Raw genomic sequence first — 72,089 nt, 5'->3', positions numbered from 1 at the left:
TGAATCTGAACACAGTAATAAATCGTCCACATACTGTATCAATACTGATCCACTGTCTGGTTGGAAAGACTGTAAACAATCATGCAAAGCCTGAGAAAATATACTTGGACTATCTATGAAACCTTGGGGTAATCGAGTCCACGTGTATTGGACTCCTCTGTATGTGAATGCAAACAAATATTGGCTGTCAGGGTGCAGAGGTACCGAAAAGAAAGCGGAGCAGAGGTCAATAACAGTGAAAAATTTGGCAGTGGGAGGGATTTGCATTAGGATGACAGCTGGATTTGGCACTACGGGGAACTGACTCTCAACTATTTTGTTAATCCCCCTTAGATCCTGCACTAGTCTGTAACCCCTCCCCCCACTCTTTTTCACAGGAAAGATGGGACTATTAGCAGTGCTGGACGTTCTTACCAGAATGCCCTGTTGTAGCAAGCGCTCTATTACTGGGTAAACTCCTAACTCCACCTCTGGCTTCAGAGGGTACTGTGGGATTTTTGGAGCTATCCTACCATCTTTTACTTGTACAACTACTGGAGCTACGTTTGCCATTAATCCAGTGTCTTGTCCGTCTTTTGTCCAAAGTGACTCTGGTATCTTAGATGTCATCTCTTCTATTTGGGATGGATTCCTATTTGTCATAATGGTATGTGACATTAATTTTGATGGGGAGTCTAACATGTCTCGCACTTCCTGAGCGTGTTTCTCAGGTATGTCCAAGAATACACCTTCAGGAGTACAATAAATGACGCACCCCATTTTACACAGTAAGTCTCTTCCCAGGAGATTGGTTGGTGCCGATGCAGCCAGCAAAAAGGAATGCTTGGTATGCAAAGGCCCTATTGTAATCTCGGCTGGTTTGCTAACAGGGTAGTGCTGGACTACTCCTGTTACTCCCATGGCTGGAATTGTCCTACCAGTGGTTCTCATGCCCACTGTCGAATTTATCACTGACTTGGCCGCCCCTGTGTCTACAAGAAAGTTTAAAGTTTTACCAGCTACATTAATTAATTTTACTGGCTGCAGATTACAGGTATGGCCACACCCCTATTGGGTATGGTGACCTCCCTGAATCCCGCTGGCAGCAACTACTTGTGAGGGAGATAGTTGGGAACTACCAGAGGCATGCCAGTCTCTGTTTGGGGGATATCTTTTTGTTTCCCCTGTATGTGGCTCATAACTCCGTTTCTGCGGACCTTGCTCCCAATGTCGTGTGTCGTGTCGTTGTCTAGGGGGTTGGTATGAGTTTCGAGGATTCTTTACTCTACAATCTCGTGCCATGTGTCCCTGTTTGTGACAAGAATAACAAGTAACCATACTTGACTTACCCACAGGATTTGGTGATACAAACAAAGGCTGCCTTGTGGTCAGGGCCTGTATACTTACTGACATTAATTTATCACCTTGTTGCTCCCTGTGTCTGGTGATGTTTCTATCGTGATCAATAGCAGCCTCTCTCAAAGTAGCCACAGACAGACCTCGCCAACATGGTTGCGTGGTCTGTACCCTAGTCTTCAAAGACTCTTTTAAACCATCCATCAGTACCGATACTGCTACTTCCCGATGGTTTGTGTCTGTTTTAATGTCCTCTATGCCTGTGTATTTTGCCATTTCTAATAATGCTCTGTGAAAATACTCTGCAGCTGTCTCTGACTCCTTCTGTTTAATGGAGAATATCTTATTCCATTTAGCTACTGCTGGGAAATACTCTTTTAGCTGCAAGTTTATTCTTTTCACATTATCTTGGTTGTACACATCTGTAAGAGGTACATCATGATCTAGTCCGCAATCAGCTAAAAATTGAGTTGCGTCGACATTTGAGGGTAAACATGCTCTCAGCAATATCTGCCAGTCTTTATTGTTGGGCTCTGCAGTGTTACCTAAGTCTCTGATGTATTTTTGACTGGCAACTAAGTCTTTTCTAGGGTCAGGAAATTCAGACACTATGGTCCTTAATTCCATTCGGGAAAATGGAGTGTACATGGCAATGTTCCTAATGGGAGTGGCTCCTGATGCGTCTGTTTTCCCATTTGGTACTGCTATTACTCTAACAGGTGTAATTCTAACAACCTCATTCTGTGTAGATTCTACAGGCTGTGGTGAAATAGTTTCAGCATAATGCATGGTGCCGTACTTACCAGTTGATACGACCTCACCTATCCCTCCGCTAGGGGCCTTTACTAATCTCGTGGGTGGAGCTGTGCCTACTGTGGTTTCTGCTATGGTGGCTGCTAGAGAGAGCGCTGAAATCGTTGCCGATTCGTCCTCTTGATCACACTCCTGAGGAAAGTTCAAAACAGGGTACAACTTGCACGGGTTAATACTTGCATGGGTTAATGGGTTAACATTATCATTAACATTTACACAGTTACTAAGTGATTTTGTGTTACACCTTAGTGCGTCTTTCTCCGCAATCAACTTCTCTCCTGATATATATGGTGGCGGTGGGGCCGTGGCAATCAGTTTTCTGTTAGAGCCAGATCCCGCCGCCTGAGCCAAACCTCTCTGTATCTCACCTTCCTGTTGCCACAACTGTAAATAATCATAATGCTGGATTCGTCTCTTTGTTGATTTTATGAGACATATCCTCCTCCTTAAATTTTGTAACTCTTCTGAGCTGAAGCTACCTACTCTTGGGAATTTCTCCCCGTCATGTACAGTCATTCTCTCCCATTCATCACATAAAGTTTCTGTGTGACTTCCATATTTCTCACACATTATATACCTGGCCGACCCAATTGGTCGGACCACTGAATCAACCCGAACCGAGGTTGATCGCCCCCTACCTGAACAAGTGGCCCCCATAGTTCGAAAGTGTTGCTTTATTTAGCCAACCCTTTACGCAAAACCAAATGTCAACAATAGGCTGACGGTGGCGGTTTACCGAGTACCCCACTCACTCGCCCACGCCGACCAATACGACCTGATCACATCGATATGGTGCTGGCGTACTCGACCTAGGGCCCCTGCGACCTGAACCTCTATTTACTGGAACCTGCGAGGGTTATCCGAAGAACACTTACTCTTTCCAGTAACTATTGGTTGCTGGATAGTTCCTGAGTGAGCAGCGAACTTCCCTTAAAATAAAAAATTTACACAAATCACGTTAGAGTGTACAGATAGCGTTTGTGACCCCTTTACTCTAATGGTATTAGGTCAGATTACTAACTACTGCACACACTTACGTGCGGTCCAGTCGTTCAGTACACAAACAACTAAGCTTATGTACGGAAAGACCAATGGAATCGAAACTTACGACTGCGAATTCCTTCAGCCAGAGCTTATATGGCCTATATGGGTGTTGCACCAACCCTTTTCGGTGTTGTGCCTGTGAACTGTATAGCGGACTTCCTTGTCGGCTGTACCTGGACCTCCTGGTCTGTTATGACCTCCTGGTCTTGTTACAGTATGACCTCCTGGTCTTGTTACAGTATGACCTTCTGGTCTTGTTACAGTATGACCTCCTGGTCTGCTATACTCTAATGCTCAAAATTGTATATTTAACCAGAGATGCCTCCCTAGCCACCGTGCACGTCACTTACACGCATGTACCTCACGAGTACTCGACTTTTCTTGTGGTTCAACCTTTAAAAATTGTAAAAACACTCACTCATCACATGTACACTTTTGTTTCTATTTCTATTTCTGCGCAGAAATTTTTCTTCAGATCAGGTGTGTTACCAATTAGGAGCAGGATCTGTTAATTAAATTTCGGACACCCAAAAATAGACTTGCGTTATTTCTCGCCTCGCGTTATTTATCGCTTTGCGTTATTTATCGCTTTGCGTTAAAAATCAACTTATCGTGACTTGAGCTACGTGGGCGTAACCGGACGCTCCGTTGCGTAATATACGCTGCGTGCGTCGGCCTTTGGATTGCGTACGCAAGTCTTTGTTAGAGACACGTATACGCAAAGCAAGGATCCACCGTAACACAATTTATACTTTTATCAATGTAGATGATCCTTGATCATCTACCACACAACACACTGACTTCGCCTTATCTCCCAGGCAAAACTGTGTGTTTGTCTATCTTTTAACTATATTACCTTTACTCTTAAACTATGAAATAACGGCAAATCTTTTTTTAGCACTTCTATCAACTATAAAACTGGCAGACAGGAGAGTGATATACGAAAATGAAAAAGAAATGCAGATATATATATATGTGTGCGTGCGTGTGTACGCAAGACAGAAAAATAAACAGTTTTAAAAGGCACTAGCGTTTTGTTCTTACCTCCGGTTCCCGGATTCCTTCAGCACTCTTTACCTAAGCGAAGCAGACGCTTATCCTGTCAGCACTACGAGGGATACAACCTCCCGCCCTTTGCTGAGGGATAATGTCTGCTGATCTACCTAGTGCAGATATGTGAAGGACGGGCGAGCCGCCAATTGATAAAGCTAAATATTTATCGTATATAAAACACTTTAAGAGGTCTAAGAACACTGTACGCTATCTACGTAAGAAGTACCGTAAGGGTACGCAAGTTGTGTAGCGATCGCTCAACCGTAGTCGAGACGCTCAAGCGTCACGTTCGCTTACGGCCCAGTGATCACAGGCAGGCACGCTATTGGCTGCCGACTAACGTAATGATTCGCTATAGCGTAGCGTACGCTCGGGACCACGAGGAGATCACCAGCGGTGGAGACGCTTACAACGTTAAACCTTTATATCTATACCTTTAACGATGTGATACACAGTATACCTTAGTGTAGAGACAGAGTGTAAGTGCAACCTGGTGTAACCTGATTAACTACAAAGCTGCTTGAACGTCACCGACGCTCAGAGAATACTTAACCCTTATAAAGAATACACAGATACCTGGGCTTAGGGTCCAAAACCTATTATATGTATTATAACTATTATACTTGCAAAAGGAATCACAGTACAAATGATACACTACAATATAACATAAACCAACTAACCAGATAAACTAGACAGGAAATACAATACAATATAATTAAAGGAAAATACGAGAGAGATAGAGAGAGAGAGATGGCTCACAGTAAGACAATATGATTACGGAGAAAACTTACGCACAAAGGGAAACGATCGCATGCGCCTCGATATCCAGCTCCCGATTATCAGCAATGAGAACCGTTGAAGAGAGTGAACTGGATACGGTCGGCCTGCCTATTTATGCCCCACACACAATACAATTCAATGGTCCCTACAATCTCATTGTTCATTGGACACAGGAATTCGGCTTCGCATTATAACAAAAGGTCATAGGTTGATTCATACAGGTGGGCTGTGACTATTTCCAACTGCTCAGGTGGGAGGGAAACTGGGTTTCCCGCCGCATGGGTAATAAAGTGCAAATAAAGTAAATGTTCATAAACTTCTTATGTCCATAACTATTCGCACGAGCGATTGATCTGCTTCAAACCAACACCGGAATATTTCTAATTAAATATTCTTCCGATGGATACTAAACACCACTGTATTACTCCTGTCTGACCCTTCGTATCAAACAAAGAGGGATTCCTCTGTTCATAAACATTCTATATTAACCAAACTTTCAGAATCTATCAAAGGGACCATGATCTACAAAATACATTATTACTGAAAATATGTAACGATTGAGTCGCACGCTACAACCACATAAACTCTACCGTAAATACGCATACCGTGCGCCTGCGGGTGCCCGCGACTGTGAGTATGCGCACGTACGGGAGAGCGTACGCATGCGCAGCACGGACCTGTGTGAGGTGCAAATATGGTAGTGTGCATAGAGATATTTTTCTGACTTTGACAAAAGATATGGGCAAGAGGGACTTCCGGTGGGTGAAGCATCGTGATGGCCACATTTTAGCCTAGCTCCATTTCTTCCTCCTAAATCCATCTCCATCCTCCTTAAAATTAATCTCAATGGTGATCGAAATCATATACTCTGAAGGAGAGAGACTCACCCTCTAAGATTTTCTGTTTCTGAGGAAAAACGGATGTTTCATTGTACCAGAATACGGCAGAAAAAGAATAAGGCCTGCCAGCACACCAGTGGCATGGGACGCCATTACCCCGAGCCATTAATCATATCCCTGTGCGCCTGGACTCCCCTCCCTACTTCAAACATGGTCAAATTGCTCACCTGAAGCCACTATGAATCTCTTCCATGATGCCCTTGGAGAGAACAGAGTCGGGGGTGAGGGGCCCGAGTGCCCGCCGACTGGTGGTAGCCCACCATGTGATCACTGGAAAGCCATGCACCATCTGGGAGTGGTGTTGGAACTAAGGAGTGGAGGTGCTGGGAGTCTGTTACTGGAGGAGTCCAGCTGTGTGGTCACTGAGGAGATGCACTGCATACGGGTGCGGCAATGAAGTCGAGTGAGGAGACGCCGGGAGACTGCTTACAGATGAAGACCCACCGCGCGGGCACAGTGGATCGCAGACGGAGACAGTGCAGGATCAGCCCTACACAGCAAGGTGGACTGATACATCGTGCCTGCACCTGTTTTGCCGGCCCTGGGACAGCTGGAAGACAGAGGGAGGTCTGGTCAGGCTTGCCACTGCTGATGCTGTCTGTAGCCAAAGAGGAGCTGGGGACTGGGGCCAGTGACACATCTAACATAGTAACATAGTAACTAAGGTTAATAAAAGTTCAACCTATTTCTGGTCTCCTATGCAGTCTTATTATAGGACTAGTTATTTTTATGTTAGGACTAGTTATATTAACTATAATGCGTGTCTACGAACCATAACCCTGAATATCTTTATCCAATAGGAATTTATCTAACCCATTCTTAAATGTGTTGACTGAGTCCGCTGTTACTGCTCTCTCAGGCAGGGAATTCCAAACACGTATTGTCCTTACTGTGAAAAAGACTTTTTGCCTCAATGTGCAGAAACTCCTCTCCTCTAACCTAAGTGAGTGACCACGTGTCCTCTGTGCTGATCTTCTAGAAAACAGGTCCCTCCCGAGCTCTGTGTATTGACCCCTTATATGTTTGTAGATGTTGATCATGTCCCCTCTTAGTCTCCTCTTTTCCAATGTAAACATGCCTAGCCTTGGAAACCTTTCCTCGTATGCCAGCGTTTCCATGCCCTTGCTTAGTTTGGTCGCCCGCCTCTGAACCTTTTCTAGCTCCAGGATATCCTTTTTGTAATATGGTGCCAAAAATTGCACACAGTATTCAAGATGTGGCCTCACTAGTGATTTATATAATGGAGTATAATACTCTCGTCCCTTGCATCAATTCCCCGTTTTATGCATGCTAATATCTTATTAGCCTTCTTTTCTGCACTCCTACTTTGGGTACTGCTGCTTAATTTGTTAACGATGTGAACACCTAAGTCTTTTTCCAGTACAGAATCCCCTAGTATTACCCCATTTAGTATGTAGGTTTAATTTCTGGTCTTGGCCCCACAGTGCATTTCTTTACACTTGTCTGTGTTGAATCTCATTCTCCATTTTTCTGCCCATGTTTCCAGTTTAATTAAGTCATTCTGAAGAGACTCAGCATCCCCCTCCGTATTTATAACCTTACACAATTTGGTATCGTCTGCGAAAATTGACACCATGCTCTCTAGACCTACTGTTAGGTCTTTGATGAAAATGTTTAACATAAGTGGTCCAAGTACAGACCCTTATGGCACACCACTTAGTACTTTAGTCCAGTTTGAAAATGATCCATTGACCACAACACGCTTGCTCCCTATTATCTAACCAATTACTGACCCAAGTGCATATTGTGCTCCCTAGCCCTATTTCTTGTAGCTTATAGATAAGACGCATGTGTGGTACAGTGTCGAAAGCTTTGGCAAAGTCTAAAAAGATTACATCCACCTCCTTACCCTAATCAAGGTTCGCACTTACTGTTTCATAAAAGCCAAGTAAGTTTGGTTTGACATGATCTGTCCTTCACAAATCCATGTTGGTTCCTTTTAATAAATACCGTCCCTTAGAATACCTTCCAATACTTTCCCCACTATAGATGTAAGCCTAACTGGTCTATAATTTCCTGGTTCAGCTTTGCTCCCCTTTTTGAATATCGGCACTACCTCCGCTATACGCCAGTCTTTGGGAACCATATCTAATTTAACCGAATCCATGAAGATCAAATATAGAGGTCTTGCTAGTTCAGCATGCAACTCCATAAGAACTCTCGGGTGAATTCCATCTGGACGAGGTGACTTATTATTCTTTAGCTTTTTTAATTGGTCACAGACTACCTCCTCACATAAATAAGCATTTAGCAGTGGTATATTATCTTTGTTGAGATTTTGTGTTAGACCCAGCATTTGGTCCTCTCTGGTAAATACCGTTGAAAAAAACTTGTTTAGTTTGTTTGCTATGTCATTAACATTTTTTATTAAGACTCCCCTCTTGTCCTTTAAAGGGCCTACACTCTCCTTCTTTAGTCTCTTGCTGTTGATGTACTTAAAAATGTTTGGGGGATTCACTTTGCTTTCCTTTGCTACTAGTTTTTCAGTTTCTACTTTAGCCACTCTTATTTCTTTTTTGCAAATTTTGTTACAATCCTTATAGTGCTGAAATGACTCCGCATCCCCCTCAGATATGTATTTTTTTAAATGCTCATCTTTTTTTGCCATTAATTCCGTTATATTTTTGTTAAACTACATTGGTTTGGGATTTTTATTACTTTTTTTGCTGCTGGTGGGAATAAATTTACGAGTATTATTAATTAGCAGTGATTTTAATACATCCCATTTCTCTGTAGTATTTTTTCCTTGAAACAGAATTTCCCATTCAATGTCCCTTAACGCTTCTTTCATCATGTCAAAGTTGGCTTTTGATAATGTCGATATAATCTTAAACCTTAAAGCTCTTCCTCTAGATACACTTATATCGTGGAGCCGCTATGGCCGCTAGACTGAATACACGCGCTACGCACTTTGTACGCTATTTGCGTACAGAGTCCCGTACGTGGTACGTACTTGGCGTGCACACACCGCGCTGAGTGTACAGAGTACGCACAGCGCGCGCACACACAATTGATAACCTTTAAACCTTATTAGTAATGCAATGTAATGTTACACTCTAAACCATGTGCCGCAAAGCACTGTAATGATGTTATACTTTAAACCTTAAGTAGCGCTGGTGGTATAAAGTACCCGCAGTGCGTACACCTTATCAATACTTATAAACCTTATACAGTTAAAATACACTTTAAACCCTTGCAGGAAAGTGAGGACACAACACCGATATGTAGTTGAACCACAGGGTTCTAAGGCCACCGTGGATTATTTCAAAAGGTAAAACAGTACAAATCATACACTACAGGCTAACAAGATAAATCTAAAACAGAATAATGGCTACAGAGAATGTACATACGTTAGAATGTTCGCAAGCGCAACCCGGCAGGTCCTCCGCTAGTCAGGTAGATAGCGTTCAGAGTCTTCTGACCGGCCAGGCAACAATGGGCTTTTTATACACAACATGCATACACAATACAATGGTCACTGTAATCTCATTGTCCATTGGACACAGAGATGTGTCTTTACATTACTGGAGAGGTCATAGGTTGATTTGAAAAGGTGGGCTATGTCTTTCTCAACTGCTCTTGTGGGTGGTATCCTCTGGATTCCCGCTGCATACATAATATACAGTAAATACAGTTAATATCTATATTCTACTTTTGCACATAACTATACGCTGGAACATGCGATCTTTCTCTAACCAATACCGGAATGTTACCCTTAAATACCCTACAGTTGGATACTAGATATCACCTTATAACCTTTATCTGACCCTTCCTATCATGCAAAGGCGAATCCTTTAGTCCTGGAACTGTTTAAACTGTTGATACTCGCTAATGTGGTGTAGGGGAACTATGTGTACAAAATGCACTATTTGGGTTAAATATGTAATGTTCTGATAACCCTCTATGCGCTCACAAACTCCACCATAAATACCCATACCACGCGCATGATCGTAGGAGCGATCCTACGCAAATTGCGGATATGTGCACTCACGGCGGAATAAGTGCACGTGCAGCGGGCATGTGTATGGGGTTAGTACATGGTGTATGCATTTACAATATTTTTCGACTTTGACACTTTGCTAAAGCTTAGAGTCCTAGTTGAGCCAGTATAGGACTGCTTATGAAAACTGATATTGAATGTGACCATATTATGGTCGCTGTTACCAATGGGCTCTCCTACTTCAATATTTGATACCAATTCCCCATTGTTAGTTAATAGATCTGTGCCAGTCCCCGTTGAAACTCTGAGACTTTGGTGAATAAGCTGATGCAGGGGCTGTAGCTAAAACTCCACAGGCGGTGTGCAGTACCTGAGAATTGGGGAGACTGGGTGTCTGCGCAGTGCGTAGCGGCTGCTGCACCACAACCAAAGACATTCATAAAGTGTAAGTAGGACTCTGCAGGGATCTTTATTGTTAAAAATGGGTGAAGTGACTTCCTTTCCGCAACTGGTGGATGACAGTTTAACACAAACACACTACCAAAGCTCTACAATACTGCAATTCAGTGGGGAAGGTTTACCATGGTCCTGTGTTAGTCTGGAACAGTCTTTCAGCTACATCACAAACATGTCGGGCTACACTGTATATCTGGCCAGTTATTGGTTGCTGCATTACAGACTCCAGTTCACCAGCTTTTCTCTTAACAGTGGTTGTCTCCTTTGCTTTGTGACTACACCATTGTGACTACCTGGGGATTTTGTTCTCATTAATCTGGTATCAGACTTTGTCTCATTCCTTTATGCTCTTGTCCTCAGTCAGAGTGCTGTTTTTGTCCCCATTTTCCTCTAGCTAATACCTTTTACTGATATTCAATCACAGGTGTTGTTTTTGAGAATTATTAACATACTGTGATTGTCAACCTCATAATTTCACACCCAAGATAAGTTTTGTATTTTTAGAGACACTTTCCTTATACAATAGTGCCACCTAGTGCTCTGATCTGGGTAATACCTGTCTGGAACATAATATAGGCATTTACCTGAAAGGTTATTATACAAGGCCCCTTTTCAAACTGTGTGAACAACTTACTGTGTTTCCATTGATGTTTTCAAGTTTCTAAAAAACGATTATTGGCAGTCATACTTTGCCACCTAGTGGTGTTAAGCTAATATTGTATGTGTATAATTATACTGGTTTAATCATAAGACTGTGAATGACTTGGGTTATGTTTTAGTAGTCTGCCAACACACATTCCTTGGTAACATATTCTGCTAATATACAACGGACCACATAGTGATTAATGTATATTGGTAATTCACAAGTAATTTGTTATCTAGTTTGTCACAAAAGATGTGAATCACAAACATTAATGGGTCACTGACTTGATCCTACTACCATGTAATACTCTTTGAAGTTTTCTGGGGGCGCACTTAATTTCTGGCCCACACTGTAAGCTTACACTATGGACAAATTTTTAGACAGGTCTCAAACATCCAACATGAAAAATAAAAACAAGGTCAAGAATACCCAGGCCATGAGCTCTACCAAACATAACTCAGTTGCTTCATCCACTTCCATCATACTCCCGGAAAGCCCCCCTTTTGGTTCAACGGGTGAATCCTCTAGTTTACTGAATCTAGCACAAACCACACAAATAGAAGAAAAACTTGATGCTATCCAAGTCTCTATTAATGTCATCCTTAGTGTATGTGTAATGTTAGTGTAATGTCATCCATAGTGTATACCTACTTTCGGGCCACCCTGTATGTATTTTATAAAAAGGTTCGGAAAGCACCTCATCCTCATTACAAAAACTGATGTCCATTATTTGGGAATTATGAAGACTGATATCTCCTATATATTTGGCCAAGTCTGTGACTCTGTGCCCGTAACGCTGGGCGGAGTCACAGCGGTGGGCGGAGTCACAGAGCCCGCCCACCACATGTGCAGCAAGTCTCTGCTCCTGCTGCCTGTCCATGTCACACCCCTTCCCCTCCCCCCCCCCCCCAGCAAATCTGACTAACCAGCCATGGCGCACCGAACAACAACAACTGCTGCCCCCGGCATACACATTAGGAGGGACGGGTGGCGCAGGAGAAGGCTCTCATAGCCCTCCCTGCCCCGCGTACACTGACCCGCCACCTCCTCCGCACACATCCCGCTGTCAGGAGCCGAGTGCTGCAGTGACTCCTGCAGCACTCTCCTCCGGTCACACAGCCGGCACACACACTCTGCAGTCTCCGGGGGCTGTCAGCATCTACAGGCAAGCTGGAAACACCCCCGGAGCGAGAGAGAAAAGACCCGCAAGGCCACGCCCTTTTACTCTAGGCCACGCCCCCATTTCGCCGTGTGAGGGAGGGGGTGGGGCTGGGGGAGGAAATGTCATAGTACAGACTGCTCTCCCACACCTGGTGACGCCTCTGGATACTGAACTGTTTCTCAGCCTGCAGCAGCCACCCACATCCCCAACGGTGAGTCCCTCCGGCCATCCTAGCCACTGTATCTATGTCTGGTCACCACTTTACACAACTCCACCCCCTCCACTACTTCCCCCCCTTTCTTCATCAGCTTCCTCACTGGGGACCCTCCCTGCCGCCCCGCGTCTCTGTATCCCCTCCCTACCGCCCCACGTCTCTCTATCCCCTCCCAACCGCCCCGCGTCTCTTTCCCCTACCTACCGCCCCGCGTCTCTCTATCCCCTCCCAATCGCCCCGCGTCTCTTTCCCCTCCCTACCGCCCCGCGTCTCTCTATCCCCTCCCAACCATCCCGCGTCTCTTTCCCCTACCTACCGCCCGCGTCTCTCTATCCCCTCCCAAACGCCCCGCGTCTCTTTCCCCTACCTACCGCCCCGCGTCTCTCTATCCCCTCCCAACCGCCCCGCGTCTCTTTCCCCTCCCTACCGCCCGCGTCTCTTTCCCCTACCTACCGCCCCTCGTCTCTCTATCCCCTCCCAACCGCCCCGCATCTCTTTCCCCTACCTACCGCCCCGCGTCTCTCTATCCCCTCCCAACCGCCCCGCGTCTCTTTTCCCTACCTACCGCCCCACGTCTCTCTATCCCCTCCCAACCGCCCCGCGTCTCTTTTCCCTACCTACCGCCCCGCGTCTCTCTGTCCCCTCCCTACCGCCCCGCGTCTCTCTCCCCTCCCTACCGCCCCGCGTCTCCCTGTCCCCTCCCTACCGGCCGCATCTCTCTGTCCCCTCCCTACCGCCCCGCGTCTCTCTATCCCCTCCCAACCGCCCCGTGTCTCTCTGTACCCTCCCAACCGCCCCGCGTCTCTTTCCCCTCCCTACCGCCCTGCGTCTCTCTATCCCCTCCCAACCGCCCCGCGTCTCTCTGTCCCCTCCCTACCGCCCGCGTCTCTCTGTCCCCTCCCTACCGCCCCGCGTCTCTGTCCCCTCCCTACCGCCCCACGTCTCCCTGTCCCCTCCCTACCGGCCGCGTCTCTCTGTCCCCTCCCTACCGCCCTGCGTCTCTCTATCACCTCCCAACCACCCCGTGTCTCTCTGTACCCTCCCTACCGCCTGCGTCTCTCTGTCCCCTCCCTACCGCCCCGAGTCTCTCTGTCCCCTCCCTACCGCCCCACGCCTCTGTATCCCTTCCCTACCGCCCCGCCTCTACCACCTCGCGTCTCTCTGTCCCCTCCCTACCGCCCCACATCTCTGTATCCAGTCCCTACCGCCCCGCGTCTCTCTGTCCCCTCCCTACCGCCCTGCGTCTCTCTGTCCCATCCCTACCGCCGCGTGTTTCTCTGTCCCCTCCCTATCGCCCCACGTCTTTGTATCCACTCCCTACCACCCTGCGTCTCTCTATCCCCTCCCTACGTAGCCCCTGTCGACGGTGTGAAGAGCGCCCGTAGGGCGCGATGAATCGCCTAGTATTATATAACAATGTATCGTTATTACTCAATAACCAGGGATTCCTGTCATTTATATAGTGGGCCAGATGTACTAAGCGAAAAATGCGGTAAACCCCCTGTTTACCGCATTTCTTTGATGTACTATCCCCTGGCCTGCAGGGGAGCACTGCGGCGGGTTTCGCCATCTTTTGCTGGCGATACCCCATAGGAGCCAATGGGCTTCTCTCCATGGTGCTGTGTGAGGGATCTGATCATCATCACCCTGCACATGCACAGACTGACCACTGGGACCGAATTCTGGATGTCAGGCTGTCACTGCGCATAGTGGTGACAGCTCTTACCATAAAAGCTGTCCTCCACATTGCTAATCGCATATGTAAGTACATATGTCATCAGCATCATGGCGCAGGGTGGCAATGGTCGACAATGTACATTAGTACATTCCACCCTGTATAACAGGGTTGGAGAAATAAAAACACATGACAGGCACGTTCCCAGTGTAACAGTGTGTTTTACTGGAAGCAGACATTGTACTAAATCAAATACAGACAGTGGCCTTCAAAACAGGCATAGTAATTAAATAAACAGGTGTACTCAAACAACCCAGCAACAGATTCTCTAGAGTTCACTCTGCTACCCTGAAGTGCAGCCATCTCCTGCCATGCTTCCTAGCACACTCTGGCCTACTTACAGTCCACTATCCAGCATCAGTGCCCAGAACAACGGGCTGATGAGAGTTCTAAGCTCTTCCAGTTCTTTGGGTATGATTCCCAGCTGCCTTTGGCAGCCTGGAAAACCCAGAGTTCCAAACCACCAATGCTGCTGAAGAGTGCACAGGCTTTGCTTTCCTCTCCCTTGGAGGGAGATGATCCGACAGGAATGTGGGCATTTCAGGGGAAAAACAACCCCTTTCACCACAATAAATATTGTAAAACACACAAATATGTACCAAGAGATCTGGAGTTGGTCATGTGTCAGTGTGTGATGATCAGCTGGTTTTCCTATGTAATTATGAGATAATATGGAGGTTATTTTGTGCCAGTATCAGATGGATGATCAAGAGGTTATTTTGTGTCAGTGTGAGATTATCAGGAGATAGTTTTCTGTACATATGAGGTGATTATGAGATGGTCTTTTATTCATTTGAGAGGAGCAGCAGCTGGTCTTGTGTAAGTATGCGATAATAAGGTTATTATCTGATGTAAATTGTTATGAGCCACGGCTGTGGCTCATTTCCATTTTTGCATTTTGGTTATGTATTTTATGTTATACTTCTGTTCATGTTCCCCGTGGGTGTCATGGGGTGCTCGGAGCTCACCCTTAAGGAAGGGATACTGTTATGAACCACAGGTAGTGGTTCATTCCTATTTTATGTTTATAAAGTTGTCTTGCATGCCATGATTTCCTGTTGCTCTGTTTTAGAATACTCTTGTCTGCTGCCGCTGGTGAGTCTGTGTAATTGCAGCTTGTTCCCATGTGTTCAGCCTCACCTGGCTGCTAATTGCATCTTGTCAGTTTGGAGTCATGCAACAGGGCAGCTGCATGAGATTATTAATTAGGCCTCTCTGTTATATGCTGGCTGACTGCAATTGACAGATGCTGGTGATATTTCTGGGTATCCGGTCTGCTTGAGTTCTGAGCTTGGTTCCTGCTAGTTCCTGAGCTTCCTGTGTCGATTCCTGAGTCAGTCCCTGTGTCGATTCCTATGTCTGATCCCGTGTCCTGCCATGAGGCGTTCCTGTCCTGAGGTCCAGTGCCTTTGCCTGTGCCTGGTCAAGTTTCTGGCTTCTTGGTGTCCACCGGTCTTTTCGTTTGGGATTCTGCCTGTCCTCCATTTCTAAGAGTCTGTGTCAGCAGCATTGGGAGTTCCTGTCCGTTTGCCAGTATTCGTACCGGTTCCGTGAGTAGCGGCTCTGCCGTGTCCGTCGGCCTAGGCCGCTGTATTCCATTATTATTTCTGTCACTGGTGTTTTGCAGAGGGTTCTGCTTATGCTGTCACCGCCGGTACACAAAAGTATTGTGTGGTCAGCATTTCCTTTGTTGTTCTTTTCCTTTGGCGGCAAGCTGCACATACATTTAGTTTTAGGCTAGTTAGTAGCCCCTGGCTTTGGTTGTTTCAGTAAGAGGGCCCCTTGTTATCACCCTGTCTCGGTACACTCTTTGTCTCTCATTAAGACCTGAGGGGGCATCTAAATTGGGCAGATGTAATCCGCCCTTCAAACGCGGCTGCCATGGGCTCAAGCAACCATAGTCTCGCAAGAGTGTACTGACAGCACGGGCGAGACAACGGAGATAGGGCGCCAGGGGCTATTCCCTTTCCATTCCCCTTTCCCAGCATTACGTTCCAGTGCTCCGGTCCTTGCAATAAGATCTCCTCAGATCAGAGTGCTGGAATCATAACATTATCACCAGCCTCTGTCAATTGCAGTCAGCCAGCATATAACAGAGAGGCCTAATTAATAATCTCATGCAGCTGCCCTGTTGCATGACTCCAAACTGACAAGATGCAATTAGCAGCCAGGTGAGGCTGAACACATGGGAACAAGCTGCAATTACACAGACTCACCAGCGGCAGCAGACAAGAGTATTCTAAAACAGAGCAACAGGAAATCCTGGCATGCAAGACAACTTTATAAACATAAAATAGGAATGAACCACTACCTGTGGTTCATAACAGTATCCCCTCCTTAAGGGTGAGCTCCGAGCACCCCATGACACCCACGGAGAACATGAACAGAAGTATAACATAAAATACATAACCAAAATGCAAAAATGGAAATGAGCCACAGCCGTGGCTCATAACATAAATAGGAGATGCTCAATAGATAGTCTTGTGTCAGTGCAAGATTATCAGGATATGGGGCCTAATTCATGTTTGTATGCTATGGCCGATGTTCATGCAATGAAGTGATTATCGGCAGACTGTGCATGTGCTGCAATCACAATGCCCATGTGCCAAGGTGCCATTGGGATCTTTCTCACAATTAGGATTTTAGGAAAAAGTGATTGACACAAAGTGACTGTTTGGAGTAATTAACGAGGAGTGGTATGAAAAACACAGGCATGTCATGGCCTTTTTCAGCACATGAATTTGCAGTCAGCTGCGATCCCATATGTGCTAAAACACGGCGGCTGAGTTACTACTGCTGTATCCAGTCTGCTTAGCTATAGGGAAACCCTTAGCCTTGATGTGACTCTTATTTATGTTGTAAATCACAAATGTGAACCTAATTGTGAGTGAGTTTGCAATGGCTCCGGTGGGTGACTCTTGATTTCTAGGTGGTAGCTTGGCTTGCTATTAGCAGTTCCACAGCCTAGATAATTGCTTTAAACAAAAATGAATTAAGCCCATGTTCTTGTGTCAGCATGAGATGATGAGGAGATGGTCTTGTGTCAGTGAGAGGATCTGGAGGTGGCCTTGAGTCAGTGTGAGATGAAGAGGAGAAGGTCTTGTGTCAGTTTGAGATGAGGAGGAGATGGTCTTGTGTCAAAGTGAGAGGATCTGGAGGAGGCCTTGTTTCAGTGTGAGATGATCAAGTGATGGACATGTGTCATTGTGAGATGATCAGGAAATTGGCATTTGTCAGTGTGAGATGATCAGGAAATTGGCATTTGTCAGTGTGAGATGATCAGGATATGGCCTTGAATCACTGTGAGATGACAGAGATGGCCTTGTGTCTGTGTGAGATAATCAAGAGATGATCTTGTTTCAGTGTGAGATGATCTGGAGATGCCCTTGTTTTAGTGTGAGATATTACAGTGATGCACTTGTGTCAGTGTGAGATGATCAAGAGATGGGTTTATGTCAGTGTGAGATGATCAGGTGATGGACATGTGTCAGTTTGAGATGATCAGGAGATGGCCATGTGTCAGTGTAAAATGATCAAGAGATTAGGCTTCCCTCTCCTACGTCTGCCTCTAAACTCCTGTGAACTAGCTAGTGAGAGTCTGGTGGTTGGCTTAGGAAAGGGAATCCTAATTGTGAGTCCTAGGGTTTTGCTTGGTGGCTGTGGTATGCAGCACCGCTTGCTGATCTCAGACACATGCCAGCACATATGTTACATACAACTACACATGTATGTTTATATATGTTAATCGTTTGACCCCTGCACAAGGTAGTCTGCACTGCAGCCTAGGGATTGCATTCAACACTTGATTTCAGTGAAAAACATAGGTTCTTTCTTTCTTGGAAGTTGTGACTGGATGACCTCGCTCAGAAAGGCTATCATAGATTTTTATACACTGACTTGGAATAAAGGGTGGTTATTTCTCCCTGTGTAACCTGAATGCACTCACTTCACCATTCCTAGGGATTCTGTTTCACCATCAGTAACATGGTACAGACCATGTAAATTATTAGGAGCTGAATAAAAAAAAACAACTTACAGGGGAATTCAATTAACTGCAGTAACTTACCATGACTAATGCATCCCCCGGGGGTTATCCAAGTAGCCCCTAAAGCCAGCGCTATTGAGGATTTTTTCACCTGACTGGAGGCAGGCAAAGAAAATCCCTGAGAACTGACCTGAGAAAAACCTTGAGAACTGACTAATTTTCTCAATCGATCTCATGAAGATACATAGATCTAGCAACTTATCCCTGATACATGTGTTTTTGCAAGAAAATGGGTCAGTTTTCATATGACAAAAACATGGCTTAAATTGAGTTGCCCAATACAGAGCAACAGGCAAAAATTGTGGCTAAAATTCATTTTTAAATAATTAACGGGCACAATTGAATTCCCCACTTAACCTGTGCCAGTAAATTTGCTGATGGCTGACATACATGTGGTAAATTACTGTCCCATGTTTCTTGGGGCAGTCCTAATTAAAGCTGCCTATCAGGGAGGGTCCTATTAGAAAGATGTGGGGTCTTGCTGTAAATGTATGTTGGCTGGAAGAATCGGGGAGTTACTTAGAAGAATCAAAGCTCTGCAGTAATTTAATAACATGTTTCAATCGAAAATGTTATAAGGTTACATTAAAGTAAATCACAAAGTCTCTTGTTCTCTGTGACATGAATCCTCATCTATTTCTTGTCTCTATGTCATATATCAGTGGGATAATAAAATAATACATGGGTTATTGTAGTAACTACGAGTCTGCTGAGTGAATGACAACAATGATCCCTGGTGGGTGACAGAACCACTCACAGATCACACATGAATCTCAGACTCTTTATTCACACAGTAAACTGCAAGAAATGACCAATTACTTTATCTGTTTATCAGGTTTTAATATCAGATCAATATAAATGTACAGTAATCTATGTGATTATTATTACGGTTTATCATTTGCACATTGACAGGAAGATCTTGGATATTTGTGTCTATTTGCATCTCAGACTTACAGTAGGGGCTGATCTGAGTCACACGCTGCGGCCACTTCGTTTGGTTTAGTCGCATCTGTGATTATATGCTAATGTGGGTGAAAGCCCTTCCCCTGCTGTACAAGCTGCGTCTGACTGTGCCAGGACTGAGATGCTATTACAGTGTCTGTAGACACTGTAACACCGCTCAGTACATCTTTACATGTTGCCATCAGTTGCACCATAGAAATTTACCCCAGCCCCATGCTAGGTGCATAGTTTCTATCTGAGTGTGGCCTCCAATGTGAGCATCTAAACATTTGTGTATGCAGCTACTTCAGTGACATATAGATGTGTCCTCATACACCTTTCCTATATCCTGCCATGTATGGCATGGTTTGCCATGCCATAGAGTCAGAGATTAGCCATGCTTTATTATGCTACTTTATACATATTCTATTATGGGAAACAACATTTTTTTAAAATCCATCCACTCACTGCATGTAGAAAAATTGTATCTGTGGTATGTATAGAAAAGGTGTAAGCAGTGTCGGACTGGGGCATGTAGGGCCCACCGGGGGAATGCAGTTGTAGGGGCCCATAATTAGGGGTGTGGCCAGTCTGCAGAGGGTGTGTGGCTTGCCACATCATTGGTTTGACTAATAATTAGAGAGTGCAAAGTCTGGTCTCCATCATAAATATATATAGTAAATTCAGCTGCTGCACTGATGATAATGTAGCAGATTAATAACAGCAATGCAACAAAGAAAATACACCATAGTCCTGTATAAGGTAACATATGTATAATGTATAATTCAAGGGCAAAGCCTGGAACCTGATCCTTAGAGCAGGAGGTGGGCCCCCAGGAAGTAGGGCCCATCGATGGTTTCCTCTGTACCCCTATGGGCCAGTCCACACCTGGGTGTAAGTGGACACATCTTTACCTGCAAAAATTCCATGACACTGAAATATATACCCCCAACATTCTCCATGGTGAAGTAGGGACTCCTGCACCCAAAAAGTGGACATGGACTTGGCAAAAGGGCATGGTTTCACAGGAATGATGTGAATGTGATCCACATGCCGTTTTCAAACCCACACACCGCACACCCTGCACCCATATAATTATACTTACTACTCCATTGTCCCGGTGCTGGCTGCAGAGCTGCGTAAATCACTGTGAAAGTGTCCGCTGTGGCCATTATCCATTTTGATTTGTGCATGTGCAGTAGTGATTTTCCATGGGAACTAGATGCAGTTGCCAAGTTCTCAGAGACCTGTGCATGCAGAGCAAACTGTGGCACGAAGCCAGAGTCTACTAGACCACCTGAGAGGAGGGGGCCCATAAGTAACCTTTATACTGGCCCCCTCCTCTCTGGAACCACACCTGGGAACACCTAATACATTTTCATTACACTTCTACATGCATGTGTCAAAGCTGCTTCATCCCTGTACAAACACAATCAGGATGTATACACAGTGCGATTTAGACACATGTGCAGTATAAAGAAAATGTGTATCTGCACCCGACACAGCATGTGACTCAGAATCAGGCCCTTATTACTCTCTATGAGCTGTAATAAACATAAATGCCTCATAGTTCATGAGGTCACTATCTGCTGTTCTTTTCTGGACTGCACAGTGGTCAATAACAAACCCTTCATCAGTGAGAACTTTTCTTGCAAATTTCTCATCATATCTGAACACATGTACCTTGTCCTGCCCAACCATCATATAAGTTGTATTTAAAACCCCAAACAATATCAGGTGTCCTTCAGGTTTTAGTAGCTTCACAACTTTTCTGAAATTATTTATATAATCATCTTGGTCTTTGCTGATGAAATCCAACATCGCTGCACTGATGACACAGTCTGCTGGTGGGAGCACCTCCGGGTCTGTGAGATTCTCATTGTCAGTGTCACATTTCATGATCTTTGTTATTGCTGTCTTCAATGTCATGTCTTTGTCCTGACACTGGTCACTGAAATATACAAACACAATAAGGTTCACTGGGATCTAGGACTAGCCATGTCACCACATGAGAAATAGGACATAGGGGGTGATTCCGACTTGATCGTAGCTGTGCTAAATTTAGCACAGCTACAATCAGGAACACAGACATGCGGGGGTACACCCAGCACAGGGATAGCCCTCCCCACATGTCAGTCCCTGCCCCGTCGCAGAAGTGCAAAAGCATCATACAGCGGCAATGCTTTTGCACTTCAGGAGTACTCCCGTCCAGTGCAGCTTTTGCGTGCCGGCTGGGAGCTACTCGTCCCTGCACAGGTTGCAGCAGCTGCGTGTGACATCATGAAGCAGCTGCGGCCCATCCCCCCACACAGTCCGGCCATGCCTGCATTGGCTGGACCATGCCCACAAAATGGCGGCCAAACACCGCCGTGCCGCCCACTCCCGACCAGCAACCGCCTCTGCCTGTTAATAAGGCAGAGACGATCGCTAGGCAACCACAGCCATCGCAGTTCTGCCATGCGCAGTTATAACCTGATCGCTGCGCTGCGAAGAACTGTAACGAGCGAACAGGTCAGAATGACCTCCATAGTTTTGTATGGATATTGAATGGGTGGGAAGGTATAATTTAGGAAGGCATTGTTTGTTTTCTAGAGGGTTCCTCAAAAGTGGTAGAGATTGGGCATTATTCTACACTTTCAGTCAGACACCCATTTAATCTTTCAGGAGCACTTTATATGGTAGTGGTGGGAAACAGGTGACCATTGTATACCTATATTCGGAACACTCAGCTCCTACCTGCTTTATTCTCTGCTTAAAACACAGCTACAATCAATTATAAAGCAGAGAATAAGACTAAAGATTATCAGAGCATCAGATTTCTTTATTGCTTATCCTCATACAATATAAGGAGTGTATGTGGATCTTCAGCATTTGTGCCACTTTTTGGTTAGTGGAAGCATTTAGTACATGTACAATTATGATTGGCATGTGGGCTGGTGTGAGGGTTCTAGGCACCCTAGGCAAAGATTTACATTACTTCCATAATTCCTCAATACACTCCTTCAAACCATTTCCATAAAACCACACCTGGTCTATGACAATGGGGGCACAGTCATTTTGCACATCCATTTATCAACTCATCCTCACAGCACCCATTAACACATTTGTCCACACTGTCAGCACTTCCTATCCTCCTGCTATCCAGCATCTACTAATCCAATCTCCCTGAGCACTCATTAAGCCCCCTCACAGCACAAATTACCTCCCACCCCACACCCACCCAGCACATATTAATCATTTCACTCCAAGCACTCATTAACCCCCTCACAGCTAAACTTACCCCCACCCTTCCGAGCACCTATTTATCCTTTCACACTCAATACCCATTAATCCTGTTACCTAGCACGTATTAATCCATTCACCCCCAGCACTCATTAACCCCCCTTCTCACAGCACCCATTAACCTCAGTCACACACCAAGAACCCATTAAATGTTCTCTTACCTGCCTTGCTCTTGCTGCTCATTCAGCTCCTCATTCTTGTATAGTCTGTGGGACAGAGTTTAAATTATTGGCTGTGCCAGCGGCAAGGGGATAAAAGGGGAAAAAAGCCTGTTGCGCTGGTTTTCCGGCAGCGGCATTTCACCACCTGTTGGGATTTCGGTGTTGGCATTGTGAACGCTGGGATCCTCTTAGAATGCTAGTTTGTTTCCGCACCAATAGTTATTATAAAGAGTTTACACATACAACCAAATAATAATAAACCAACTGAAAATGATCAAAAATGCTTATTGCCGGTAATATTTGGGTTGGTGGTGCACCAGGGTACAATAGTATCCTACTGATAGTCACAAATTCAAGAACAAGAAAGAAAGACCCTGCGTTGGCACACTCATTTAATTGAAGGTAAGTATTAAAATCTAACTTTTAATGAAATACATAAAAACACTTTATTCTATTCAAAAAGACTATTTTGTCCACTCTGCCAACATATACCAAGTGAACAATTATATACAAAACTATTTTTTATATAAACATGATTTTTCTAAAAATTTTCAGGCAAACAATGGCCTAATATGCTGCAGGATGCCAGCTTGCCCTATATTGGGAAATTAGCATATAGCGCCCTCCATGAATTGCCATGTGTCTCAAATTCAATAAAGAGTAGATGCTAAAATAATATGCCGACCAACAAGTTGTAGTGTATAGAAAAAAGTAGTAGGAATAAGTAAATGTATGGATCTGCTGTCCGCGTTAGGCTGGCTCATCGGCATGTATAGAACTACTACACCGGATATTCTCTGGGGGTCACCCTCCAAGTGCTAGTGCGGCCCATACACTATATTGCTTCCAAGATCAAGTGAGATTGGGCATTTGAGGTGTGGTTTAGTAGTAAGATATCAGAATTGAAGATGAGAAAAAAAGAGAAGATCTGCTGTTGGCGTTAGACTGTGAAGTGTTTGTCAGTTATCAGCCGAACAAAGCTTCACAGAATCACCAATGAGAGTCCTGAATATAGAAAAAGTCTGAAATCCTAGATGGTAAATGAGTATATCACAAAGATGTGGTATTCCTATGTTTAATAAAGGGTAAATAAACACATAAATAGTATTGATAAATCGCTACCCAGAAGTTATTCTCAATGTTTGATACAACCCAGGTGTGTGCTGTAAATTATACATTGCTTACTGCATCTATTAACAGCACAAATTGGCATATGTAACTGTCGACACAAATATTGTATGTAGCCACCTGCAAAATCAGGGATGGAAGTGTTCACACCTGCTTAACGCTGACCATAACAAACGTGCATAGATATATCTTAAATGCCCTTTTCTGTGTCTGAGGTAACTATCACCGTCCTCCAGTTAGCCAATACAGTTGTTACATAGCTGAAAAAGTAGCTGATCATAAATAGAAAATATCTAGGAGAACATTTAAACAATTTTGGGTGTCTGCTGTAATCTGCACTTGTATCTTTTCCCCTGATCACACTGACACAAATACATACCTCCCAACATGACCCTCTCCAGGAGGGACACAATGCTCTGCTCCTGGACTTTTCTCTTAATTTGTGATTGCTGGCACCTGTGTTGAACAGGTTAATGGATAAGAAAGGACTTTGAGCACAGGTGATGGCAATCATAAATAAAGAGGGAAGTCCAGGAGCAGAGTATTCTGTCCCTCCTGGAGAGGGTCATGTTGGGAGGTATGCAAATATAGCTTGTACTAGTTAACGAAAATGCAGCCGAATCTCATAAGCACATAGAATAATCATAGCATGCAAGTTAGTACAGGTTGAGTATCCCATATCCAAATATTCCGAAATACGGAATATTCCGAAATACGGACTTTTTTGAGTGAGAGTGAGATAGTGAAACCTTTGTTTTTTGATGGCTCAATGTACACAAACTTTGTTTATTACACAAAGTTATTAAAAATATTGTATTAAATGACCTTTAGGCTGTGTGTATAAGGTGTATATGAAACATAAATGAATTGTGTGAATGTAGACACACTTTGTTTAATGCACAAAGTTATAAAATATATTGGCTAAAATGACCTTCAGGCTGTGTGTATAAGGTGTATATGAAACATAAATGCATTCTGTGCTTAGATTTAGGTCCCATCACCATGATATCTCATTATGGTATGCAATTATTCCAAAATACGGAAAAATCCGATATCCAAAATACCTCTGGTCCCATGCATTTTGGATAAGGGATACTCAACCTGTACCAGTAATCAGGTGTGGTACAACCCATTTGTGTAACATTTATATCCAATCCATGTGTTATTAACTGGAGTAAATTAAAGCACTAATTATCCATATAGATCATAAAGGCACTATTGTTTTCTTCAGATGGATGAGTACCATAGACAGCTATTTAGAATGAACAATATTCCTTTTCCAAATGCCTATACACAGATGATAATTAGAGTTTTCTGGTGTCTGTTTAAGACCAATCACAGTGATCATACAAAGATTGCATTCATTATGCACGTTAGCTTTTTAAATCAGCTCCCACATTATCTTTGCTTTCGAATACAAATGTAAATATTTTTATAATCATACTGGTACAACAGTAATTAGTGTTGGCTAGTAAACTAATCACTAATTACTGTTGTACCAGTACGATTATAATAGATTTTACATCTGTATTCGAAAGCAAAGATAATGTGGGAGCTGATTTACAGCACAGATGGTTAAATCAAAATAACTGAGCTGCTAATTAAGTCACCTGTGCTGAAGCCTGGAAATCACTAAAACCTGCAATGTTAGTGTGCCTTGAGGACAGTGGTTGGGAATGCCTGGCTTAGAGGCTGTAACAGAGATTTGCTGCACATGAAGAGGCACTACTGGGATCATCTTATGCCACGGAGACAGAGGACCCTTGAGAATATTTTTATTTTTTTTGCCACATGCTTTAGACACATTATTTGGGGCACCACTCGGAAAGTATTTATGATGTTACTAAATACAAAATAGGGAGACAGACATTTTTTGTAAGTTCTGTGCAGACTATATCATTCCCTCATATACTGTTTCACACTAATGGAGAATACTGCATACGGAGGCTGGCTGGCAACTCTAAGCCTGGGGGGGGCAAATGCAAGCAATTGGCCCCTGCTCTCCTACAAGGCCTTACCTGCTTATCTGTCACACTCGGGTAGGTACTAGAGGTAGGTGTTGGGAGGAAAGTATGCTTTAAAAAGTTTCAGGTAAGTACTCTGTCTCTATAGAAGTACCTTGTCTTGCTTTACTCTACAGGTCTATTTAAGACTCCAGTCTTCCCAGTGGGGCAAGGATGGTTTCCACAATAAGGACTTCTTGGAAGACTTACCAAGGACTCCAGAACATAAAGAACTCACAATAGCAATATGTCATTTAAACATTACAACAATGGGCCTAATTCACACCTGATTGCTAGGGTGCATTTTTTGCATCCCTGTGATCAGCTAGTCGCCGCCTACAAGGGGAGGGTATGGTGTGTGTGCAGGTGCATGACTGCTTGTACTGGAGAGCTGCACAAACAGTAGTTTCTGCACAGCCCAGGACTAATAGGCCCTACACACTGGCCGACATCACTCAAAGATACGAACGATCTCGTTCATTAATGAACAAGATACCGTTCATATTTTTGAGTGTGGAGGCACCAGCGATGAACGATGCGTGGCCCCGCTGGTGCCCCGTCTGCTGTGCATGCAAGCCAATATGGACGATCTCGTCCATATTTGCCTGCACTGCTACGGAGCCGGGTGACGGGGGGGAGTGAAGAAACTTCACTCCCCCGTCACTGCCCCTCCGCCGCCGGGTCTCCCTTCGGCCGTATCCGCCAACGGGCAGCTCAGCGGCGGATCGGCTAATGTGTAGGGCCCTTTACTCAGCTGCTGCGATGATCTGGGCCGGAGCTGACATCAAAAATCCTCCCACAAAACGCCGGGTACCTCCTGTGTTTTTCCGGACACTCCCAGTAAACGGTCAGTTGACCCCCACAAACACCCTCTTCTTGTCTATCTCCTTACGATCGTCGGTGCGTTCAGAATTTTTGCACCATCCTGTCACTGACCGGCGAACCCCGTTGCTGTGGTCCATTGCGCCTGTGCATTGCAGTGCATACGTATGCGCAGTTCAGACCTGATCACAGCCTGTGAGAAAACGCACAGCAGCGATCAGGTCTGCATTACCCCCAATGCAGTAAAGTTTGCACACCTAAAAACATTAAATGAGTTTAATTTTTCCTGAACTCTTTGTCACTGTGTCTTCTTTTACCTGGTTCTGCTAGAGTATCTCAGGCATAAAGGGTTGGTGCAGTATTCTTTAGATTAACACAATACCATACCCTCCACTGTATTTATTAAATTCTTGCTTTGGTCACCACAACAATTACCACTGACTTAGCTGACATCTGTTAGTGCTGGCTGCTGAGGAAATAGTTTGGGAATTTGCAGACAATATATCTATTATAGCCAGTAGTCTGTTAATTACTTCTTCTGTAATCTTCTTCACTAACCCTCCTGAGGAAACAGTTCAGTGACATAGACTGAGAAACGCGTTGATGATCGGCTCATTTGGATGACACACAAGCACAGTGTGTGCCCTATTTCAAAGTGAACTGTGATCTACAGCGTAAATATCCCACAGAGGTAATACCTGCCATACACCCTAATGGGTTCGAGCTGCTGCCACACCATCATCTGCTCATGAGAAAGGGTCTGAACATTTGCCATGGACGCACGGCATGCAAACACTGTCTGACCCCCTCTGCTCCTCCTAGAACGGACCATACAGCAGGACACAGCAGCACACACTGCATGGCTCAAGGATCACAAATTACCAAGTGGGTAAGTCTTCATCACAGGCTGCAGTCCTGATCAGTAATCACGGATCACTATGGCCGGTAATACTGCTAGTGTTCAGATCTTCAAAGGCTGCTGTTATATCAGACACTACACACTTCCTGGCTTCATTGTATATGTTGCAGCTACAGTAGTAAAATAATGTGTCCAGTCTAACACTTTGGAAGTGGATCAGTTCACTGGTATCCAGTCTCTAGGTCGACCACACTTAGGTCGACAATGTCTAGGTCGACCACTATTGGTCAACAGTAATTAGGTCAACAGGGTTTCTAGGTTAAGAGGGCCTTTATGTCGACAGGTCAAAAGGTTGACATCAGTTTTTCATATGTATTTTTTCTTTTTGTTAACTTTTTCATACTTAATGATCCACGTGGACTATAATTGGGAATAGTAACCTGTGCCAATTGTAGTGGTAGCGGATGGAGGCACCTTGCCCAAAGCATGGTGAGTGAAGTGAGCCATGCGAGGGGACACGGTGCACTAATTGGTGTTGCCGGTCACTGCACCAAGATAACGACACCATTTAAAAGAAAAACTCATGTCGACCTTTTATCCTGTCGACCTAGACCATGACTTTTTACATTATGAGAAGAGACAAGAGGACGAGGACAGTGACAAGAAGGTGATTACAAATTAGAGAGTCTCACTCAATCAGGAACAACACACAGGCTTTCACCTCTACTCCTATATTGGTGTGGAACACAAAGGACTTTAACCTAGCAAATATATAATTACCACATTACTGGACAAAATGAAAAACTAGGGGCCAAATCCTCCTTATTTGTACCTCCTTCTCCATTTTCCGGGATTACGATAATCTCATATTTAATGCTGGGATGCAATTAAACTGGTGTATAGTTGTATACCACAGGATCAAGATTGGATATTTTCCCCTCCATGGAGTATGGAGACTTATGCAAATCTTGTGGGTTTCATTTTTAAATTTTTTAATTGCATGTTTATTTACATATTTTGTGGCAGATGCCTTATTTCAATTTTTCACAGCTCCCAGTTACACGCATGTGAGCATACCTGTGTGTCCCAGTTACACGCCTGTGTGACTTGTTTATTTTATTCCTATTTTATTTTTTAATAAAGCAGACCCTTAGATGTTTTATCAGTCCCACGTGAGCCCCCACAGCAAACTCGGATCGGGCAAGTTAAGTTCGGGTGGGTTTGGTACAGAACTAGGCAGGATTTTTTTGTTATTGAGCCCCTGCACTAGTGAAGCTTACCACTCTAATCCAAACTCATTTCATATTACAAGTAGAACTGTGGGAGGAAGCAATGCTAACCTCTGTGCCAGCAGCAATCCTCAGCCTGGCAAGCCAGACAGCTTCCTGGTTGTAAGACACCATGAGACTCCATACTGTGCCCTTATTCAGTAACTGTGCCTCACGGGAGCTCCTAGCCCATCTAGTGCTGCAGTATAATGGAAAGCTGATGCAATTAAAGATCATTGAAATTATTTTCTCCTTACACTGCAAGGTTTTGCGATAACTCTATGTAGCCCTTTCTTTGTACAATTATAAAGGAGAAAACATTTTCAAAATAAAGGAAAAGAACCCTGTACAACAAGTGCACATCTTGTAAATAATCCCAAAATATGGAACATTAATAGTAAATCAAAATTAAGGTTGACTAATTGGAGCCATTTATTAATGTCCATAACATGAAATAATTGAGAATAACCTCTCTCTAATGCTGGGTACACAGTCCACAATAGAAAATATTTCTACTAGAGATGAGTGGGTTCAGACAGGGCACCCCTGGAATTATATGGCAGATATACAGTATAGAAATAGGTGTGTTTGGAAAATCCTAGTTTTCTTCTGCAGTTGCCAGAGTAAATGAAGTAGGAGATGTTGCCATGTCACGTTCTCCTGGATTAAGAATCTGTCTCATCTGAGTCTGACTGACTTTAGCCACAATTGTAGTCTCTCCCCACTTTTTTGGAAAACACTTTGTCAAACTTGGAATTTCCATTTCCACCTTTGCAGCTATATGTTTTCACAAATCTGGTTGTGATGTTGAAGCATGTTTCATATTCTGCACTAGACTTTAATTTAAATGTTAAACCTAGAATCAAGTACAGCAGTACCCCTGGAATTATATGGCAGCACCTCTGGACTTATTCAGCAGAGAGGCAGCACCCCTATATTTTTACAGCATACAGGACAGGGCCACAGTGTTTCATTATTTTTACAGCACCCAACAGGAACAAAGAATTCTTTTATTTTTACAGCACCCGACAGTGAGACAGCATTCCTTTATTTTTACAGCACCCCTATATTTTTTACAGCATACAGGACAGGGCCACAGTGTTTCTTTTTTTTTACAGCACCTCTGTATTTTTACAGCATACAGGAAAGAGCCACAGCATTCCTTTTTTTACAGCACCCCTATATTTTTACACTATACAGGACAGGGCCTTAGCGTTCCATTATTTTTACAGCACCCGACAGGCACACAGCATTCCTTTATTTTTACAGCACCCGACAGGGAGACAGCTTTCCTTTATTTTTACAGCACCCATATATTTTTACATAATACAGGACAGGGCCACAGCATTCATTTATTTCTACAGCACCTCTATATTTTTAAAGCATACAAGAGAGAGCCACAGTGTTCCTTAATTTTTACAGCACCTCTGTATTTTTACAACACGCCTGTATTTTTACAGCATGCAGGAAAGAGCCGCAGCACCCCTGTATTTTTACAGCATCCCTGTACTTTCACAGCATACAGGACAGGGCCACAGCACCCCTGTATTTTACAGCATCTAGGAAAGGGCCATAGCACCCCTGTATTTTTACAGCATACATGACAGGACCACAACACCCCTGTATTTTTACTGCACCCGACAGGACAACAGTGCCCCTTTATTTTTACAGCACACAGAACAGTGCTGCTGTACAGCACAGGAATGCAGCACCCATGAACAACACCCCAAACAGCACAGGACACCCCACAAAAGCAACCCTGTACATCACAGGACAGCAGCACATGACACCACCCTAGAACAACACAGGACTGTAGCACCCCTAACAGCACAGTACACCAGCATGGGACACCACCCCAGAAGAGCACAGAAAAGCAGCACCCCTGTTCACCACCACCCACAGACAGAAAAAGGTTTATCTCCCTCACTCTCTAAGTCCAAAGTAAAAAAAGCATCAACACGCGGCTCCTTATATGGAATCCAAAACCCGCGAGCATCCGACAGCGGGATGATGATGTTTTGCTTCATTCTGGGATCTGAGTCTGGCGAAAAGTCCCAAGCCGGACTCAGATCCGGGCTTGGATCCTGAAGTCCGGGGGGGTTTGGATCTCGGAGATACAAACCGGCCCATCCCTAGTCTAAGCAAACGTAACTGATTTTTAAAATTTTCACTATCCGCAACTTCTATGACTTTGTTAATCAAGGTTTCATCAACATTTTTTACTTTGATGTTGTCCACTGCTTGTATCTTCCGTAATGTCTCTTGTAGGCCTAGAGAATAGCCATGTAGAGATTCCTCTGGCTGTTTCCTCACATAGAATTTCATTTTTAGATCATGGTACCAATATCGAAGATATCTGCTAATCTCTGCAGAACTTGATCGATATTCTGAAGTTCTTCTTGTGGCCATGAAGAAACTTCTCATAATGAAGATCCCTTTAGTTGTCCAGTGAGAATTTCCACTTGCTGACCATCCGTTAAGTGGTAGAGACGAAACATACTTTTTATCTTGTTCTTAAACTCTCTCAGAGAGTTGCCATTGGAATCTAGATCATCTCCTGCGTAGGATTGGAGACGATGTAACAGAGTAGCGTTATAGGGTTCAGTTGAGACATCACGGGAGTGGCTTGTCTTTAACTGTTAGCTGAATCCCCAGAGGTAGAACTAAGGTTAGATACATCTACTGCTGGCTGCTGGTCCTGTGACATGTCTGATATTAAATGTTCTTAAGACTAGGTCCTGGATCCTGTTTCTCATGATGCCAAATTTGAACTGCCACCCTCAGGTAGGTATTAGATGTAGCTGTTGGAAGGTAAGTATGCTTTTATAAGTTACAGGTAAGCACTCAGTCTCTATAGATGTACCTTGTTTCTTCTTGACTCTACATATCTCTTTAAGATTCCACTCTTCCCAAAGGGGAAAGCATGGTTTCCACAATAAGGACTTCTTGGAAGATTTTGCTACACAGTGTATTTATTAACTATCGTCCTCTACCAAGGACTCCACAACATAAAGAACTTGCAATACAGTAGCTATATGTCATTTAAACAGAATTACATTACAACAATGCAGTAAAGTTTGCACACCCAAAAACACTGAATGAGTTTTATTGTTCCGGAACTCTTTGTCACTGTGTCTTCTTTTACCTAGAGTATCTCAGGCATAAAGGGTAAGTGCAGTATCTTTTAGATTAGCACAATACCATACCCTCAAAAGTTTTTATCATATAATGCTTGCTTTGGTCAACCCAACAATTAACACTGATTTAGCTGACTGTATGATAATTTATCAAGTTCACAGTACAATACCAATATCACAGTCCATCGGGGTACCCCTTCTCCCTTGTTGGTGCACATGGGAAGAATCCTTTGGAGGTTATTTCTCTAGTAAATGAGTCTGGTTTTACTCTGAAACAGTTGCTGGTTACAAGGCTCCAGAGGGTTAAACAACACTAACTAGGCTTCCCCAATCTCTCTTTACTTGTCTAAATCCACAGGGATTGAATGGGTTAATGTGATCTAGCAATAATAGCAGATGTATCAATATAACCCTGCTCTATCTCTGCCTGGTCACTGAGAGAGTAGAAAAGGGAACAGTAAAGTAGCGGTCTCCTGACTAACACCGGTAAGTGCTGCTCCTCACAGGAGTATTTGAAGATGAATGGTTTATTAAGAGGTCAGTGCCTATTATCAGCAACTTTATATTCCTGACTGACTCTTGAGGTAAATAATCAGATGGAAGAAGAAGCTGGGGGTAAATGACAGATGCAAATCACATCTGTTAGTGCTGGCTGCCGAGGAAATAGTTTGGGAATTTGCAGACAATAAATCTATTATAGCCTGTAGTCTGGTAATTACTTCTTCTGTAATCTTACTGCTGTTTCTGTCTCTGTGCTGTTATTATGAACTGGAGATAGTGTAGCAATATACTACAGCCCAGGTATTATCTGAGAATATTGGTGGTCATTCCGAGTTAATTGCTAGCTGCATTCATTCGACATGCAGTGATGAGGCAAAAAAACAGCACTTCTGCGCATGCGTATGTGGCGCAATGCGCACAAGCATTGTACAAGTGCAACGAACGATATTTTTTCACACAAGGTTTGGCAAAGCTTTTCAGTCGCACTGCTGGCCGCAGAGTAATTGAGAGGAAGAGGGCGTTTTTGGGTGTCAACTGACCGTTTTCAGGGAGTGTTCATAAAAATGCAGGCGTGCCAGGAAAAATGCAGGCGTGGCTGGGCAAACGCAGGGCGTGTTTGTGGCGTCAAGACAGGAACTGAACAGTCTGAAGTGATCGCAAGCACTGAGTAGGTATTGAGCTACTCTAAAACTGCACAAAAAAAGTCTGCCGCCGCTTTGCAATTTTTTTGTTCGCACTTCTGCTAAGCTAAAGTACACTCCCAGTGGGAGGTGGCTTAGCATTTGCACGGCTGCTAAAAACTGCTACAAGCTATCAACAAGGAATGAGGGCCATTGTCTGCAATAGTACTAGTGCTGACTAAGATAGCTTTATTACGTAATAGGTGATAGATCACTATTTCTCCTCCACTAAGCTGTGCAGGTGTGATGTGTTGTGCTTAATGTACCACCTCTCCTGTAGACAGCAATACCCTTATATGGAGCTCCCAGCCCTGTCTAACAGTCTGCCTCAGCTGTACAGAGATGAGATATCCCTTAGGCTTACTCCTCCCTCCACTGTCAATCTCTGGTGGGCCACACCTCTGGCATAGCTTAGGTAAAGAGGTTACCGCCTTTTCACTGCCTCATAGTATGACTACTGCCAGAAAGCCGTGCCTTCTCTCCTCCCCACTGGCCGATCACCAAGGCAGACTCTCACTGCTGCTGTCAATCAGAGAAGCCACACCTCACTGCAGCAGGAGCTGCTCTCTCATGCTGCCAGGGAGACACTAAGGTCCCGCCGCTCATAGCCTCATACACAGGGGGTTACTAGAGCTGCACACCTTGTCCAGCCTGGTGGTAGATGGCACAGCACACAACTCCACTGCCTTCCAGTGGTAAGTGCGTAGTTCCCCCAACTAACTTTTCAGAGGGCCACGAGTTCCGTTGCGGCATGCATGCGTGGATAGTCTACCAGTTTCAATAACATGCTGGCTCCTGCTCCTGCCCATCATCTGCCACCAATGTACAGTGCATATAACACGTGTCACACTCCCAGTGCTGCAAGTAGAATTTTTTTCTTAGTGGTACTAATAGTAAAAATGTCCATGGTCACGTGTCATGAGGGGGCATGGTCACACAAAACTAGGTAAATACATGACAATAGGGGCATGGCCACATTATGCCACACACTGTGATGCCCCTTACACATTATGTCAGACACTGTTATGCCTATTACTCATTATGCCACACACTATAATGCTTATTACACATTATGCCAGACACCGAAATGTCCATTACACATTATGCCACACATCGTAATGCTTATTACACATTATGCCAGACACTGTAACGCCCATTACACATTATGCCACACACCGTAATGTCCATTAAACATTATGCCACACACTGTAATGCCTTACATATTATACCACACACCGTAATGCCTATTACATATTATGCCACACACAGTTATGACACTGACACCATTTTATGTCCCACACACAAAAATGCCCCTTATAAATTATGCCCCAGCTGTGAGCTGGTGGTACTGAATACCAACACCATATTTCCTAATGGTACTCCGTATCACCCCGTACCACCCTACTTTCAGCACTGCACACTCCTGTCCACTGACACCAATGTACGAGGGGAACTCTATGCATTTGTAGATATTAATAAATAAATAAATATACCACAACAACACATAAGACAAATATATGAGTACAAATAAGACATTCCACAGTGAATATGAAAAGGGAAAGTGATCTTTTGGTGGGGTACCACATATTTTCCTAACTGTCCCCTCCATAGCTGCCTCATTTATAGGTCCATTTATTAACATTGGCCCTCATTCCGAGTTGTTCGCTCGGTATTTTTCATCGCATCGCAATGAAAATCCGCTTAGTACGCATGCGCAATGTTCGCACTGCGACTGCGCCAAGTAACTTTGCTATGTAGAAAGTAATTTTACTCACGGCTTTTTCATCGCTCCGGCGATCGTAATGTGATTGACAGGAAATGGGTGTTACTGGGCGGAAACACGGCGTTTTAGGGGCGTGTGGCTGAAAACGCTACCGTTTCCGGAAAAAACGCAGGAGTGGCCGGAGAAACGGTGGGAGTGCCTGGGCGAACGCTGGGTGTGTTTGTGACGTCAACCAGGAACGACAAGCACTGAACTGATCGCACAGGCAGAGTAAGTCTGAAGCTACTCCAAAACTGCTATGAGGTTTGTGATCGCAATATTGCGATTACTTCGGTCGCACTTTTAAGAAGCTAAGATACACTCCCAGTAGGCGGCGGCTTAGCGTGTGTAACTCTGCTACATTCGCATTGCGACCGATCAACTCGGAATGAGGGCCATTATTTTTACTAAAATAATGTGAAGAGGGGTGTTTTCTGTTTTCACACCCTTTCACATTATTTTAGTATCACCTGAATGTATTAAAGGGCATTTGGCGCAGTTTTCATGAAAAACTACTCCATACCCTTTAATTTACTGTACTTTTTTTTAGTAAGCCACATCGCATTCCCCATACTTATAATGAAAAATGCGATGAGGCCGAATTTACCTAAAAAAAATGTGAAAAAAAAGCAACGTCTCCTGTGATAATTTTGCCTGCTGAGGCTGGCGAGATCACAGGACAGCACTGTGGTAGGTAGCCATGTGCCCAGGTTTCTCTGCCCTTTTGGCAGGGGTGGAGCATGCACAGCAGGACATCGTTTTTTTTATGAAAAATACCCCTATGATGCTGCGGAGTGTCATCGCAGGAACAGAGCTTACTCGCAAGCTCTGTCCCTGCATGAGATCATTGATACATCCCTGCCATGTAATCAATTATCACATTGCGAGTTTGTACAATTTTGTCAGATGACATCTGCATCCAAGGAACTGATGGTGATAAATAGGCCCCTTAGTCCTCCCTGCATATATCCTCAATTTTACCCTCCAAAGCTGTCTCTCATTACCCCCCTCTATAGCTCTCGGTCTCAGTCTGTTCCTTCCATATAACACTGAGCCTCTTGCAGCACTCACTGACCTCATATCTCACCCACTGACCCCTCCCCCACAGTCCACTCACTGACCACACAGCACACACTGGCCTCACTGTACCAACAACAGCACTTACTGTTCACCTCAGAGACACCCTCACTGTCCCCTTACATCATTCACTTTCTCCTTCAATGTCTATCATGTGTCACCCTTGACCCTTTTTAAAGTTCACCTCACAGCCCTCCCCTTTCCTCTACTATCGGAGCCTTCACTGTCCTTCCCAAGCATTCCCCACCTTTAATAGCTACCTTACAGACCCCCTTGCCCCTCCAATGCACACCACTTGGCCCTCACCCTCCTTTCATGTCCATGTCATAGTACCCCATCCCTTTTTATGTCCATCTATCATAGAACTCCCCCTCCACCCCACACCAGCACCCCTTACATTGTCCATTTCACATCACTCCCTAACCCTTTCAATGCCCACCTCACAGCATCTCCCTTCAATGAACTCCCCCTTCAACAACCACCACACATCAACTCAACTCAGGTCCCCTCAGTGTCCACCCCACAGCACTCTATCTCTCCCCCACACAGTCCACAACAATCTCCCTGGTTCCTCCAATAACCACCCCTCAGCAGCACAAGCTTACCTGCTCTACTTTTGCCTAGTCTTCTGTTGCTGCTCAGCTCTTCTTGTCTGATGATGGCAAGCTCCCCAGCAGCGGCACACAGTAACCCAATGCACATGCATAGTCACACCTGACTGTCAGTGAGAGAGGATCTCAGGGAGGTGGTGCTGCCTTGCCAGTTTCTCTTATTGTGTTATAGTGCAGAGCGGCCAGGAAAGGAGCATCATTTCCACCTACCTCCTTCCTGCCTCTCACAGCTGGCCATGTGCAAGCAGATTGTAGCTGCAGGTGGCCCAGGAGCTAAAACAGCAGATGGCACCATTCCCCCAGCCTGCCACTGGCTGCATCCCACCTATAAAAGTAGATGCCAGTACTTTAATGATCTGACTTAACAATATGTTCATTCATTAACCACAAGAGGTCAAAAACGTACAGCCAACAGAAAAGGTTTGCCATACTGCAGCCAGACTCACGACGGGTATGTGCTCTATGGCTCCTTTTTATTAATTCATGTCCATACTCTGCAAAGAGCAACTTCATGTCCCTCAGTAAAGGTTTTTTTTTTATTTTTACCTATTGCTCTACTTCAGGAAAGAAGAGAAGAAGAATCCATATGGATTTAGGCGATGAATGAAGTTGAAACCCAGGGATTTGGGCAAGTTGTTTATTTCAAAAGAAAGAGTTACACAGTAATGGGTTTAGTAATATTAGCTAAGTCTGTTTAAATACATATAACAGGAGACCATGGAGGTCATTCAGATCTAATCGAGGACTGCATTTTTTGCAGTCCTGTATTCAGATAGTTGTCGCCTACAGGAGGAGTGTATTTTCACCTTGCAAGTGTGTGATGCTATGTGTACGCCGAGCTGCTAAAATTCTGTGTATGCAGTCCCTGCGCAGCCCAAGACTTACTCTTCCAGTGTGATAGAATCAGGCTGATCGGGGCCGGAGCCGACGTCAGACGCCCTCCCTGAAAATGATTGGGAACGCCTGCGTTTTCCAGAACACTCCCAGTAAACGGTCAGTTACAACAAACAAATGGTTTCCTCCTGTCAATCACCTTGCGAACGCCCGTAGGAATGGATTTTTCGCACCATCGCTGACCGATGATCCCCGTTGTTGTTGCCCGACACCCATGCGCATTGCAGTGCATACACATGCATAGTTAGGATCTGATCGCCCTCTGTCCAAAAACGCACAGCAGCGATCAGATCTGAATTACCCCCAATGGCATGAGCTGTACAATAGATATTTCTTTCATCCCAAGGCTAAATGACTCCCAGTGTAAAGCATTTGGAATAGGTTACTGAGTACTGACACTGGGGTTACACTTGATAGATGTTTTGGAAAATATGTTTTCTTACCTGTTTCCTTCTGTGCATGTAATATATTCCATTATGTGAGACCAATCAAACGCTCCAGTACGTGTGTTAATCCATTTGTTCAGCTCCGTAATACATTGCTCAGAGCACTTCAGCACAAGGATCTGTTTGAAATATCCACTGGCTGTATAGAGATGATATATGATGGATCCAGGACTGATATCAATCAAAAGGTCTCCCTTAATGTGACCTGCAGGGAAAGATCCCAGTGATTACAGAGTGTAATATAATATGTAGTATCTACAGTACTCTACTATGCATAATTCTGTAATGTCCTGTTACTGGTAAGAGATGTTCAGATTTTCTTTTTCTTTTTGCCAAATTTATTTCAAGTTTGGATTTATCCAGATTTATCTTATTGGTCATCCAAAACAAGTGAGAATCCACACATCCCTAGATACAGGTAAGCCACTTCCTCACAACACACCTGTTGCTGCTTCACTGTAATGTATGAGGTATGTAAGTACTTCTTTGATCAGCATTTCCAGAAACTGGAGCCAATTTTCCAGCATATACTGTACAAACAGACATTTACAGACCTCAGAAGTGTCCATAATGTGCCATAATGTTATCTCTTAGGAAACATGCACACTTAGATATCACTGATGCCTGGTGTTTATTAGAGATGTGCACTTGAAATTTTTCGGGTTTTGTGTTTTGGTTTTGGGTTCAGTTCCGCGGCCGTGTTTTGGGTTCGACCGCGTTTTGGCAAAACCTCACCGAATTTTTTTTGTCGGATTTGGGTGTGTTTTGGATTTGGGTGTTTTTTTTAAAAAAACACTAAAAACAGCTTAAATCATAGAATTTGGGGGTCATTTTGATCCCAAAGTATTATTAACCTCAAAAAACATAATTTCCACTCATTTTCAGTCAATTCTGAACACCTCACACCTCACACCTCACAATATTATTTTTAGTCCTAAAATTTGCACCAAGGTCGCTGGATGACTAAGCTAAGCGACCCTAGTGGCCGACACAAACACCTGGCCCATCTAGGAGTGGCACTGCAGTGTCACGCAGGATGGCCCTTCCAAAAAACACTCCCCAAACAGCACATGACGCAAAGAAAAAAAGAGGCGCAATGAGGTAGCTGTGTGAGTAAGATAAGCGACCCTAGTGGCCGACACAAACACCTGGCCCATCTAGGAGTGGCACTGCAGTGTCAAGCAGGATGGCCCTTCCAAAAAACACTCCCCAAACAGCACATGACGCAAAGAAAAAAAGAGGCGCAATGAGGTAGCTGTGTGAGTAAGCTAAGCGACCCTAGTGGCCGACACAAACACCTGGCCCATCTAGGAGTGGCACTGCAGTGTCACGCAGGATGGCCCTTCCAAAAAACACTCCCCAAACAGCACATGACGCAAAGAAAAAAAGAGGCGCAATGAGGTAGCTGTGTGAGTAAGCTAAGCGACCCTAGTGGCCGACACAAACACCTGGCCCATCTAGGAGTGGCACTGCAGTGTCACGCAGGCTGGCCCTTCCAAAAAACACTCCCCAAACAGCACATGACGCAAAGAAAAAAAGAGGCGCAATGAGGTAGCTGTGTGAGTAAGCTAAGCGACCCTAGTGGCCGACACAAACACCTGGCCCATCTAGGAGTGGCACTGCAGTGTCACGCAGGATGGCCCTTCCAAAAAACACTCCCCAAACAGCACATGACGCAAAGAAAACAAGAGGCGCAATGAGGTAGCTGTGTGAGTAAGATAAGCGACCCTAGTGGCCGACACAAACACCTGGCCCATCTAGGAGTGGCACTGCAGTGTCACGCAGGATGGCCCTTCCAAAAAACACTCCCCAAACAGCACATGACGCAAAGAAAAAAAGAGGCGCAATGAGGTAGCTGTGTGAGTAAGCTAAGCGAACCTAGTGGCCGACACAAACACCTGGCCCATCTAGGAGTGGCACTGCAGTGTCACGCAGGATGGCCCTTCCAAAAAAACACTCCCCAAACAGCACATGACGCAAAGAAAAAAAGAGGCGCAATGAGGTAGCTGTGTGAGTAAGCTAAGCGACCCTAGTGGCCGACACAAACACCTGGCCCATCTAGGAGTGGCACTGCAGTGTCACGCAGGATGGCCCTTCCAAAAAACACTCCCCAAACAGCACATGACGCAAAGAAAAAAAGAGGCGCAATGAGGTAGCTGTGTGAGTAAGCTAAGCGACCCTAGTGGCCGACACAAACACCTGGCTCATCTAGGAGTGGCACTGCAGTGTCACGCAGGATGGCCCTTCCAAAAAACACTCCCCAAACAGCACATGACGCAAAGAAAAAAAGAGGCGCAATGAGGTAGCTGTGTGAGTAAGCTAAGCGACCCTAGTGGCCGACACAAACACCTGGCCCATCTAGGAGTGGCACTGAAGTGTCACGCAGGATGGCCCTTCCAAAAAACACTCCCCAAACAGCACATGACGCAAAGAAAAAAAGAGGCGCAATGAGGTAGCTGTGTGAGTAAGCTAAGCGACCCTAGTGGCCGACACAAACACCTGGCCCATCTAGGAGTGGCACTGCAGTGTCACGCAGGATGGCCCTTCCAAAAAACACTCCCCAAACAGCACATGACGCAAAGAAAAAAAGAGGCGCAATGAGGTAGCTGTGTGAGTAAGCTAAGCGACCCTAGTGGCCGACACAAACACCTGGCCCATCTAGGAGTGGCACTGCAGTGTCACGCAGGATGGCCCTTCAAAAAAATACTCCCCAAACAGCACATGACGCAAAGAAAAATTAAAGAAAAAAGAGGTGCAAGATGGAATTGTCCTTGGGCCCTCCCACCCACCCTTATGTTGTATAAACAGGACATGCACACTTTAACCAACCCATCATTTCAGTGACAGGGTCTGCCACACGACTGTGACTGAAATGACGGGTTGGTTTTGACCCCCACCAAAAAAGAAGCAATTAATCTCTCCTTGCACAAACTGGCTCTACAGAGGCAAGATGTCCACCTCATCATCATCCTCCGATATATCACCGTGTACATCCCCCTCCTCACAGATTATCAATTCGTCCCCACTGGAATCCACCATCTCAGCTCCCTGTGTACTTTGTGGAGGCAATTGCTGCTGGTCAATATCTCCACGGAGGAATTTATTATAATTAATTTTAATGAACATCATCTTCTCCACATTTTCTGGAAGTAACCTCGTACGCCGATTGCTGACAAGGTGAGCGGCGGCACTAAACACTCTTTCGGAGTACACACTTGTGGGAGGGCAACTTAGGTAGAATAAAGCCAGTTTGTGCAAGGGCCTCCAAATTGCCTTTTTTTCCTGCCAGTATAAGTACGGACTGTCTGACGTGCCTACTTGGATGCGGTCACTCATATAATCCTCCACCATTCTTTCAATGGGGAGAGAATCATATGCAGTGACAGTAGACGACATGTCCGTAATCGTTGTCAGGTCCTTCAGTCCGGACCAGATGTCAGCATCAGCAGTCGCTCTAGACTGCCCTGCAGCACCGCCAGCGGGTGGGCTCGGAATTCTGAGCCTTTTCCTCGCACCCCCAGTTGCGGGAGAATGTGAAGGAGGAGATGTTGACAGGTCGCGTTCCGCTTGACTTGACAATTTTCTCACCAGCAGGTCTTTGAACCCCAGCAGACTTGTGTCTGCCGGAAAGAGAGATCCAAGGTAGGTTTTAAATCTAGGATCGAGCACGGTGGCCAAAATGTAGTGCTCTGATTTCAACAGATTGACCACCCGTGAATCCTTGTTAAGCGAATTAAGGGCTCCATCCACAAGTCCCACATGCCTAGCGGAATCGCTCTGTGTTAGCTCCTCCTTCAATGTCTCCAGCTTCTTCTGCAAAAGCCTGATGAGGGGAATGACCTGACTCAGGCTGGCAGTGTCTGAACTGACTTCACGTGTGGCAAGTTCAAAGGGCAGCAGAACCTTGCACAACGTTGAAATCATTCTCCACTGCGCTTGAGACAGGTGCATTCCACCTCCTATATCGTGCTGAATTGTATAGGCTTGAATGGCCTTTTGCTGCTCCTCCAACCTCTGAAGCATATATAGGGTTGAATTCCACCTCGTTACCACTTCTTGCTTCAGATGATGGCAGGGCAGATTCAGGCGTTTTTGGTGTTGCTCCAGTCTTCTGTATGTGGTGCCTGTACGCCGAAAGTGTCCCGCAATTCTTCTGGCCACCGACAGCATCTCTTGCACGCCCCTGTCGTTTTTAAAAAAATTCTGCACCACCAAATTCAAGGTATGTGCAAAACATGGGACGTGCTGGAATTTGCCCATATTTAATGCACACACAATATTGCTGGTGTTGTCCGATGCCACAAATCCACAGGAGAGTCCAATTGGGGTAAGCCATTCCGCGATGATCTTCCTCAGTTGCCGTAAGAGGTTTTCAGCTGTGTGCGTATTCTGGAAACCGGTGATACAAAGCGTAGCCTGCCTAGGAAAGAGTTGGCGTTTGCGAGATGCTGCTACTGGTGCCGCCGCTGCTGTTCTTGCGGCGGGAGTCCATACATCTACCCAGTGGGCTGTCACAGTCATATAGTCCTGACCCTGCCCTGCTCCACTTGTCCACATGTCCGTGGTTAAGTGGACATTGGGTACAACTGCATTTTTTAGGACACCGGTGAGTCTTTTTCTGACGTCCGTGTACATTCTCGGTATCGCCTGCCTAGAGAAGTGGAACCTAGATGGTATTTGGTAACGGGGGCACACTACCTCAAGAAATTGTCTAGTTCCCTGTGAACTAACGGCGGATACCGGACGCACGTCTAACACCAACATAGTTGTCAAGGCCTCAGTTATCCGCTTTGCAACAGGATGACTGCTGTGATATTTCATCTTCCTCGCAAAGGACTGTTGGACAGTCAATTGCTTGGTGGAAGTAGTAAAAGTGGGCTTACGACTTCCCCTCTGGGATGACCATCGACTCCCAGCAGCAACAACAGCAGCGCCAGCAGCAGTAGGCGTTACACGCAAGGATGCATCGGAGGAATCCCAGGCAGGAGAGGACTCGTCAGAATTGCCAGTGACATGGCCTGCAGGACTATTGGCATTCCTGGGGAAGGAGGAAATTGACACTGAGGGAGTTGGTGGGGTGGTTTGCGTGAGCTTGGTTACAAGAGGAAGGGATTTACTGGTCAGTGGACTGCTTCCGCTGTCGCCCAAAGTTTTTGAACTTGTCACTGACTTATTATGAATGCGCTGCAGGTGACGTATAAGGGAGGATGTTCCGAGGTGGTTAACGCCCTTACCCCTACTTATTACAGCTTGACAAAGGCAACACACGGCTTGACAAATGTTGTCCGCATTTCTGTTGAAATACTTCCACACCGAAGAGCTGATTTTTTTGGTATTTTCACCAGGCATGTCAACGGCCATATTCCTCCCACGGACAACAGGTGTCTCCCCGGGTGCCTGACTTAAACAAACCACCTCACCATCAGAATCCTCCTTGTCAATTTCCTCCCCAGCGCCAGCAACACCCATATCCTCCTCATCCTGGTGTACTTCAACACTGACATCTTCAATCTGACTATCAGGAACTGGACTGCGGGTGCTCCTTCCAGCACTTGCAGGGGGCGTGCAAATGGTGGAAGGCGCATGCTCTTCACGTCCAGTGTTGGGATGGTCAGGCATCGCAACCGACACAATTGGACTCTCCTTGTGGATTTGGGATTTCGAAGAACGCACAGTTCTTTGCGGTGCATTTGCCAGCTTGAGTCTTTTCATTTTTCTAGCGAGAGGCTGAGTGCTTCCATCCTCATGTGAAGCTGAACCACTAGCCATGAACATAGGCCAGGGCCTCAGCCGTTCCTTGCCACTCCGTGTGGTAAATGGCATATTGGCAAGTTTACGCTTCTCCTCCGACAATTTTATTTTAGATTTTTGAGTCCTTTTTTTACTGATATTTGGTGTTTTGGATTTTACATGCTCTGTACTATGACATTGGGCATCGGCCTTGGCAGACGACGTTGCTGGCATTTCATCGTCTCGGCCATGACTAGTGGCAGCAGCTTCAGCACGAGGTGGAAGTCGATCTTGATCTTTCCCTAATTTTGGAACCTCAACATTTTTGTTCTCCATATTTTAATAGGCACAACTAAAAGGCACCTCAGGTAAACAATGGAGATGGATGGATACTAGTATACTTATGGATGGACGAGCGACTGCCGACACAGAGGTAGCTACAGCCGTGGACTACCGTACTGTGTCTGCTGCTAATATAGACTGGATGATAATGAGATAAAATTAAAATATATATATATATATCACACTAGTACTGCAGCCGGACAGGTATATATTATGTAATGACGGACCTGCTGGACACTGTCTGTCAGCACTGCAGACTCCTAAAGTAAGCTACTAGTATCAAGAAGATAGAAAAAAAAATAAACCACGGGTAGGTGGTATACAATTATGGATGGACGAGCGACTGCCGACACAGAGGTAGCTACAGCCGTGGACTACCGTACTGTGTCTGCTGCTAATATAGACTGGATGATAATGAGATAAAATTAAAATATATATATATATCACACTAGTACTGCAGCCAGACAGGTATATATTATGTAATGACGGACCTGCTGGACACTGTCTGTCAGCACTGCAGACTCCTAAAGTAAGCTACTAGTATCAAGAAGATAGAAAAGAAAAAAAACCACGGGTAGGTGGTATACAATTATGGATGGACGAGCGACTGCCGACACAGAGGTAGCTACAGCCGTGGACTACCGTACTGTGTCTGCTGCTAATATAGACTGGATGATAATGAGATAAAATTAAAATATATATATATATATCACACTAGTACTGCAGCCGGACAGGTATATATTATGTAATGACGGACCTGCTGGACACTGTCTGTCAGCACTGCAGACTCCTAAAGTAAGCTACTAGTATCAAGAAGATAGAAAAAAAAATAAACCACGGGTAGGTGGTATACAATTATGGATGGACGAGCGACTGCCGACACAGAGGTAGCTACAGCCGTGGACTAACGTACTGTGTCTGCTGCTAATATAGACTGGATGATAATGAGATAAAATTAAAATATATATATATATATCACACTAGTACTGCAGCCGGACAGGTATATATTATGTAATGACGGACCTGCTGGACACTGTCTGTCAGCACTGCAGACTCCTAAAGTAAGCTACTAGTATCAAGAAGATAGAAAAAAAAAAAAAACACGGGTAGGTGGTATACAATTATGGATGGACGAGCGACTGCCGACACAGAGGTAGCTACAGCCGTGGACTACCGTACTGTGTCTGCTGCTAATATAGACTGGATGATAATGAGATAAAATTAAAATATATATATATATATCACTAGTACTGCAGCCGGACAGGTATATATTATGTAATGACGGACCTGCTGGACACTGTCTGTCAGCACTGCAGACTCCTAAAGTAAGCTACTAGTATCAAGAAGATAGAAAAAAAAAAACCACGGTTAGGTGGTATACAATTATGGATGGACGAGCGACTGCCGACACAGAGGTAGCTACAGCCGTGGACTACCGTACTGTGTCTGCTGCTAATATAGACTGGATGATAATGAGATAAAATTAAAATATATATATATATCACACTAGTACTGCAGCCGGACAGGTATATATTATGTAATGACGGACCTGCTGGACACTGTCTGCAGAATGCGTTTATAAAAACACCACACGACGAGTGTTTAACTTTTTCAGGCAGACAATCACAATATACTGGTGGTCAGCAGACAATCACAATACTGGTGGTCAGTGGTCACTGGTCAGTCACACTGGCAGTGGCACTCTGGCAGCAAAAGTGTGCACTGTACTTAAAATATGTACTCCTGCTATAACTGCTCCCCAGTCTCCCCCACAATTAAGCTGTGTGAGCAGTGAGCACTCAGCAGTCAGATAATGATATACAGTATATGATGCAGCACACTGGGCTGAGCACAGATATGCTATGTGTGACTGTGTCACACTGTGTATCGTTTTTTTTCAGGCAGAGAATGGATTAATTAAACTGGTGGCACTGGTCACTGGTCACACTATCAGCAGCAAGTAGTACTCCTCCTATATGCTCCCCAAAATTTGTGTCTCTCTCTAGTACTAGTCACTCTAAACGGAGAGGACGCCAGCCACGTCCTCTCCCTATCAATCTCAATGCACGTGTGAAAATGGCGGCGACGCGCGGCTCCTTATATAGAATCCGAGTCTCGCGATAGAATCCGAGCCTCGCGAGAATCCGACAGCGGGATGATGACGTTCGGGCGCGCTCGGGTTAACCGAGCAAGGCGGGAAGATCCGAGTCGCTCGGCCCCGTGTAAAAAAAACTGTAGTTCGGGCGGGTTCGGATTCCGAGGAACCGAACCCGCTCATCTCTAGTGTTTATGAGTTATCAGTTCCCTCTGCTAGTGTCTATTACAATGCAATGCACCTAGCACATTCCAGGAGACTGTGCTGAGTAATATGATATGTAACACTTGTATATCTGTGTGCAAATGAGTCTGTATGTGAAGAACAACAGAACTTGGCATGGAAACAAAGTGTGCTGCTACATTGTAGCACTTCAAAAACAGATTTAGAAACTCATTACCTGGGCACAGGCTTGTACGAGGGTACTGGCAGAGCCCTGGGCCAGCTGGTGAGTAGGATGAATGCTCCTGTCCATATTGTATGCATAGTGTTCCTTATTCATTTTTTAGAGGTGCATGGCCAAACCATCAGGATTTGGCCACACCCCCTGTATCTTCTGGGCTCCACATATGTTTTGCCAGCCCTTCCCATCTCAGCTCTACACTAGGTAGGAATTTTTATGAGCATTGCTTTTCATTCTGTTATGGGGACCATGCTGCTAAAGGGGTGCATAAACTGGACAACCTGCACCCGTTTCTTTACATCTTTAGAAAACCCAGAAAACTCTCCTCCTAGGCCTTCTTTTGTACACTCACTATTTACCCCAACTGTATTACCCTTGTCTATCTGCCCCTCCCATTTAGAATGTAATCTCTCATGAGCAGGACCCTTTACCCTCATGTGATTTGCCTTCTCTTACTTAAACTATCTTCTACTCCGTACTCCCTAGCGATGGTACAGTCCCACATCCTTCTCTGGTAGCATCATGGTGGCCCTGTTTCTGCCACTGCCCTGACTTCAAGCTCTGAGGGGGGACCCAGATGGTGTAAACAGAAATTACATCTGACAAGGGAACCAGCTGGTGAGTTACAGTAGCTTGCACATGAGCTGGTGGCTACACATAGGTGAGGAGATCCTGCATCATGTCTTGGAGTCTGGTGCTGTGCAGCTGGGGATCCTGTGACCCTGGAGTAAGATCTAGGATTGTCATGGATGCCAGGGATCCTCCCACCCAACTGTAAGACATGGGGGAATCATCGATGCCAGGGATCTTCCCACCATAATGTAAGACCCCTCTTTTTGCAGTGCACTCTCTCCTGTATAATGTGTGGTAGGGAAGAGGAATGGTATTTATTTTATGTCAGAAAGGGGGTGCCAAATTGCTGCCTTGTCCTGGATGACAAAAATCCTAGTTTTGGCCCTGGTCAACCCCACCTACTTTTTAGTTGGTCTTGTCTGAGGCCATTTCAAGTGCTCAATTTGCCCTTCTAGTCATTGTCATCTGACAGTGTGATTACACAGGGTTCTTCAATCCTCACTCAATACACTGTAATTACAGTATGTAAGTGGGCAGATCTAATGATGTAATGCATACAGTGGCTTATCTTGCCACAGGCAAGCAGGACTTTTGCGCGGGGTGCCGCCTTCCGTATGGTGCCGGCGCCATCCGGAGGGCGCCACACCATGGCAAGATCCGCCACTGTGCAGAGTGCCCCCCAGCAGTGCCCCTGCACTGTGCCTCCCCCGCTGTGAGAAGGGAACCAGACGCTACGCGTCTAATTTCCCTTCGTGGCGCTGGACCCCCCCGCTGTGAAGGGAATCAGACGCTATGCGTCTAGTTTCCCTTCATGGAGAGGACCTTTGCTGTGCGGTGCGCGATGACATCATCACGCACCGCACAGCATTGTAGCACAGATGCTAGGGGTCATAATTGACCTCTAGTGCCTATGCTGTGCTATGGGGGAGACATCATTACTGACGTCTCTCCCATAGATCCGAGGAGAAGAGCAGCACCGGGGGGAGGCCTGCAGGTCTGGAATCAGGAGCGGGGTATAGTAAGTATACTTTGTTTTTTTTTTTATTTCCTTTCAGCTGCGCTACAAATGGGGGCGTGACTGACCACGCCCCTCATTATGCCACGCCCCTGACTTTTGCCCGGGGCGCCACAAGGGCAAGAACCGGCCCTGAATGCATACAGATGGAGCCTTGCTCATCAATCCATCTCTGGCGTTTGGCATTACTGTTGAGTGTAATACTAGTGATCATCCACCAGATTTTGCTTTTAAAAATCACTGTTGCGCATGCATGAGGTGTCAAGTAAAATACTATAGTGCAAGAATCGAATCCCCATTGCACATGTGAGAGGTCTCCATTGAAATACACTATAGCGCAAGAACAACTTAACATGTCAGTACAGTACTGTATGTTACATAGACATGTCAGTGGACAGATATAATGATGTAATGCATATTCCTAACACTCAATGGCAATCAGTATGTACTGTACACAGTCATGTTCCATCATCAAAGAAAGAGTCATAGGCATTGCCTTTAGCAAATTAAAAAAGTAATTCTTGACTTTAACAACTGCATAGAAATATACAATCTTTGCTCCATCATAAAGTATAATTATTACAATTTATTTATATAGTCCAAGCATTTTATACAGCGCTGTACAGAGGATATATTTGTCATGTACATCAGTCCCTGCTCCATTAGAGAATACAGTGTAAATTCCCTAACACACAATCATATACATGCAATCACTCACACTAAGGTAAGTTGGACAGTATAGTATACCTACTGTCAGTATAATATACATACCCTCACTGAATGCACGGTGTAAACATTCTATTGGAAATTTTATGAAATCGTCTCCAAATACCATGTCTGGTTTGCTAGATAAATATGTTTCCAGATGTTCTCTAGAATCAAAGCCGTGTACAGGATAGAATTTATGGGTGCTGGAATCCATCTTGTATTACTGTGTCACAGGCTGTCTGCCGCTCACGTCTATTAATTTACTTGCTCAGGAATTCTGTTTATATTCACTAGGATCCAGTTATGTATATTTATCAGTAACCAGGATATCCGTGTTATCACATGATGGTTTATCAGCCTCAGTAGCTGTCATGGGAATGCAGGAGACAGTGCGATCATCTCCTAAAGCAGAATAAATCATCATACTAATTATTTTTTAATTTGTATTTAAATATTGTAAAATATTTAAGCAATTTAATTAACATATTTCTAGTGCAAACATATACTGTATACAGATATTGGGCCTGCCATAGTGGACTTAAAATTCAAAGCCATAGTCATTTGTTTGAAAAAAATAATTAAAGTTTGAACAGTGAAAGTAGAATACTAATAACAGATATATGCCAACCAGAATATAATTGTGAGAGAGAGTGGAAGCAGGCGGGGAATAAAAAAAGAAGAAAAAGGGAAAAAGAGAAGGAAGATAAAAAAATAAATTAGAAATAGAAAAGAAAAAAAAGAGAAAGCACATAAACAAATAATATAATAAAAATAATACCTAAGAGATCACGGTGATGATGATTGTAGTCCTTCAAATCTTTCCATTTGTTACAGTAGTTATCAATAAACCTTCATTTTGTTTCTCAGCAGTATTTTTTATGAGTGAAGATAAGTGAGTCCCTTGCTGTTTTGGCAACCATGTATTGGGCTTTTTTGATCAGTATATTACGGTACCTCCTAGCATAATATCTTAGCCAAGTCCTTGCTTTGAATTTTAAAGGTTAGATCATTGTAGCACTTTCTCCATATTCTTATAAACTCACCCTTCAGGTAATTTTGTATTGGTGGTGGAAAGTTACATATTTTGTAGTGAGGAACGTATTTTGGTTGGGGTCGGCAAGCTTGAATCTCAGTTTGGCGCCCCTACCTCGAGGAGTACTATGGAGGAGGCCAGGAGTCATCAGCCGCAGGAGATGGAAAGAGGCGGTACGGTGGGAGGAGAAGAGGTGGCCGCCAATGGTACAGCCAGGGTCATCCCGAGACTAATTTTTTTGGTATGAGAGTATATATTTTGGCACCCTTTAGTGGTTAGTGGAATATACACGCGTTACACCACAGAGGAGCCGCTTATACATGTTACACCACAGAGGAGCCACTTATACGCGTTACACCACAGAAGAGCCACTTTTACGCGATACACCACAGAAGAGCCACTTATACATATTACACCACAGAGGATATTCTTATACACATTAAGCCACAGAGGAGCCGCTTATACATGTTACACCACAGAGGAGCCGCTTATACATGTTACAGCACAGAGGAGCCGCTTATACACGTTACGCCACAGAGGAGCCGCTTGTACATGTTACACCACAGAGGAGCCGCTTATACACGTTACGCCACAGAGGAGCCGCTTACACACGTCACACCACAGAGGAGCCGCTTATACATGTTACACCACAGAGGAGCCGCTTATATGCGTTACACCACAGAGGAGCCGCTTACACACGATACACCACAGAGGAGCCGCTTAAACACGTTACACCGCAGAGGAGATGCTTATACACATTACACCGCAGAGGAGACACTTATACACGTTACACCACAGAAGAGCCGCTTACACACGTTACACCGCAGAGGAGACACTTATACACGTTACGCCACAGAGGAGCCGCTTATACATGTTACATAGATTGCAAAAAGGCCACACTGACACACTCACATACATATAGCAGCAGCCAGGGGCACACTGACACATTGTACAGGGGAGCTACACATACCTTTGATCTACAGGTAACAGCTCCAGCTCCCCCTTGGTAGTAGACGCTGTACTGTCTCCCTCCCCCTGTTCCCTGGAGGGCTGTGGAGACAGAACAGTCACTCAGGAGGCGGATCATTGTGGGTGGAGAGAGGTGAGCGTCGGGTAATGAGAGATGAGAAGCGGGCGGAAAGTGGTAAGCGGCGGGTGGGGAGCGGCAGGATGCGGGCGGCGCACACCCGAGAATGAGTGACTTCATTGTGCCCTCAAAGGTCCAGCGCTCTACGCAGCCACGTAGTCGGTATATGCGTAGGACCGGGCCTGGGTACAGCACCATGGGATAGTCGTGGTGAGTCCGACGTCCGGCCGCAGGGACCATGGGGAAGCAGCTGCAGGAGCCACTGCACTACGGAGGAGGAGGTGGTGTAAGGTGCAGCAGCGGCTCCCCTTCTCCTCCAGTATCGGCGCCTCTCTCATATTTGAAGGTAGCGAGCTGCCCCCTTGCCCCCCCCCCCCATTTAGACGCATCTGATTGAAGACATAAACATGTTCCTACCACCATATGAACAGATTTGCATAAATGATTGCGCATGCAATGTCCTGGTTTGGAGGAAAAATGTATTATTGAAAACAAAATAATTCCTGTTTAATATGAATTCTAGTAGATCCAGAATTGACTTATGGAAGTCCGATGTCTTTACTCTAGTCTGAAAAAAAATGATGGCTTCCATTCCCTGTAGATGAATGCTGATGGTGTAGAGGGATTTGATGTCTATACTGGCTAGCATGTGATCTTTGTTTATATGGTACCCCCTCTGGCAAAATATCTTAGCCAAGTCCTTGGCCTCCAAACTCCTTGAACGTAATGTATACAACCACCTTGCTGCCTTTCTGTCTTCCCTCTCACTGCTTGACCCATTCCAGTCTGGTTTTCATACTTTCCACTCCACTGAAACTGCCCTCACAAAAATCTGCAATGTCCTCCTTTCTGCTAAATCCAAGGGCCACTACTCTCTGCTTATTCTGCTTGACCTCTCTGCTTCTTTTGACACTGTGGACCACCTGCTGCTTCTGCAAATCCTTCACTCCCTTATTCCGCATGATAGTGGCCTCTCCTGGCTATCCTCCTTCCTCTCTGAACATCCCTTAACTGTCTTCTCTCAGGACTACACCTCCACACCACTTCCACTATCTGAAGGTGTACCTCAAGGGTCTGTTCTTGGTCCACTCCTTTTCTTTTTCTATATGTACTCTTTAGGTGAGCTCATTACCTCTTTTGACTTACCATATCATCTCTATGTTGATGATACTGAAATATAACTTTCCTCCCCTGACCTCAACCCTACTCTCATTACTTGTGTATCCAATTGTCTCTCTGATATCTCTACCTGGATGTCTGAGCACTTAATGAAACATAATATATCTAAGACTGAGCTGATCATCTTCCCACTCTCTCACATTATCTCACCTCCAACAATCTCATTATTAATGTCACTACACCTCCTTTATCCCCTAAGTATGTTTTCTTGCAGTAATCCTTGACTCCTTCTTCACTGTTCACTCTCCTTCCAACCACACATTTGGCACCTCTCTCAAACCTGTCATTTTCATCTCAAAAATATTTCTAGGATCAGACCCTTTCTCACTCAGGATACCTCTAAAACCCTTATACACTCAATGGTCATCTTCATACTGGACTGCTGTAATCTTCTCATATCTGGCATCCATGACAAATGCCTCTCTCCACTCCATTATATCCTTAATGATGCTGCCTGGCTCATCTTCCTCACCAAACATACTGACTGCACCTTCCTTGTATTACAAGCCCTTCACTGGCTCCCTTTCCCCTCAGATTCCATATCAAGCTTTTTGCATTCAGCTACAAAGCCCTCACCCACTCCGTCATTTAAACCCCTGACCTTATCTCCCTTTATACTCCTGCCCATCCTCTTCATTCTGCTAATACACCTCTTATTTCAATATTTTTCTGGTGCTGTTCACTTTTTCTGGCTTTCTCTACCTCTCCCCGTCAGACTCTCTACTGTTAAGTTCGTTTAACTTTCAGGAAAAAGCAGTACCTTAATACACAAATGTTCAGGCCGCTGCGACCGCTAAGTGTGTGTTTTAAACCTCTATGATTGTGTACACGTTGCGTAAGCACGCTGACACATTGTGAGCACAATATAGCTACACGTGCAGTTGAATACACTTTAAAACCCCTAACAGGAAAGGAATGCGACACCAATTGTATATGTTATGTTGTGGTCCAACGCAGCAACAAATATTTACTTAGAAGGGGGGTACATCAGAGATACAACAATACAAGAGAAAAGCTACAAGCAATAGATACATATGTTTAGTTCGCCTGTGCCACCCAGATCCGGTCCTCAGTCAATCTGGCAAGATGACCTTCAGAGAATTTACCTGGGATATGCCAGGAGGCCTTGTTTTTATATAATGGTCCAAAACACAATACAATGTGAAATGTATGCTCTTCTTCCATTGGTCCAGGGGTGGGACATATCCTGTGCACTGGGGATCGTTGATCAGGTCAAACAGTGTGCAATGGCTAAGTCCTGAGATGTGATTACTGTTGTTTACATCTGAGTTCCCGCCCCAAGACCAGTTAAACCCACCACATTACCATACATAAATCCGGTATTACTAATAATTTATTGCCGCAATATGAGACAATATCCTCATACCCACCGGATTACTGCTTATGTGACCCTGAACAATATGATCTTACACATGATATATTTACTTATTCCCATCCTCATGATATGTGTGTATGTGTGTGTATATGTATATATATATATATATATATATTTATTTTTCTGCTACCACAATTAGTTATGATATATATATATATATATATATATATATATACAAAGTGGTAGAACCCAGTGCCTTCTGCTTTAAACACACTCCAAGTGAGAATAATATAATATTATGCGTACAGCATCCCGTGTGTATTTCAGGCATGTAGTGTAAACCGTGTTTCTCCTGATGCCGGTCTTCTATCTTTCCTACTGACTCCGTAGATGGACCGTAAGAAAATTAAACAAAAAAATATAGTGTAGTATTGTAAACATATATAAAGGTGTGCATATATCAAAATTTCCGATGTAAATAGTGGTTATGCCTTTAACTGAATGGTGCACCCAGTGTCACAATTTGAAGACCAAGTGATGTGCCCACCACCTAAGGTAGTATAAAATAAGTACCCACAAGACTTGCAATTCTTGCATGTAGAGGTATCTTTAGAGAATTCTTCTCCTGAGATTAATGCTGGGGACCCTTAGAAATGAAATAGAGTTGTTACACTGGAGCGGGGTAAGGCAGATCACCAGCCGGTGACTGTCTCCAGTATTGCGGACACAGTGCAGGCATTAGAACACCAAGTAACTTGTATCCGGTCTCAGGAGCTCAGACCGACCTCAAATGGGACTTTAAATGTTCAAGCAGATGCTGGACTGTACCTTCCATTCTGCCGTATATATATATATATATATATATATATATATATATATAACCATGGGTTGGATGTGTTTAGACTATATTTGTGAGATTATAAATGTTATACAGTATATCATGCATTACATGTCTGGTCTGTAGATGTCTTGTATGTGGTTTTGTAAGTTGTTAATCAATTTAGGGTTTGGCTTGTGTTCTTGTCTAGGATATATTGTTCTTTTGTTTGTCCTGACTTCTAGTGCAACAATGACAGTCCAGAATCTGTTGTCTCACTATACAACTCTAAAACAATTGGGGGCAAACAAAGCTATTTACATTCCCCATAGATCAGGGTCTATTTTCCATGATTACAAAGCTTTGCGTAAAGAAGACAGTCTGATACATTCAAGAAACTGTTTATAATTGAGTTCTTAGAAGTATCGCCTTTGAATGTGTATAAGAGTGATTTTATTATAATGTGTGCGCACAGTAATTTGCCATTGAAGAGTGTACAGACTGTGTGTAAATTATGCACTATATGGATAAAATATTGAATATGGCTTTGTGGCTTTTCTATGCGAATGCGTATGTCACTGTATATATTCATACCACGTACTAATATGCAGGGCTTCACAAGCCAATGTACACAGCTTGCAGGTATGCACCCGCACGGCGAGCATGCACCCACACAGAGGCCACTCTGAATGGTGTTTGTATGTGTAGAGTTTAGGTGTAATATTTTCAACTTTGACAGCCTACCCTTTGGCAGTAAACAATAACTGCCACAATTATTAAAATACAGAAAATATTTCATATACAATATGTACAAAGCTCGGGTGACCGGGAAGAGTTGAAGGTGGGAAATGTATAGCCTGGTGGGATAGGAAAAAGCATGTATGTATGAGTAAATGTGTGAGGGGCATCAGAGGCGTCACCAGGTGTGGTGACACCCGGTGCGCACCCCTGATGTACTGCCGCGATCGCGGCAAAAAAGGGGGCGTGGCCTTACAGCTAGGGGGCGTGGCTTCGCGGGGATACTGGCATCGTCACTCTGGGGGCGTGCCCAGCATCTCCGGAGATGCTGGGCTTCCCCCAGAGACGGTCTCAGTGTGCTGTCGGCTCCTCTGCTATGACAGGAGCCGGGTGCTGTAGCGGAATTTCACACTGCAGCACCTGGCTCCTGTCACTACGGAGGAGCTGACATTTGGTGTCACCCCCTCCAGGTGTCACACCCGGGTGCGGGCCGCACCCCCCGCACCCGCCTTGTGACGCCACTGAGGGGCATGTATCATCCTGTCGTATATGTTCAAAGTAAGCTTCGAGGTACTGCGAAGCATACATTAAATCCTTCTCATCCCGTATTAAGGGTCTGTACATGGGCAAACAAACATTATCGAGTTCTTTCTAGGCAAGTGCCAGTAGCCCTCACCTTGTCTGGCTTCTTATAATAACAAATGGGGAGCACATTTATCTGATGATACATGTGGGGGAGATGTATGTGTATGCTATTATGTGTGGATAACGTTTACCGACTATGGGGTATATTTACTGAGCTCCCGATTTTGACCGAGATGGTGTTTTTCTTCAAAGTGTCATCTCGGTAATTTACTAAACCCAATTCTCGGCAGTGATGAGGGCATTCAGATTTTTTTTACAGTGGTGTTCAAAAAATACGAATGAATACACCATCGGTCAAACGCGGCTGTTTAGGTATAGAACTCGGTCATTTACTATGCATTGGTATTTTAAATCTCTACCGTGAAAATGCATTTGCGGCCGAGAAAAAAAGCGAATCGTAAAAAAAAGCCTAAAAAAAAAGTAGACCTGCTTTTGAGAATCGTGTTTACATGTGTTTCCAATTCTACATTACTCACACCTGAATTTTTTGCCCATTAAAAGGGACCCAAGCACATTTTTATAATCTCTCACTCTGTTAATGGCTGCTGCCGTATGTAGTACTCATTTCTTGTTTGCTGGGGGATACCTGAGACTGCTCCATGAGGCTACAATAAACCAGGTCCTGGAAACTGAACATGGTCATCAGGTTGTACAGGTGTCACGGAGGCTGCGCAGGCCTAGTTTTTTTAGGGGGCATTTAAACTTGAACGCATTGGCCAATCATCAGGTTATACAGATGTTCCGGCTAAATAGAAACAACATTTTCCGTCTCTATGACCTTGTCAAACTGGACCTAGATCCTGAGACAGCACGCTCTCGCTCTGTCTCATGCCTGCACAAACTCCTGGCTGTGTTGCACTTTATGGCTACTGGTAGCTTCCAGGCTGTAGCTGGCGATGTAATTGGTATCTCCTATTTATTATAGGTCATGACACTTACCTTATATTTTGTAATGTCCACTCAGGTTTTGGATGCCTTGGATACCCACATAGATGCCTCTATCTGCTTCCCTACCCAGGAGTTGCAGTGGCATGCAGTCAGGGTAGCTTTCTATGAGCTAGCTGGCATGCCCAATGTGCTGGGTGCCATAGATTGCACACACGTTAGGCTGAGACCACCTAGCGGCAGGCAATATATTTATACCAATAGACATCTGGGCCAATCCACTAATGTCCAGGTGGTTTTTGATGCAAATCTAAAAATTATGAGTGTTTTTGCGGGTTACCCTGGTCACTGCCATGACTCCTTCATCCTCAGTCAGTCATCCCTCTTTGATAAGTTTGATGCCGGACAAATGCCTGATGGCTGGCTGCTGGGTATGTTCCAAGTTTGTTGTGTGTATGTATGTTAACCTCAGCAACGTCATTTTTTTTTTAAAATTCCCTAAACCACATGTCCTAATGTTGGCTATATCTGTCTTTCAGGTGATGGTGGTTTTGGCTGCTACTCTTGACTCCTTACTCCATTGTCCCAACCTGACTCTCCTGCTGAACACAATTATAATAATGCACATAAGTCCACGCGGAATGTGATAGAAAGATGTTTTGGGGTGCTGAAATCTAGGTTTCGGTGTCTGGATAAGTCTGCAGGGCTTTTGTTGTAAAGTCCCTCAAAGTTGACTAGGATTATGTTCTGCTGCTGTTTTCATCATAACATGTGTTTGCGCCAACATCTGCCACATGTTGGTGATGAAGAAAACAGTCAGCAGTAGGTGACATATAAACATCTGGTGACAGTGTGAGTACAGATGTAGGGAGGCAGGTAAGGCAATAAGTGATTATGCGTTATTTTACCGGTAACTCTTATTTATTAATAATTAACCTTGGATAACCCCAATTCTAAAATGTTTGTAGGTCTGATTTATGTTTGTGATGCATTATTGTTTGTTATTTGTCATGTTGTTTACAGTTAGGCAATAACATTTTAAACTTACACTGTCAGTCAATAACAAATGAAACATTGCACATATTGCATATGATTAATTTATTACCTTAAACTCTGCCATTTTGTGTGAATCAATTTGATAATTTAATCTTTTATAATAACATACTGTAGTTGTTGATGCAGCCTTAATCATTTCTTAGATTTTTGTTTGCTGGGTGCAGAGGATTGGGATGGCTCATTGGTCCTGGTTCTGCTGGATCGTCTAACTGGGGAGGGTACTGGGGTCTGGCTCGGTGTTGTTGTTCCTGAGCTGGAGCTTTGTTGGTGTGTTGCCAACACATTGCTGCTTTGGCTCAGGTTGTTGAGGCTTGCTGTGAGTTGTGTAGCTGCGGCAGTGTTGTTGGCAATGATTCGGGAGAGGCTTTCGTTTAATAATTGGTTATGTTGTATAATTTGTATGAGGGCTTGTTGATGCCGCTGTTGGTCGTCCATTAATCTTTGTAAATTTGCGTGCATTTGGCTGTTGTCTGCCCTCATCTGCTCCATAGAATTTGCTACTCTGCCAAGTTGAACAATCAGTCTGCCTGAGTTCCGACTGAGTTTAGGCAGATGATGGGGCAGACTGGCAAGGTATTGGCTGTGGGTGTTCAGACAGGCATAGTGTTGTGCCTGTTGTGTGGCCCAACTGGACCAAAACTCTGGGCCCATTTGTGGCTGGGGTGGTGTTGGGCTCAATTGGGGGCTGTGGGATGTTTGGGGTGCCTGGGTTATGTCCAGCAGCGTGGTTTGCTGGTTTGGCTCAATCACTTGCAGGTGTAGTGTGTACGACTCCTGCAAGTCACATTCCTGCTGGTTATCCTCGGGCATGATGGGTGGTTCTGTATGGGTTTGCAAACAGCCACTATTTAGTTAATATTTTGCATCTGTTTGGTTTGAGCTTTGCGTCAACATGCATTACTTCTTAATATTTATGTAGTAAATGATAAATAGAGTGTGGGGTAAACTTAAAAATTAATGTCACCTTATTTTAGAAATACAGGTTGAGTATCCCATATCCAACTATTCCTAAATACGGAATATTCCGAATTACGGAATTTTTTTAGTGAGAGTGAGATAGTGAAACCTTTGTTTTCTAATAGCTCAATGTACACAAACTTTGTTTAATACACAAAGTTATTAAAAATATTGTATTAAATGACCTTCAGGCTGTGTGTACAAGGTGTATATGAAACATAAATTAATTGTGTGAATGTACACACAATTTGTTTAATGCACAAAGTTATTAAAAATATTGGCTAAAATGACCTCCAGGCTGTGTGTATAAGGTGTATATGAAACATAAATGCATTCTGTACTTAGACTTGGGTCCCATCGCCATGATAACTCATTATGGTATGCAATTATTCCAAAATATGGAAAAATCCGATATCCAAAATTCTTCCGGTCCCAAGCATTTTGGATAAGGGATACTCAACCTGTATGTGGCTTCTTACGTTCCCTACTCAGTTCAAAAAGGTTTCAGGGAATTGTTGGACTCTGAGCCATAATTAATGTGCTAACACGTAGAACTATAACATATTAAAATGTCACCATTTTCATAATGTGTATGAAGCTTACTTTTATAAAACAAACACAATACATTAAATCTGTTGAGCAATACAGTCATACATTGTTCAAGGCAGTAAGTGGTGTGACCAAAACTTTATGAAATATAGTGCAAAAAAAATAATTTCTAAATATGGTTGAAAATGTATTAAGGTATCCAATGTTTCTAACTGGTGATGTTGCCCATGACAAACAATCGGATGCGACTTAACATTTATGTAGCTGCTTCTAGCAAAAAAAATATATATATATTTTGGTTGCTATGGCCAACATCACATCTTAAATAAAAAAACATCTAACTAACGTTACCCCCATGTGTTTGCTGTTGGGGATTAATGCAAGGATGAGTGTATTTATTTTATACATATTTTGGGTGTGCACAAACACTGTTTTTTTTAAAAAAAGTAAAAAATTTGTATGTTTACTCACCAGACAGCTGAGGGGATTGTGGTTCCTCGCTTTGTGGACTTGCCAAAATGGCTTGTGGTGGCTGGGCCGACACAGTAGAGATGCGCCGTTGTGGTGGTGAGGATGTGGCTGGAGATTCCGCCTCAAGCCGGCGTCTCTTGGTACCCATCTTATGGAGAGTATCCGAGCCCTGTGATGGTCGTCTAAGTGGAGGGGTGTGCGATGAAGATTGACCTATGTGATAATATAAACATTAAAATTCTGCATTTATATGTTTTTTCGGAATATGTGTATACACTAAATTCTTACCTGCATCGCCAGCATCTACATCTGTTGGCAGTGTGGGTTGTGGCCTGGCTGTGCTTCCTCTCTTTCGTACTGTAGAAATATGAAGATTGTCCTTATGAGCATTATATTATGTTTATATGTTTCTGCAAAAACCTTATTGTGATGTGGACATACGAGGAACATTATGAGAAATAAACATAACTTTGCTTATGCTTTTCTGCCTGACTTTATTGGGTGTGTACACTTATATTATGACCCAATTACACCAAACAAACCATACCCAAAGGTGCAGAATTCACAATATTATACTACTCAAAACTCAACCGTGGTAGCTTAACACAACCAGAATATTGTTCTGTATTTAATATTTGTTTGGTGCAAACAACCAAACACTACAACCACATATATTATCAAAAATGTAATCTTAAAATTATAATCTGCATGAAAAAGCACATCAAGCACACAAAGAACAACCAAGAACAACACACAATAACCATCACTACATTAAAATAAATTGTCAAAAAAAAAACCTAAACACGAGTCACACTTCATTTAAAGTCAACCCCAAAAAGGTCCCATTTGTTTACAAAACCAGCAAAAGGGCCAGGTCAACTGCTAACTTGACAATACAAAGGCCAAAAACATAACTATTTCAGAATAAAACTACATCACCAACACATTAGAAGAATGAAGCAACTTACAATGACAATTAGCTATAATACATTTCTGACAACTAAGGACAAAGTTCTGAAAGAAGAAAAAATCTGCACAGATCATATAGATCATATATTCATATCAGTAAGTTATTTCCCATTGTTTATAATTGAAAACAATTTTCAGAGAAAATTCTTGGTATTAACCATTAATTTGGGGGTGCTCCCTGGAATAAGTTAATCATATTGAAACACAAAAAGAAAAAGTATTCCACATTGGGGCACTCATCTGTAACTTACTGTAATAGAAAATCTGAATCTAGGTATGGGACAACTCCCTATAAAACATAACCTTTATTATAATTATTTTAAAATACTAATAGTGGATACCTAGCGAAGATTTCATAGAGAATATGTGAAATAGTAAATAGTGCAAAAGAAAAAATCAAAAGATAAAATTAGAACACACACTAGTCTCGAGTATGATCAGTCAGCTAGATAATTCTCTCTTGTAATAATTATACAACTATATCGTTGTGCTTATTGTCAATATTGACCTATAGGGTTGTATACATAAATTGTGCGCTCCCCTCCTTGGGATATTTAGGCTTACTGTTGGGATAATTTAATTGAGGATTCCACTATTGATCATAGGATACAGTGATCATAATCAGCAATTCACGTATTGATACCCTAAGTGGATACAGTTCTGAACCACTTGTGACTACTGCTAATGCATGTTATATGAGAATATCTATCTCAGTGATTTCGTTCTGCACAAGGGAAGTGTTCAGATCATATCGCTGCAGTGCCCTAGTTTTTCACACAAACCTTACATGGTGGGAATATGTCCTGTTGGGAATATACTTAGAATTTTAGAAAGTTGGGACCACATAAATAAAAATCGCTATGTATTGAGATAGGGTCACTCTAACAATCCCTCTACATTAGCAGTAGTTAAAAATGTTAAAAATGCTTGTGATCACAAGAAGTAATTATATAAAAAATACCAGTGCACTCTCAAATAACAGACATAAAATACAAAGAAGAAAAAAGAGGAAAGAATGTCTCTTTGTTGGCGCACGTAAAGTAATATTAAAATTTAACCTTTATTGGATATATATTAAAATTGTCTAAACACAAAATAAAACAGTACAGTACACTAACTATTCCACAGTGATATACATGTAACACACAATAAGTGAATAACTAAATAGAGTGAATTTTATTAAAAACAAGGCTGGCTACCTGTGTTGTATCTAATATTAGATCAATTTAATTTTATTATAAATCGAAATGCATTAACTTAATTGTCCAATAGTCACAATGTAATGTGTTGGAGAGACTATGGTAAGTCTTTTTGGGTTAAGTGTCTAGACAATTGTCCTGTCAACACCCAGGAGTTGGGATGCTAAAAGGTGAGTAATAACCACTCAAAGTATGCCGTTGGTAGTTCCCCAGTAAACCAGAGCTTATAATAAGTCTACTGAGTTAAATGACTAGACAATTGTCTAGTGCACTGGTATTTTTTATATAATTATTTCTTGTGTTCACAAGCATTTTTAACATTGACTAATGTTCATAATACTCATAAGACAAAATATATGAATACAAATTTACTTTTATAAAGCTGTCTACAAATTGAATTTATTAAGTTAATATAGGGAAAGCGCTGGAAAGTATTTGTTCTGTGCTATGTAAATTGTGTTGGGGGAAGGAGTACCCTTAACAATTAATCCTTCTTTTTCCAATAGCAGCTACCTTACATTAACATTTTTAAGAGTAAAGCGCAGCTTGCCACCACCAAAACCTATTTGTCTAAGCTAAATGAGGCCTAATGGAATGCATTTGGAAAAATTTACTGTGTACTGATACTAGATTTACAGTGATAGATGTTTTGGAAAATATGTTTTCTTACCCGTTTCCTTCTGTACATTTAATATATGCCATTATGTGAGACCAATCAAACGCTCCGGTACATGTGTTAATCCATTTGTTCAGTTCCATAATACATTGCTCAGAGCACTTCAGCACAAGGATCTGTTTGAAATATCCACTGGCTGTATATAGATGATGAATGAAGGATCCAATACTGATGTCAATCAAAAGGTCTCCCTTAATGTGACCTGCAGGGAAAGATCCCAGTGATTACAGAGTATACTGTAATATGTAGCATCTACAGTACTCTACTATGAATCATTCTGTAATGTCCTGTTACTGGTAGAGATGTGCGGGTTCGGATTTACTCTTTTTTTGCCAAATTTATTACAAGTTTGGATTTATCCATACTTATCTTATTGGTTATCCAAAACAAGTGAGAACCCGCACATCCCTAGATACAGGTAACCCACTACCTCACATCACACCTGTTGCTGCTTCACTGTAATGTATGAGGTATGTAAGTAATTCTTTGATCAGCATTTCCAGTAACTGGGGCCACTTTTCCTGCATATACACACAGACATTTACACACCTCAGAAGTGTCAAAATGTGCCATATTGTTATCTATTAGGAAACATGCACACTTAGATATCACTGATGCCTGGCGTGTGTGAGTTACCAGTTCCCTCTGCTAGCATCTATCACAATGCAATGCACCTAGCCTGTACCAGGAGAGTGTGCTGATTAATATGATATGTAACACTTGTATATCTGTGTGCAAATGAGTCTGTATGTAAAGCGCAACAGAAATTGGCATGGAAACAAAGTGTTGCCACTGCATTGTAGCACTTCAAAAACAGATTTAGAAACTCATTAACTGGGCACAGGCTTGTCCAATGGCACTTCTGTGCTTCTTATTAACCCCTATTAATTTTCACCTGTGTGCTGACCTGGGGTGGCCGGCCTGTGCCGACATTGTGGGGTCCTGCACCCCAGGCCCATACCTAGTATTAGGGACCCCCAGTGACGGAGAAGCCTTGTCGATCGGCCTGGGGGCTTAACCCTATATCTGCAGATATACGCAACTAAGATCTCCGTATTATCTGACTATTATTATATAGTAATATTATTCACTCGGTGTGCATTAGGGAACACAGTTTTTTTCCTACACAGAATTACCCCTCCCCTTTTAGCACCTGAGTGACATTACAATCTGATTGAGCAGCTTTCCACCTTGTGTATTGTATATAGAGAGGCACAAATGGGTCAGCATTAGGAGGGATTGCTGACTCTAGTAGTGCCATAGGGGAAGCCAGGGGTATCCCCAGGTAAGCTGGCTCTCAGATGCTGTAGGTGCCATTACCATGTGGCCTTACACTGGGAATTTAACCCAGATATATATATGTAATTATTTATGGGGTGGGTGTGGGGTGCAGTGGCCCCTGTGTCGGTATGGGTGGGCTGCTGCAGGTCGGCACACCCTAACACTTTATTAACACTTATTATTTTTCCTATCACTTTGTATATATTATTTTAATCACACCACTTACATAGCACTTCTGTGCTTCTTATTAACCCCTATTAATTTTCACCTGTGTGCTGACCTGGGGTGGCCGGCCTGTGCCGACATTGTGGGGTCCTGCACCCCAGGCCCATACCTAGTATTAGGGACCCCCAGTGACGGAGAAGCCTTGTCGATCGGCCTGGGGGCTTAACCCTATATCTGCAGATATACGCAACTAAGATCTCCGTATTATCTGACTATTATTATATAGTAATATTATTCACTCGGTGTGCATTAGGGAACACAGTTTTTTTCCTACACAGAATTACCCCTCCCCTTTTAGCACCTGAGTGACATTACAATCTGATTGAGCAGCTTTCCACCTTGTGTATTGTATATAGAGAGGCACAAATGGGTCAGCATTAGGAGGGATTGCTGACTCTAGTAGTGCCATAGGGGAAGCCAGGGGTATCCCCAGGTAAGCTGGCTCTCAGATGCTGTAGGTGCCATTACCATGTGGCCTTACACTGGGAATTTAACCCAGATATATATATGTAATTATTTATGGGGTGGGTGTGGGGTGCAGTGGCCCCTGTGTCGGTATGGGTGGGCTGCTGCAGGTCGGCACACCCTAACACTTTATTAACACTTATTATTTTTCCTATCACTTTGTATATATTATTTTAATCACACCACTTACATAGCACTTCTGTGCTTCTTATTAACCCCTATTAATTTTCACCTGTGTGCTGACCTGGGGTGGCCGGCCTGTGCCGACATTGTGGGGTCCTGCACCCCAGGCCCATACCTAGTATTAGGGACCCCCAGTGACGGAGAAGCCTTGTCGATCGGCCTGGGGGCTTAACCCTATATCTGCAGATATACGCAACTAAGATCTCCGTATTATCTGACTATTATTATATAGTAATATTATTCACTCGGTGTGCATTAGGGAACACAGTTTTTTTCCTACACAGAATTACCCCTCCCCTTTTAGCACCTGAGTGACATTACAATCTGATTGAGCAGCTTTCCACCTTGTGTATTGTATATAGAGAGGCACAAATGGGTCAGCATTAGGAGGGATTGCTGACTCTAGTAGTGCCATAGGGGAAGCCAGGGGTATCCCCAGGTAAGCTGGCTCCCAGATGCTGTAGGTGCCATTACCATGTGGCCTTACACTGGGAATTTAACCCAGATATATATATGTAATTATTTATGGGGTGGGTGTGGGGTGCAGTGGCCCCTGTGTCGGTATGGGTGGGCTGCTGCAGGTCGGCACACCCTAACACTTTATTAACACTTATTATTTTTCCTATCACTTTGTATATATTATTTTAATCACACCACTTACATAGCACTTCTGTGCTTCTTATTAACCCCTATTAATTTTCACCTGTGTGCTGACCTGGGGTGGCCGGCCTGTGCCGACATTGTGGGGTCCTGCACCCCAGGCCCATACCTAGTATTAGGGACCCCCAGTGACGGAGAAGCCTTGTCGATCGGCCTGGGGGCTTAACCCTATATCTGCAGATATACGCAACTAAGATCTCCGTATTATCTGACTATTATTATATAGTAATATTATTCACTCGGTGTGCATTAGGGAACACAGTTTTTTTCCTACACAGAATTACCCCTCCCCTTTTAGCACCTGAGTGACATTACAATCTGATTGAGCAGCTTTCCACCTTGTGTATTGTATATAGAGAGGCACAAATGGGTCAGCATTAGGAGGGATTGCTGACTCTAGTAGTGCCATAGGGGAAGCCAGGGGTATCCCCAGGTAAGCTGGCTCTCAGATGCTGTAGGTGCCATTACCATGTGGCCTTACACTGGGAATTTAACCCAGATATATATATGTAATTATTTATGGGGTGGGTGTGGGGTGCAGTGGCCCCTGTGTCGGTATGGGTGGGCTGCTGCAGGTCGGCACACCCTAACACTTTATTAACACTTATTATTTTTCCTATCACTTTGTATATATTATTTTAATCACACCACTTACATAGCACTTCTGTGCTTCTTATTAACCCCTATTAATTTTCACCTGTGTGCTGACCTGGGGTGGCCGGCCTGTGCCGACATTGTGGGGTCCTGCACCCCAGGCCCATACCTAGTATTAGGGACCCCCAGTGACGGAGAAGCCTTGTCGATCGGCCTGGGGGCTTAACCCTATATCTGCAGATATACGCAACTAAGATCTCCGTATTATCTGACTATTATTATATAGTAATATTATTCACTCGGTGTGCATTAGGGAACACAGTTTTTTTCCTACACAGAATTACCCCTCCCCTTTTAGCACCTGAGTGACATTACAATCTGATTGAGCAGCTTTCCACCTTGTGTATTGTATATAGAGAGGCACAAATGGGTCAGCATTAGGAGGGATTGCTGACTCTAGTAGTGCCATAGGGGAAGCCAGGGGTATCCCCAGGTAAGCTGGCTCTCAGATGCTGTAGGTGCCATTACCATGTGGCCTTACACTGGGAATTTAACCCAGATATATATATGTAATTATTTATGGGGTGGGTGTGGGGTGCAGTGGCCCCTGTGTCGGTATGGGTGGGCTGCTGCAGGTCGGCACACCCTAACACTTTATTAACACTTATTATTTTTCCTATCACTTTGTATATATTATTTTAATCACACCACTTACATAGCACTTCTGTGCTTCTTATTAACCCCTATTAATTTTCACCTGTGTGCTGACCTGGGGTGGCCGGCCTGTGCCGACATTGTGGGGTCCTGCACCCCAGGCCCATACCTAGTATTAGGGACCCCCAGTGACGGAGAAGCCTTGTCGATCGGCCTGGGGGCTTAACCCTATATCTGCAGATATACGCAACTAAGATCTCCGTATTATCTGACTATTATTATATAGTAATATTATTCACTCGGTGTGCATTAGGGAACACAGTTTTTTTCCTACACAGAATTACCCCTCCCCTTTTAGCACCTGAGTGACATTACAATCTGATTGAGCAGCTTTCCACCTTGTGTATTGTATATAGAGAGGCACAAATGGGTCAGCATTAGGAGGGATTGCTGACTCTAGTAGTGCCATAGGGGAAGCCAGGGGTATCCCCAGGTAAGCTGGCTCTCAGATGCTGTAGGTGCCATTACCATGTGGCCTTACACTGGGAATTTAACCCAGATATATATATGTAATTATTTATGGGGTGGGTGTGGGGTGCAGTGGCCCCTGTGTCGGTATGGGTGGGCTGCTGCAGGTCGGCACACCCTAACACTTTATTAACACTTATTATTTTTCCTATCACTTTGTATATATTATTTTAATCACACCACTTACATAGCACTTCTGTGCTTCTTATTAACCCCTATTAATTTTCACCTGTGTGCTGACCTGGGGTGGCCGGCCTGTGCCGACATTGTGGGGTCCTGCACCCCAGGCCCATACCTAGTATTAGGGACCCCCAGTGACGGAGAAGCCTTGTCGATCGGCCTGGGGGCTTAACCCTATATCTGCAGATATACGCAACTAAGATCTCCGTATTATCTGACTATTATTATATAGTAATATTATTCACTCGGTGTGCATTAGGGAACACAGTTTTTTTCCTACACAGAATTACCCCTCCCCTTTTAGCACCTGAGTGACATTACAATCTGATTGAGCAGCTTTCCACCTTGTGTATTGTATATAGAGAGGCACAAATGGGTCAGCATTAGGAGGGATTGCTGACTCTAGTAGTGCCATAGGGGAAGCCAGGGGTATCCCCAGGTAAGCTGGCTCTCAGATGCTGTAGGTGCCATTACCATGTGGCCTTACACTGGGAATTTAACCCAGATATATATATGTAATTATTTATGGGGTGGGTGTGGGGTGCAGTGGCCCCTGTGTCGGTATGGGTGGGCTGCTGCAGGTCGGCACACCCTAACACTTTATTAACACTTATTATTTTTCCTATCACTTTGTATATATTATTTTAATCACACCACTTACATAGCACTTCTGTGCTTCTTATTAACCCCTATTAATTTTCACCTGTGTGCTGACCTGGGGTGGCCGGCCTGTGCCGACATTGTGGGGTCCTGCACCCCAGGCCCATACCTAGTATTAGGGACCCCCAGTGACGGAGAAGCCTTGTCGATCGGCCTGGGGGCTTAACCCTATATCTGCAGATATACGCAACTAAGATCTCCGTATTATCTGACTATTATTATATAGTAATATTATTCACTCGGTGTGCATTAGGGAACACAGTTTTTTTCCTACACAGAATTACCCCTCCCCTTTTAGCACCTGAGTGACATTACAATCTGATTGAGCAGCTTTCCACCTTGTGTATTGTATATAGAGAGGCACAAATGGGTCAGCATTAGGAGGGATTGCTGACTCTAGTAGTGCCATAGGGGAAGCCAGGGGTATCCCCAGGTAAGCTGGCTCCCAGATGCTGTAGGTGCCATTACCATGTGGCCTTACACTGGGAATTTAACCCAGATATATATATGTAATTATTTATGGGGTGGGTGTGGGGTGCAGTGGCCCCTGTGTCGGTATGGGTGGGCTGCTGCAGGTCGGCACACCCTAACACTTTATTAACACTTATTATTTTTCCTATCACTTTGTATATATTATTTTAATCACACCACTTACATAGCACTTCTGTGCTTCTTATTAACCCCTATTAATTTTCACCTGTGTGCTGACCTGGGGTGGCCGGCCTGTGCCGACATTGTGGGGTCCTGCACCCCAGGCCCATACCTAGTATTAGGGACCCCCAGTGACGGAGAAGCCTTGTCGATCGGCCTGGGGGCTTAACCCTATATCTGCAGATATACGCAACTAAGATCTCCGTATTATCTGACTATTATTATATAGTAATATTATTCACTCGGTGTGCATTAGGGAACACAGTTTTTTTCCTACACAGAATTACCCCTCCCCTTTTAGCACCTGAGTGACATTACAATCTGATTGAGCAGCTTTCCACCTTGTGTATTGTATATAGAGAGGCACAAATGGGTCAGCATTAGGAGGGATTGCTGACTCTAGTAGTGCCATAGGGGAAGCCAGGGGTATCCCCAGGTAAGCTGGCTCTCAGATGCTGTAGGTGCCATTACCATGTGGCCTTACACTGGGAATTTAACCCAGATATATATATGTAATTATTTATGGGGTGGGTGTGGGGTGCAGTGGCCCCTGTGTCGGTATGGGTGGGCTGCTGCAGGTCGGCACACCCTAACACTTTATTAACACTTATTATTTTTCCTATCACTTTGTATATATTATTTTAATCACACCACTTACATAGCACTTCTGTGCTTCTTATTAACCCCTATTAATTTTCACCTGTGTGCTGACCTGGGGTGGCCGGCCTGTGCCGACATTGTGGGGTCCTGCACCCCAGGCCCATACCTAGTATTAGGGACCCCCAGTGACGGAGAAGCCTTGTCGATCGGCCTGGGGGCTTAACCCTATATCTGCAGATATACGCAACTAAGATCTCCGTATTATCTGACTATTATTATATAGTAATATTATTCACTCGGTGTGCATTAGGGAACACAGTTTTTTTCCTACACAGAATTACCCCTCCCCTTTTAGCACCTGAGTGACATTACAATCTGATTGAGCAGCTTTCCACCTTGTGTATTGTATATAGAGAGGCACAAATGGGTCAGCATTAGGAGGGATTGCTGACTCTAGTAGTGCCATAGGGGAAGCCAGGGGTATCCCCAGGTAAGCTGGCTCTCAGATGCTGTAGGTGCCATTACCATGTGGCCTTACACTGGGAATTTAACCCATATATATATATGTAATTATTTATGGGGTGGGTGTGGGGTGCAGTGGCCCCTGTGTCGGTATGGGTGGGCTGCTGCAGGTCGGCACACCCTAACACTTTATTAACACTTATTATTTTTCCTATCACTTTGTATATATTATTTTAATCACACCACTTACATAGCACTTCTGTGCTTCTTATTAACCCCTATTAATTTTCACCTGTGTGCTGACCTGGGGTGGCCGGCCTGTGCCGACATTGTGGGGTCCTGCACCCCAGGCCCATACCTAGTATTAGGGACCCCCAGTGACGGAGAAGCCTTGTCGATCGGCCTGGGGGCTTAACCCTATATCTGCAGATATACGCAACTAAGATCTCCGTATTATCTGACTATTATTATATAGTAATATTATTCACTCGGTGTGCATTAGGGAACACAGTTTTTTTCCTACACAGAATTACCCCTCCCCTTTTAGCACCTGAGTGACATTACAATCTGATTGAGCAGCTTCCACCTTGTGTATTGTCCAATGGTACTGGCAGAGGCCAGGGCCAGCTGTTGAGAAGGATTAATGCTTCTGTCCATAGTGAATGCATAGTGTTCCTCATTCATTTGTTAGAGGTGAATGGCCAAACCCCCAGGATCTGGCCACACCCCCTGCATCTTCCGGGCCCACATATGTTTTGCCAGCCCTTCCCATCTCAGCTCTACTCTAGGTAGGAAGCTTTTGAGCATTGTTTTTCATTGTTATGGGTACCAAGCAGCTTAAGGGGGCCAAAAACTGCAGGGCCGTATCTAGGTGTGTACCAGCAGTGCCTGGAACACAGCGCATATTCACTGTGAGTGCAGGAACACTGGCACAACCTGCAGGGCCACGCCGCAGTATTTTCTACATCCACTGATGCTACACTATAGCTAAGGGTTGAAGACAGAGTGAAAGATACCCTATAATATCCATCATTCGACATATTGTGTGATTTGTATTTGTAAGAGGGTCACCTCTGTCTTTATTGGGCAACAATTTGCTTTTATTATATTGTTTAAACAACATATTTATTTGGTCCTTTTTAGTTGGTACTAAGATAAAGTGATAGAAAGTGCCCTCTGATTCATTGTTTGGAGAGATATATATATATGTATATATATATATATATATATATATATACACTGCTCAAAAAAATAAATAAGGGGACACTTAAACAACACAATGTAACTCCAAGTCAATCACACTTCTGTGAAATCAAACTGTCCACTTGGGAAGCAACACTGATTGACAATCAATTTCACATGCTGTTGTGCAAATGGAATAGACAACAGGTGGGAATTATAGGCAATTAACAAGACACCCCCAATAAAGGAGTTGCTCTGCAGGTGGTGACCACAGACCACTTCTCAGCTCCTATGCTTTCTGGCTTATGTTTTGGCCACTTTTGAAAGCTGGCGGTGCTTTCACTCTAGAGGTATCATGAGACGGAGTCTACAACCCACACAAGTGGCTCAGGTAATGCAGCTCATCCAGGATGACACATCAATGCGAGCTGTGGCAAGAAGGTTTGCTGTGTCTGTCAGCATAGTGTCCAGAGCATGGAGGCACTACCTGGAGACAGGCCAGTACATCAGGAGATGTGGAGGAGGCCGTAGGAGGGCAACAACCCAGCAGCAGGACCGCTACCTCCGCCTTTGTGCAAGGAGGAACAGGAGGAGCACTACCAGAGGCCTGCCAAATTACCTCCAGCAAGCCACAAATGTGCATGTGTCTACTCAAACGATCAGAAACAGACTCCATGAGGGTGGTATGAGGGCCCGTCGTTCACAGGTGGGGGTTGTGCTTACAGCCCAACACCGTGCAAGATGTTTGGCATTTGCCAGAGAACACCAAGATTGGCAAATTCACCACTGGCGCCCTGTGCTTTTCACAGATGAAAGCAGGTTCTCACTGTGCACATGTGACAGACGTGACAGAGTCTGGAGAAGCCAAGGAGAACATTCTGCTGCCTGCAACATCCTCCAGCATGACGGGCTTGGCAGTGGGTCAGTAATGGTGTGGGATGGCAGTTCTTTGGGGTGCCGCACAGCCCTCCATGTGCTCGCCAGAGGTAGCCTGGCTGCCATTACGTACCGAGATGAGATCCTCAGACCCCTTGTGAGACCATATGCTGGTGCGATTAGCCCTGGGTTCCTCCTAATGCAAGACAATGCTAGACCTCATGTGGCTAGAGTTTGTCAGCAGTTCCTGCAAGATGAAGGCATTGATGCTATGGACTGACCCGCCCATTCCCCAGACCTGAATCCAATTGAGCACATCAGGGACATCATGTCTCGCTCCATCCACATACGCCACGTTGCACCACAGACTGTCCAGAAGTTGGTGGATGCTTTAGTCCAGGTCTGGGAGGAGATCCCTCAGGAGACCATCCACCACCTCATGAGGAGCATGCCCAGGAGTTGTAGGGAGGTCATACAGGCACGTGGAGGCCACACACACTATTGAGCCTCATTTTGACTTATATCAGCCTGTAGTGCAGTGATGGCTAACCTTGACACTCCAGCTGTTGTTGAACTACACATCCCAGCATGCCCTGCTACAGTTTTGCTATTTGGCCTTTCTAAAACTGATGCAGGGCATGCTGGGATGTGTAGTACAACAACATCTGGAGTGACCTTGTGAGTGAGTGAGAGGGTCACTTACTTGGAGTAG

General features: G+C 44.2%; 1 protein-coding gene across 1 annotated transcript; it reads right to left on the bottom strand.

Moving 5' to 3' along the window:
* Window positions 1–20,612: 20,612 nt before the first annotated feature.
* LOC134965655 (nicotinamide N-methyltransferase-like) lies at window positions 20,613–48,793 on the bottom strand. Its single transcript, XM_063941987.1, has 3 exons — window positions 48,643–48,793; window positions 37,711–37,918; window positions 20,613–21,033 (listed from the first exon to the last, which is right to left on the bottom strand). The coding sequence occupies exons 1-3, from the start codon at window positions 48,791–48,793 to the stop codon at window positions 20,613–20,615; spliced, it is 780 nt and encodes a 259-aa protein (XP_063798057.1).
* Window positions 48,794–72,089: the final 23,296 nt, after the last annotated feature.

Source organism: Pseudophryne corroboree, chromosome 10, assembly GCF_028390025.1.
Source record: "Pseudophryne corroboree isolate aPseCor3 chromosome 10, aPseCor3.hap2, whole genome shotgun sequence".
Taxonomy (NCBI): domain Eukaryota; kingdom Metazoa; phylum Chordata; class Amphibia; order Anura; family Myobatrachidae; genus Pseudophryne; species Pseudophryne corroboree.
The sequence above is the reverse complement of the archived record's forward strand: the minus strand, read 5'-3'. Positions and strand labels throughout refer to the sequence as shown.

Coding starts and splice junctions, on each gene's coding strand:
- LOC134965655 (XM_063941987.1), bottom strand. CDS start 48,793: ATGGATTCCAGCACCCATAAATTCTATCCTGTACACGGCTTTGATTCT. Junction 37,919..48,642: donor ACACCGTGCATTCAGTGAGG/GTATGTATATTA, acceptor CTTTCCCTGCAG/GTCACATTAAGGGAGACCTT. Junction 21,034..37,710: donor ACATGCACAGAAGGAAACAG/GTAAGAAAACAT, acceptor TGTATATTTCAG/TGACCAGTGTCAGGACAAAG.